Source organism: Periplaneta americana, chromosome 2 (assembly GCF_040183065.1).
Source record: "Periplaneta americana isolate PAMFEO1 chromosome 2, P.americana_PAMFEO1_priV1, whole genome shotgun sequence".
NCBI lineage: Eukaryota > Metazoa > Arthropoda > Insecta > Blattodea > Blattidae > Periplaneta > Periplaneta americana.
The window spans coordinates 48,041,563-48,113,651 of NC_091118.1; the positions used below are offsets into that span (position 1 = coordinate 48,041,563).

Sequence of the window (72,089 nt, forward strand, 5' to 3'; positions counted from 1 at the left end):
AATTAAGCGGAATGAGGATATCATTTATATATATCGTGGAAGAACTCAAGGCTGAACCAATGATGTAATACATTTGGTGATCCAATACAATTAAAAAAAAATCACGTCAATAGAATGAGCAACAACAGATTTACAAAGATACTTTTAAATTATCGACCAGGAGGAAAAATGTCCATTGGCAAACCTCAAAAGAAACGGACAGAAAACAGGCATTCACTTCTGCTGACAGCTGAGGCATGTGAGGGACGTTAGGTCAACAGTTGGCTGATCAACCGTGCCCTTTGTGGGCTGTCGTGCAACGGATTACGTTACAAATATATAGGTCTATACGGTAGCTATATAAGTTGTAATGATAACATTGCTATTCCATCGTATACGTGCTGTAAGGAAATGAATTTTTATTTAAACTATTGAATTGATTTATCAGTGCTGACTTTGTTACCATCTCCTTTTCTGTATTGTTGTGTCACTGCATACGGATTATCCATATTGTGTCAGCAAGCAGCTACTCAATAGAATAAATATAAATAAGAAAGGAATCTTGATCATTGACTGTAACTGACTGCTTTAAATAGTATATTGTACATTAAAGGTTGGAAATGGAAGGTACTATTAATTTAGACTGAGGTATTTCTCTGTGATGAAAGTTATGTTCTCTTTCTAGCCCACAAACATCATCTCCTTCATCCACGCTAGCAAATAAAAATGCAGAACCGAGTCTGTTATCGTGTCAAACAGAAATACAGAACTTAAAACGAGAGTAATAAAGTAACTATGTTTAATTCGTGAAAGTCAATTAAAAATTAGTTGATTACAGCATGATGCATAAAACATTGCACAAGACACTGAAGTTTCTTTTCACGAAAAAAATGGAAAAAATAGGCTAAATTTTGAGCCGAAGGTAATTTGCTTGAAAAGTAAAGAATTCATATAGGACGTCAATTGACATGAAATATTAGAGTAGGTAGCTAAAAATTGGAGAGAATTGATCGGTGTTTGTTAGGGTTACCAAATGTCCATATTTAGCCGGATATGTTCTTATTTTGAAGATCTGCCCTACCAGTACAATAATAATAATAATAATAATAATAATAATAATAATAATAATAATAATGCCAAACATGAACTAGGTCTACTATTAAAAAGTTACTAATGTGTCCGTATTTTAGCTTCCGAAATTATGGTAACTGCAGTAACTTCTGGGTATCCTAAATGTGATTAATTAACACGTGAAATGAATATGTAGAACACCACAAAATGAATGCGAATACCTAAAATATATATATTTTTACGACGTAACAATTCTGAGCGAAGCTAACGTATAACCTAACCCAAGTTAACGCGAATACTGAAAAAAATATTTCTTGCGACTTAAAAATTATGAGGGAAGCTAACCTAACCAAGTTGAAAGTTTCAGTGTCGCGAGCTATAGAAGAGCCAAACCGTTTTACAAATTTCGTATTTTACATGTAAGCTAAATTTCTTGTAAAATACCTACTACAGTTAATTTACTCCGCCGGCCCTGATCATTACTTTACAAGACTACCTAGCTATATAGGTCTAATCCTTTTTACTAACATAAAGTATTACGTTCATGAATAATTTAACCATCTTTCGAATAGAAAGTGTGTGATATGCAGACAGAAATAATAGGCTTATTAATTTTATTCTTTTCAGTAATTTTGGATGTAATTAAAACGGAACTCGAGGTCGATCCATTGGCTTCAAAAAATGAAGAGACAAACAATGAAGAAGGAGAACCATTACTGATGGTAAATTATTGCATCGTATCTCATGTCCATGTGATTGTATAAATAATACTTATTTATAATGTAAGGTCACCAATATTACTTGTTTATATTTGATTTATAGGCACCGAATTTCTTGAAGGTAGATGTAAATGAGATCAAAGTGGAACCTTCAGACTGGGACTGTGATGACGTATCAGGCGTCAAATGTGAAGAAAATGAAGATCCCAGTTCATTCCCAGTATTAAAGTTTGAATCTGAGGTACTGTTAGAGTAGGAGACTGTGTATTAAATCAGTTGTAGTCCATATTTGGCCAGCAAAATGTTTATGCAGTTGTAAATATGAGATTCATGATATTTCTTTAAATTTCATTGCTCCTTACTGTATGTGTAGATGAGTTTTATTAGATTTACTATATCGAAGCCAATTTTCTTTCTTTCTTAGGAAGCGCCATCTGATCAAGAGTTGAAGTCAGAAGTGACGACAGAGGATGAGGACCTGACAGTGAAGTGAGTAGGCCTACTCGTTAATATGTGATCTTCCATATTAATAATTTCTTTTACCTTTCTTAAATTATTACGTAATAGTATATTATGAAACTAGTTTATAATAGGTTTGTTCCAGCAAGCAATCAGAACGCGGTCCGAACTAATGGGTGCCGAACTTCTTTCGATGCATGCGCCAATTGTATATGGTCTCAACTAGTTCGGAATTTTACATTGTTGGAACATTTCTTGAATTGTTCTTTCACGGCTTTAAGAGTTTCTTCTCATATTAAATTTATATTCATCTTCTGAACTTAATTCGTCATAAAAATATATCACTATCACCTTCCAAATCATTTATGATGGACTTTTTTATTTTACCCTGCTAGTCTCCAAGCATTTTAACCTTAACTTCAGATTAAGCCATCTCGGCATGAGTCAACAGTTCAGAATTCCCAGTTTCTGCTCTTAATCGAGAACCAATTTTACTCGTTCCAAACGAGTTCTGAAAAACCTAATGTTATAGTTTACGGCATGAGTCAATGTTCAGGAAACTCGTTTTGCTTATTCCCTAATTTTGATGAGTGTAATAATTGTATAACATTACAGTATAAATGTTTCATAGCGATATTAATTTTTTGTATGACTATTATAAAACAATTAATGAGGAAATAACATCAAATTTGTAATGATGGGTAGTTTTATACTATGGTCAATGAAGAAAGGGGTTGCTATGACAACAATGATCTATTAAATATTTTAGCACGGCAAATCATTTCATAATATCAGCTTCATGGCACAAGTTATACCGTCATAATAGAAGTCATGACTCTGTTCCAATAAATCTTTTCATGAAATTGTGTTTTCTTTCTGTAAACGGCTCCAGGGAAACTTATTTTTTACGCGCCTCGTACTTGCGTTCGAGTTGCCAAAATTTGTATAAGCACTTGTTTTGACATTATTAACATGGTGGAAGAAAGAAAAATAACTTTTTTTATCTGTCCCAATGAGTGTGTTTGCTTGTCAGTTTCTTAGTAGGCATAGCTAACACAACAATTGCAATACAAAACATATTGGGTTCCCATTTGAAATTATGCCTTTAATGTTGTTCAGTCAACAGTTCGAAGACAATTTGAACCTCATAAATGACACCTATAAGGCATCACTCATGAGACAACTATGACAGGAGATAATGGAACAGGTTGGTCAGTTCCTTTTCCCCTCCATTATGTACATTGGTGACTAGTAACATATTACACTAATCAGACTCCACATGTGTGCAAATAAATTGATCTTTCCCAGACGACTAGTAACATATTACACTAATCAGAATCCAGATGTGTGCAAATAAATTGATCTTCCCGAGACACATAGACCTGTAGATGTGCATATCAGCCAGAACCTCAATCAGAGGGACTTTAATTTTAATATCTCGAATATTATTTACGTAAGAAATATTTCATAACTGCAGCCCCTTTGATATAATTTAATATCTATTTGTCGTATAGTTGAAACTTTATTGGAGATGAAAAGGCCACCAGCTATGTAGGCTACCAGTTTATATATATATATATATATATATATATATATATATATAAAATTAAATATCGACTTCAGTGATGAAATGGAAGTATGAACTTCTACCTCTTTTTAAACGTGAAGGTAGTATAATCTGTACAATCACAAAAATTAAGGGACTTATTGTACAGTATTTATTGTAAGTTATTTCTCATGAGCTTGATGCAGAATATTTCATCGTTCAAGCATTGATATTGCATTGACTTCAACATCCACGTATAATATTTTACAGAGCCAGGCAGCTGAATTGTCACAGTGACTTGAACAGCGAAGACGACATATACAAGAAGAGCGATCAAGACAATCAACACTGTAGCACTGGAGATGACACTACAAGCCAGAAAGAAGTGAAGTGCGAAATTTGTGGTAAATTGTTTACAGCATTGCGATATCTGAAACAACACAGTCAAGTTCATTCAGAGACCGAACTGAAATGCAAAATTTGTAACAAGATTTTTACAGTTCGTTCTTACCATCGGAAACATGAAGCAAATCACACACGCGAGAAGTCTTTCAAATGCAAAGTTTGTGAGAAGAGTTTTGTACGTTATGATCACCTTCAATTACACGAATCAACTCATACAACTGAAAAACCTTCCAAATGTGAGATTTGCGGTAAAGGTTTCGCGAATGATTTATATCTTCGGAGACATGTATTAATTCACAAAGAAGATAAGCCATTTGAATGCAGTATTTGTCAGAAGACATTTAAACAACCACGTCATGTCAGAGTTCATATGCTAATTCATTCAGAAGAGAAGCGCTTCCGATGTTATATTTGCGGGAAGAGATTTACCTCAAATATATCATTTTCATCTCACATGAAAATACATAAACAAAATGGTGCGTATAAATGTCACTTCTGTTCGAAAAGCTTTCCTTTTAAGAAGGATTTAGAAAGACATATCCGCATTCACACGGGAGATAGGCCCTATAAATGTGACATTTGTGGTAAGGGCTTTACTCAGTCCAACCTTTTAAAGGATCATAATCGTGTTCACACTGCAGAGAAACCATTTAAGTGCGAGATTTGTATGAAGAGTTTCAAACAGTCAAATCATCTTAAAGTTCATAAGCTAATTCATTTAGATGATAAACTCTTCAAGTGTAAAATTTGTGGGAAGAAATTTAGAAACAGTAGTATTTTTACAGGCCACATGAGAGTACATAACGAAGATAATCCATTTAAATGCGAGTTCTGTTCCAAGCATTTTTCTTTTAAAAGCGATTTAGAACGACACAAACGTATTCACACGGGGGATAAGCCCTTCAAATGCGATGTCTGTGGCAGCAGCTTCACGCAGGCGGGTGCTCTGAAATTTCATTCTCGTATTCATACCGGGGAAAAACCGTATAAATGCGACATTTGTGGTAAAGGTTTCACTCAATCACCTACGTTAAAGGATCATATTCGAATTCATACAGGGGAGAAGCCATTTCAATGCAAAATTTGCTGTAAGTTGTTTAGGAGTTCTAAATATCTTAATGCGCATTTGCGAAAGCACTGACGAAGTGTGAAGATAACGGCTTCTTGAGGTGCTTTATTTAATTTCAGTCACTTCCATTTTCTAACGTCGTAGCTACCGATACAGCTCAGGCGGTAATGCATTTAATTAATGATCTGAAGCTTGGCTCTGGCGTGGTTCGATTCTCGATTGGACTTAATACTTGCGAGGTTTGCATTAACTGTAAGGCGAAAGCTAGGTATTCCATGTCGAATTCTCGGCCTCATTTCTCCAGATACCATTTTACTGTCACCAGTTACATCATTGCTAAATGACGTGTTGATACAGGTTGTTAAATAAAAACTAAGTAAATAATTAAATCAAAAGAACTCCGTATGTTAAAAAGCAAATTTGTATCTTGGGTTTCCTCATTACTATTTTGATTATAGAAGATGAAGTAGAGTAAATATTTATAGATAAAATATTGGCTGTACCCACTTTGCTCTCTTGTTTCGAAATATGGTTAATAAAGTAAAATTCATGGTGTTAAAATCAATTTTTTAGAATTACAGAAGGTTGTACAAGATTGGATTTGATAAATAAAAAAGACAGCTATTAACTTTTAACTTCCTATGCCACAAATGATAAAAGACTATCGTGATGATTGTTTACAGCACAAACCTATTAGATACCATATTACTCAAAATAACATATGGCTACAGTCCTTCAGGGACAATAGGTGCAAATAGACCAAAGGGGACGTGGAGGGACCAACATTGAAGTCATAATTGCGAAGTCGTAAGAGGCAATATGCCTAATTCGTGAAGTAGATATCACCATCGTTGTTGACGTCACTACCACAACCACCACCTTGAACGATTTCGAGTTATGTCCACTGAGTCGTCTTCTGCTGTTGCTATTGAATGTGTTCTTGGTCATTCCATTTATTTTTTGATCGCCCCAAATCTCTTCATCCTAGTTGTTGGTATAACAAAGTTTACTTTCTTTTATTATATCATGAACTTTGAAGATTACGCAAATATATCTGTATTTTTATGTGTTTAATCTACCAAAGCAGCCACTGGCGTGGCTCAGTCGCATAAGGCGCTTGCCTGCCAGTCTGAAGTTGCGCTCGGGTGCGGGTTCGATCCCCGCTTGGACTGATTACCTGATTAGGTTTTTTCCGAGGTTTTCCCCAACCGTAAGGTGAATGCCAGGTAATCTACGGCGAATCCTTTGCCTCATTTCACCAAATACCATCTCGCTATCAACAATGTTATCGACGCTAAATAACCTAGTAGTTGATACAGCGTCTTTAAATAACCAACTAAAAAAATCTAGCAAAGCTGTCAAGAACCTTATTTATGTGCTTTCAGCTTTATTTTTATACCTCATTTTACTTGTATTTATGACACATGTTTCGCCTCCATGTAGTAAGATTCGTTTAGAACAAATATGAATTCTTAATATTGTGCTGTTTGATATGCGTTTGCCGAAGTATTGTTTCATTTAGTTTATTTTATTTTTATATCCTATATCGATGCCTTTAGGAAAATACTGACGTTAGATTTCTCATATGTGAAGTTAGAGGTCAGTTCTTTCATTTTGTTGCCAATAACAATTTGACTCTTGAAATGCTTAAGTGGAGAACAACATTATTATTCAGCAAATCTAGTCTTTAAGGTGAAGCTTCCTGTAAAGCAGATTTGAATAATTTCAAGGGAAAGATTGTTCCGGGGCTGGGTATCGATCCCGGGACATCTGATTGAACGTACCAGCGCTCTGCCAACTGAGCTACCCGGGAACTACACCCGACACCATCTCAACTTTTCCCTTTATATCCACACAACTCGCGTGGACTGACGAAACCTGAAAGACTAAATTTGCATAATATATACGTCACTGTGTACATTAACCGAAAACCACAATTCTAAGTCACACAGAGATTGTGTGCACTCGATGTGGGTCTCTGGTGTTTCGTCAGCCCACGCGAGTTGTGTGGATATAAAGGGAAAAGTTCAGACGGTGTCGGATGTAGTTCCCGGGTAGCTCAGTTGGCAGAGCGCTGGTACGTTCAACCAGAGGTCCCGGGATCGATACCCGGCCTCGGAACAATTTTTCCCTTGAAATTATTAACATTATTATTATTATTATTATTATTATTATTATTATTATTATTATGTGATACGAATCAATAGTGTCCCATAAACAAAAGTGAACTTAAGTGAATTAAAGATGTTAGATTTGTGCTGCTGAAGTTGATATTGCATATACTGAATAGCACAGCCTTTTGTATTATCATGAATGTGTTACTACTAACGTCGTAACATAAACGAGATTCCAGTAGATAACGTGGACTTTCACCTATTGTTGATTTGTTCTTTGGCAAGCTATGTATATCAATTAGCTTCCAAATCTTTGTGATTTCAGTTGTAAATCAGTACATTTATTTCATTTCCTTTTTAGTGTATAATTGCTGTTGCGTGCACGCGTGCACATACACACACATGAAGGTGAATCTATTTTCTCTTCTCTAATACATTATGTAATCATTTTGAAGGATTGAAAGTTGTGTAATACTGTTTTATTTGGCATGGAATAAAATAATGGAAAAACGTTACATTACAATTTCACCATAATATTGTTGTTGAAATAGTAATAATGGCAGTATAAAATGAGTATTAAGACAGATCATGGACTCTCATACTTACGGCATTGTCATTCTAAGTTGGAGTGTTCTCTCCAGTTCGAGCAGTATGTGTTTTGCAGTTTCAAGAAAGTCTGTGGATGGGTTTTCCTTGGAAGGGATCCTTTTCTGAAAATGTTTTCCTAATTGTCCATATCCCATGTCCAGTAATTAATCCATCCACTCGTGTTACTCCTTTTTCTGTGCAACTGCAGAAGCGTTTTTGTGGGATTGGACAAGGACTTTTGACAAAAAAAAAAAAATAATAATAATAATTGTCCCACGCCGTGGCGTCGTGGTCTAAGGCATTCAGCCTAGGACTCGCGTCACGGAATGCGCGCTGGTTTGAGTCCTCATGGGGAGAAATTTTCTCATGAAATTTCGGCTAGTGTATGGGATGGTGCCCATCCAGCATCGTGTTACACTTAGGGAGCTACGATAGATAGCGAAATCCGGTTGCGAAAGCCAGCTATAACGGCTGGGAGGATCATCATGCTAACCACACGATACCTCCATTCTGGTTGGATGATCGTCCACCTCTACTTCGACATGTGGGCTTGAGGCCAGCAGCCGGCTGGTCAGTCTAGGCCCTTCAAGAGTTGTAGCGCCACGGATTAATAATAATAATAATAATAATAATAATAATAATAATAATAATAATTGAAGAGTCAAGAAAATTTCTTTTTATTTTTCTCTAATTCAATAAGCAGTTCTATCTTTATGCATGTGAAAGAAATGTAATATATCTATAAAACTGAGGAAGTTATGCATTAAAATGTCATTCCATGCAAACAGAATACCAGGCAGGAATACTGTAGCCTATTTGTCGAAATTTTTAAAACCATCTTCTACAAATTTTTAGATAATTGCATGAAATTTTGCATAGTCTCTTTTCTTAGTAAGATAAAAACACTATAACTCAATTCTTAACCTGTCTTTAACAGAAATTAAAAAAAAAATTCAACGAAGAATTTCTTAAAAAATTAAATAAGTTACCTATATGAAGAAAATTTTTTTTTTTATCTTGTGCATGTATTTTAACCATTGTTAACTTTAAGGTAAAAAAAAAATAATAAAAATATTTAAAATCATGGGAAGTAATTTTTTAAAGGCCATTTAATACAAATTGCAGAATGAAAATTTTTAAAATTCACTATTTCAAAAGCTTTTTATGTGAGAAAATATGTTTTCTTTCAGGTCAAAGAGCAATTTTCAGACATTAAGCATATATAAAATTTCATCAAAATAGGACTTAAGGTTATGGAGGAATAAAGTTTATAAAACATATAATAGAAATTTATAGTATAAGAGAGTAAAATCAGATTTTATACGGAATTTATAGATACGTTTAGCACTTGAGGTGCATTCGAGGGTAATAATTTCCACAAGCGCATAAAATATGTTTACTTTCGTGTGCTATACATTATTTTATCTGCAACTGGCATCTAAATTTAATTTTAAATTGTACGCCTTCTCTTTGTAATGTGTTGTTCGTGAGGAAGTTTTAAATAAATGGATTTTATTGTTGCTGTTGTGGTGGTTGTCATGAAGAGCGATTTAAAAAAAATTAATTCACTGCTGTGGATAAAGCCATTGTTAGGTTACTAAGGATGGTGAAAGAAAGACCAGTTTATATACCAATTATGAATAATTTATTTAATTGTAGAATATATGTGTAATCTCTTAAAATATTGGCGGGGGGGGGGGAAGGCGCTCATTTTTTTTTTCATTTATTTATTTTATTCCATAGATCTTACATGAGCAATGAAGCTTTAAGATGTGGAACATGTCAACATTTTACAATATTACAATTACAATTTTTACAAATTTTTATAGTTTTACAATTTAGTAATTTTCTACAATTTTTACAATTTTGTACAATTTTTTTACATTTTTCTACATTTTTTTACATATTTTTACATTTTTTTTACATTTTGGCGAGATGTAGTGAGATGAGATGAGGTCCGAGGATTCGCCAAAATATTACCCGGCATTTGCCTTTTCGGTGGGGGAAACCTCGGAAAAACCCAACCAGGTAATCAAATCAAAGGGGGTAATCAAATCAAATTTTATTATTATTATGAAATTGAACATTTCATTTTGGCTCAATGTATATAATTATAAAGCTTGCATAGCAGATTCGTAAATAATAATACAATGTTATGCTAATAAAATAGCTGTATTTAGTAATGGAATTTGTAGTGGGTTAAAAGGGTAAATACCTATAGGTGGTCACAAGGATCCAATATCAATAGTTGGAGACAAGCTCACAATTACTATGGGCATTCCTCATTCAGATGGACAGGCAGCAAAAAGATGTACGTAGTATAGAAAACAATAATATTGATTGATATCAATAATAACAATAAACAGCATTAGATAAAGTGGTCGACCTGGTTGGCGAGTTGGTATAGCGCTGGCCTTCTATGCCCAAGGTTGCGGGTTCGATCCCGGGCCAGGTCGATGGCATTTAAGTGTGCTTAAATGCGACAGGCTCATGTCAGTAGATTTACTGGCATGTAAAAGAACTCCTGCGGGACAAAATTCCGGCACATCCGGCGACGCTGATATAACCTCTGCAGTTGCGAGCGTCTTTAATAAAACATAACATTTAACATTTAGATAAAGTGACCACGTTGAAATACACTAAAGGCTCATTCACAATGAAAATTAAACATAACGTAAGCGTTAACTTAAGAATCTAAACGTTACGGTAAAATCAAGAAGTCATACCATTATTCAAGATGGGAACATAGACATAACAGCAAACATACTTGGTAACCATGGAAACATAACAACGACGCCATTTCCTCATATTCTGTCGTATACTTCAGCGCTCCACGATTGTGTTCTGTTTGCAAATCACGTAAGCATAAGCTTGAAAGTTTGGAGTTTCCAAACTTTCATGTTAACGTCTTACGGTAATGTTTATGTCAATGTTTATGTGAATAATTGTGAATGATCCCATTTGGTAGCCTGGCCGCAAACTTCTGTGTTTATGTTACGGTTATGTTTAATTTTCATTGTGAATAGGCCTTAACAGAGAATATGGACATGAAAGGCAGAAACCATGGCAGTGACTGGGTACCCGTAGCTGTGAGAGATTACATTCTATTATTTCTTCTATCATAAGTTCTTTTATATTTCCATACATTGCATTGTCCACCTGGTCCACCGCTGTGGAGTAATGGTAGCATGCGTGACTGTAAAGCGAGCGGCCCAGGTTCAAATCCAGGTTGGGACAAATTACCTGGTTGAGGTTTTTCCGGGTTTTCCCTCAACCCATTAAGAGCTAATCCTGGGTAACTTTCAGCGCTGGATCCTGGACTCACTTCGTCGGCATTATCACTTTCATCTAACTCAGACTCTAGATAACCATAGCAGTTGATAAAGCGTCGTAAAATAACCAATAAAAATACATTACATCAATTTCTCAATGCCGACTTTGTTACAATAGTCTTCTGTTTTTCAACACATCAGTATACATTTGTCACTGCATTTAGATTACTAAAGCCAAATCCGTCGTTAAGAGTAACTGAACAGATTTTAGGAACGCAGTACCTGGTGTAGGCCTACTGCGAGTGATGGATTTGATGTGAAATCGAAGGTTGAAAATGGAAGGTATTTGGTTCCTGTTTTTGTAACATTTCCAGTTGTATTTGTACATTACGACAACTCGATATCACAGTAGTATTTTAGTATGTATTTATTTATTTTTTGGGAAAGAAGAGGGAGATAGATGCAGTAGTTAATATTACCAGACGTCCGGATTTTGTCAGATGTGCGCTGCATCCGATGAGGGATTGTAGAAAATTATAAATTCTCCTGTTTTTCTTTCTCGTCAGTCCTTAGTGTATAAGAGAGAGAAACCATGTACGCCTGCCTGTACGTGGAGTGGTTTAAAGGAATTATGTTTATAAAATTCAACTCACTATACTATAGCTATCTTTTATGGATTTCCACAGTTGAAATTTAAAAGTGTTTAAAAGGTTGCCTCTGGCTTCGACTTGAAGTGAACACACAAAAAGAAGACAGAGAGAGAAAATAGTTTCCTCCTTGTTAGTGTCATTACAAATGGCTAAATTTACTTTACTTGACTGTTCAAGGATGACTAGCAGAGTATGAGGGTTGCAGGACAACAATACCACATGAATAAAAGAAACGCAGCTTAACAATACTTTTGTGGAGTATGGTAACACAACCGTCCCGTATTTCCTGGGACAGTCCCAATTTCGACCATTGCGTCTCGCGCCCCGAAATAATGTGCACACTCATCAAAATGTCCCGATTTCATGGCATAATAGACATTTACATCTGATTTTCATTCCTATCATATTGTTTGATTTAATCTGGATCGTCGTCCACACCTGTGGAGTAACGGTTAGCGCGTCTGGCTGCGAAACCAGGTGGCTCGGGTTCGATTCCCGGTCGGGGCAAGTTACCTGGTTGAGGTTTTCCCTCAACCCAATATGAGCAAATGCTGGGGAACTTTCGGTGCTGGACCCCAGACTCATTTCACCGGCATTATCACCTTCATTTCATTCAGACGCTAAATAACCTAAGCTGTTGATAAAGCGTCGTAAAATAACCTATTAAAAATAATCTGAATCGTACAGTCTCATATAAGCATGCTTCCAATATGTGACGAAATGAAGAAATGACCTATTTATATGTGTGTGCAAAAAATGTAAACTTTATTTACCGGTAGATAAGACTTACTTAAAAAAATTGTTATAAATTAATTCACTTCGCTGAAAACAATAGTTCACCATGCATCCTTCTGCGAGTGATAATCCAGGTACATTTTCGTGTGATCTTTACTGAAAGCCAATCCTTTGATCTTGCTGAAGATCTTGCATCCTTCTGCAAGTGATAATCCAGGTACATTTTCGTGTGATCTTTACTGAAACCCAATCCTTTGATCTTGCTGAAGATCTTGCATCCTTCTGCGAGTGATAATCCAGGTACATTTTCGTGTGATCTTTACTGAAACCCAATCCTTTGATCTTGCATCCTTCTGCGAGTGATAATCCAGGTACATTTTCGTGTGATCTTTACTGAAACCCAACCCTTTGATCTTGCTGGAGATAGGGCAAAGTAGATCACACCATGTGAGAGGACTAGTTCTTAGTTCTGGAAGGTATATTCCGACTTTGGCAAGATGACGATATGAAGGAAATTGAATCCGTTTCTCGCTTGCAGCCAGCGGAATGCATTGCAAGGTGTGCAGCGACACTTAACATCTCGAAACTGTGGAAAACGCGCGCTTCATCTGGAATATGTTCAGTGATTATATTGTTGATCTCATAACATTGGGAATTCTTCGGGCGAAGGATTGCTCTAGCTTTCATTTCGTTTTCACACAAGGTTTGAATATATTAGTGCTGTATATCATTTCAATAATGTTACTGTTGTGTAGCCTAACATTTTATTTGGTATTTGAATGTAAGGCGAATCTGAAACATGCACACAGTCAGAATCAACGGCAAATAGAAATTCAATTAATGCGATCTTGTTAAGGTTTGTGCGCATGTTCTGTGTCAGGAGATACTTTTCGAAGTGTGGGCATTAGTGGGTAAGATTTTAGACTGTTCTGCGTGCTGAGCAGGGGACTATGGGATGACTTGTTGAAAATCTCTTCAAAGTACCTATACCGGTATCGACAGAATGTCATCAAATAGGTGTTCGTTATTTTCGATGTCTCGGCAGGTCAGTGCTTTAGTAGAGATAATGGAAGTTTGGTAAAACATGTAGATTCTTGTAGATATCAGTTCTTTTTCAACTTAAGAACTCGGCTCGATAGGACTTACCGAATTCTCGAACAAAGAAATCGGAAGTCTGAAGATACTATGGCTTGTATGTGCTACTAAGAGGAGCATTTCTGCAAAGCTTCTCCATTGGAACATTTCATTCCTTGCTCGCTTACACTTCTCAGATAGACTTTACAGGCGAACTTTCACGCTCCACCACGCTCATATGTCATGAATAAATAATTACACCTATAATATCGGTCCTCTATTATACGTTTTTGTGTAACAAGAATTGACTGTCTAATCCTTTAGTATTATGTAGAATGTATTAATCACTTTTGAAAACTGTGATATGTAGATAAAGATTAATTTAGATCTTCTTTTCAGTTTCTGTGGATGGTATTAAGGCAGAACCAAAGATGGATCCATTGACTCTGAAAGATGAAGTTACAAAAGTGGAACAGGAAGAATCTGTACCAATGGTATTTACATGCACTCTCATGTTGCTAGGGTTTTTATAATAGACATTTATTATAAGGTATACAAAGTTACTTGTTTATGTTTGATGCACAGGTAGGAAATTTTGTGAAAGTGGATGTCAATAAGCTTGACGTGGAACCATCCCATGTGAGCTATCATCATGCACCAAACATCAAATGTGAAGAATACGAAGATCTCATTTCCTATCCAGTAGTGAAATTTGAACCAGAGGTGAGTTATGTTGCGCTTGAGAGATAGCCTTTATGTCTTTAACATACAAAACAAGAAACAATAAACTTTTACACAAGAATCCTTAACCTTCATCAGTTATACAGTGGAATATCGAGTTTGGCTTTCTCGATTTAAGATTTACCCGTATTTTGCGTTCTTATTTTGCAGCCCCAGCACAAGTTCCATATACACAATGCTATTTTTACCCCGATTCAATGTTTCTCGATTTAGTGTTTTACCCGCATTTAAGAAACAAATTTTTTGTCCGAACAAAGCAAATTAGGCAAATCAAGCTTTAGGTATAACTCTGTGTAAAGTTGATTTGAATAATTTCGAGGGAAAAATTGTTCCGGGGCCAGGTATCGAACCCGGGACGTTTGGTTTAACGTACCAATGCTCTACCAACTGAGCTACCCGGGAACTCTACTAGTGTGCACTCAACGTTGGTTGTTTGACGGTTGTCAGCCCACTCTGAGGTCTGTGGATATAGAGGGGAAAATTGGATCGGTGTCTGGTAGAGTTCCCAGGTAGCTCAGTTGGTAGAGCGTTGGTACGTTAAACCAAAGGTCCCCGGTTCGATACCTGGCCCCGGAACAATTTTTCCCTCGAAATTATTCAAGCAAATTAGCTTCGATTGTGCGTTTTTTCAGTCCTAAATGCTTTTTTTCCATGTCCATGGTCGTTTCAGTAACAGTTCCTATCCCTCTCCTTATCTACTGTGTGTACCCAGGTGAGATACCTGACGTAACACAGTGCCAGAAACCATGTGTTAATCATGTGCTACGGTGCATGAGAATCAGTTCACAACAAAGCATCACATTAAGACTGAAAGTGGACAGTTTTAGGGCTTCTAATGGATCGCTTCATCGCTTTAAGCAGTATAACATTACATACAAAAATGTGTGTGATGAAGGTGCAACTGTTCCATATGAGTCGGTTTATCATCGGAAAGACGATGTGCTTCCACATCTCATTGAAGGCTATGATGCCAAAGATATCTTTAATACCGATGAGACGGGGGTCTTCTACTCCCTGATGAAAGCCTCCACACCTCCCACCCCTGCCTCCCACCTGCCATGATGGGAAGAAAAGTAAGGAGAGGCTCACTGTTCTTCTCTGTACAAATGCAGATGATTCTAAGAAGTTGAAATCCTTGGTAATTTGCAAATATGGAAAACCAAGGGGTTTTAAAAATGTCCGCACACTGCCATGCAGTTACAAGAACAACAGGACTGCCTGCATGACAGTGGACATTTCTAGCAGCTATCTGAGACAGCTGGACATGAAAATGGGGGCTGCTAACAGGAAGATAATTCTTTTAGTGGGTAAGTGTCTGGCACATCCCCTTGATACGTCACTCCTGAAGAATGTGAAGGTTGTTTTCTTCCCACCTAACTGTATAACTGTCTCCAACCCCTGGATTTGGGTGTAATTTATGCCGTGAAGGGGAAGTATAGACATAAAAGTTTATAAATTATATGTTTTATTTAACGACGCTCGCAACTGCAGAGGTTATATCAGCGTCGCCGGATGTGCCGGAATTTTGTCCCTCAGGAGTTCTTTTACATGCCAGTAAATCTATTGACATGAGCCTGTCGCATTTAAGCACACTTAAATGCCATCGACCTGGCCCGGTATCGAACCCGCAACCTTGGGCATAGAAGGCCAGCGCTATACCAACTCTCCAGGCCGACAAGTATAGACGTTCACTGGTGCAGAAACAGATTGCTGCCGTGGACAGACAAACTGGAGATTCTGTTTTCAAAATCTCCATCCTCACTGCCATGCATATGGTCTGCAGTGCATGAGAGGAAGTGTCAGCAGCCACCATCACCAACTGCTTCAGAGAAGCAGGCTTTATGAAGGCTATCAGTGGTGACATCATTGAGAATGAAGAAGACTGCATTGTTGAACAGTAGCAGGACTGGAAGCTGTATGAAGATACATGAGTAGCTTCAATATTGATGAATCCAGGTGAAACCCAGTGAAAAGGGAGTTACTCTTCTTCCATCAAAAATGTTCAGCAAAACAGATATACATTCTTGATTTCCTCAAGAAGTGGCAGATAAACCTGACGCAACCTACCAGTGTACTTAATGTTGTGAAGCTCTTTAAAGCATTTTTGTTCTTTTAATTGAAATTAGATCATAAAAATTAGTTTTTATATATGTTAATGTGTTTCTTTCTCAGTTTTGACTAAACCTCTATTTTGGATTTTCCTCGATTCTGGGTATAATTTGTCCGGTCCCTAAAAAACTCAGAATCGATTGTATTAACTTATATATGTGTTAGTTTTCTCACTTACTGGTCCCATACTGATATTCAGTGTCTTGTAAGAGCAACTGTAACAATTCCATTGTATTTAGACTCCCTTCTCACACTCTTCCCTTTGCTATAGAATTTAATTGTATATATATTACATTGAAAATTAAAGTTACATTATCCTTTAATTAGTGCGTCTCATTTTCCAATGCAGTATGTTGGATACTTCGATATTAATTGAATGGTTTTGGAATGAAACGTTATTTATTAAAATGAATATATAATGAAGTTCCTGAAAACGTAAATACACCAAATTTTGGGACGGGCGAAGACTGAATGTCTAATGATTACATGAAAAAACGCCAATGAATTATTCGTTTTCTGGTTATTTATGCTACGTTTAATTTTAATGTTTAATTTTCTGGCATTATGTTCGATCATGCAAGTGCCTTTTTCTGGCATTGTATTTATCTTTTAATGGAATTTTCAGAAGAAGAGTGTTATTTTTAAATTATTTAGCGTTGTTATTGTATGTAGGTGCATGTAGGAGATTAATTTCTGTGGTATTTTAAGACTGGACTATAGGAGGCTGAATTTATTGTGAGTAGGCATAAAAGATGTAGTTCATTTAATTTTCTTAATCACGTGGGTAAGTTTTCTGTTTACTGTACGCTCATGACAGTTTTTTTTTTCTCTAGGAAGAACCGTGTAATACAGACCTAGTGAAAGAAGAGATGGCGTCAGAAATGATGACAGAGGATGATGATTGGATGACGGAGAGGTGAGTGTATGTGAACTTATATTTTCAGGATTTACTGTATCTTTTTGTATATGAAAATTGTACTTATTATTTCTAGATTGCTGAAGTAACATTTACATTTATTGTTTCTTCTGCATATTCTCCTATGGTGCTTTGAAAAACTACATATCGACAGACCAGTTCAAAAGGGAAATAGCTCAAAATTTAAAGTTTTAAGAAATCTGCATTCTAAAGCTTCATGTTGCTATGAAAAATTCAAGGATCATTGAATTTACTTTAAATTCTGTTCGTGATGTTTTACAAATGCTATAAGTTTCGAATTGGAGTGCGACAGTTGGATTTTTCACAGCAACATGAAGCTTTAAAATGCAGATTTCTCAAAACTTAAAATTTTGAGTTGCTTCCCTTTTGAACTGGTCCGTCGATATATACATTCATATCACCTTGAAGTGAGCTGAGAAGTATCCTTATGACACACATTGACAAATATCACAGTAAAGTTATTAGAGATACCACTTAAAAATGTTTAATGATCTACAAACACACATAATAATCACTAGCGAACTAACTTGCTTACCATATCGTCGTCGTTACTGCAATAACTCCTATGTGACATATTCATCGATTTTCAGATTTTTTCTCTATTAAATAACGTAAATAGTGATAAAGTAAATAGTAAAATCTCCTATATGTAAAATATTTCTTTGTTTCGAAAATGTAAGAATTGACAGTCTCCTATGTACGGCTGCCATAGGATGAATAAATGTGTTTTTCCTTCCTCCTCAAAGATTTTATATTTTGCACATAGGAGTTATTGCAGGAATAACGACGATTTATAATAAAATCTATACTAATACTATAACTATAATACTAATTAATAATAATAATAATAATAATAATAATAATAGTAATAATAATAATAATAATGTTTCTGGAGTTGCATTTTTAAAGCACAGCAACCTGTTAGAATTTCTGTAATTACATATTTTTAGTGATAAATGTAATACCTTGTTATCTTCGGTGAAAGTATTAATATTTTCACTGATATTGTTTCCCTATTTAGTGTAAGTACTGATAACATTGGCTTAATTGCCGTGAGGGAGATGGGGATTGCAGGCTCTGGTCCACAAGATGTTTGTTCTAAGACAGTTTGGTAATCTCATCTGCCTCCTTATTGCACTGATGGGGGATATTTTGACTATGTGACAATTTGGACAGCATCATGTAATTGTTTTCAGCTTGCGTAAATCAACATGCTCTATAGAGATTTATGTATTTTGCATATAATGGACGTTTTACACTGGATTTCATTATTTTAGACATTTCCGTACATGAAAATTTTTCACCTTCTCAACAACTTTTAATCTGATGCTATACTTCATTCCATAATGTCTGACAAGAGAAGTAAACATGGCCGGCAGAGGAGGAGAGAAGTATAATTGCTATTCATCCAATGGCAGAGGTCTCATTCCATACTTGACTTGAAGTTGGGTGGGGATAGAATGCTTCAAGGCTAGCATGGAATGAGATCTCTGCCATTGGTTCAATAGGAATTATACTTTTCTCCTACTCTGCTGGCAATGTTAACTTCTCTTGTCAGACATTATGGAACAAAGTATAGTCTTGTGATCACAGATATATTATCTTACAGGCCCAGGGAACAGCATTGCAATATTGATGGGAAGAGTCAAGACATTGATGTGAACAAAAATTCAGAAGTAGTTCTTGATGTATGCACACACGAACAAACATATAGACAGAAGTCATATCAAGATAGTGTCTCTAATTTAGGCCAAAAGAATTTAAAGTGCGAAATTTGTGGTAGGTCCTTTACTGCGCTCCATTTTCTACACAGACACAGAAATACTAATTGTGGCGAAAAAGAATTTAAATGCAAAATATGCAATAAAAGTTTTGCACTACGCTGTTATTTGCAGAAACACGAATTAACTCATGTTCGCCAGAAGACTTTAAAATGCAATTATTGTGAAAAGAGATTTGCACGTCAGGATCACCTTCAAATACACCAATCAATTCACACAAAAGACAAACCATTGAAATGTAATACCTGTGGTAAAGGGTTTTCACATCAGCATTTTCTTCAACGACATGCATTAATTCACACAGACGACAAGCCATTTAAATGCAGTATTTGTATGAAAACCTTCAAACTAGTGCAATATGTTAAAGCTCATATGCAAACTCATTCTGAAGAGAAACGCTACAAGTGTAATATATGTGGAAAGGGATTTACCACTAATTTTCACTGTACGTCGCACATGAGGATGCATAACAAAGACAGTGCATTCAAATGTGACTTGTGTTCTAAAGTATTTCCTTTAAAAAAAGATGTAGAAAGACATATACGTATTCATACAGGTGATAAACGCTTCAAATGTGAGATCTGTGGTAAAGGCTTTATACAATCGTGTACATTGAAAGAACATGTCAGAGTTCACACTGGGGAGAAGCCCTTCAAATGCGAGATGTGTATGAAGACATTTAAACGGTCCCATCATCTCAAAGCCCATAAGTTAATTCATTCAGTGACTGAACCTTTCGAGTGTAAAGTTTGTGGTAAGATACTGAAAAACAATAGAATCCTTACGAAGCATATGAGAATACACGATAAAGGAAAACAATAGTGTCTTTGCGAGCAATATGAGAACACACGATGAAGAAAATGCCTCCAAGTGCAATTTTATTACTCTGCAAGATCATAGCCATATTTACCCTGGGAGAAACCTTTAAACAAGATGAAATGCGCACAATGTGCATAGTTGTTTGTATACGTTTTTCAGTCAGACCACTTTTCTCGCAGCGTTCCCGATCATTTTCACGAATCCACCGCACTGTTGCCAACATATCGCTCTACAATCTCGCTAACTTTAAAAAAAAAGTAGCTAAATCTCTTCAAAGTTTGTTTAAAAAATCCCCAGAAATGTTGCTAAAAATTAATAATAAATATCACTAAATAAAAATAAGAGAAACATACTGCCCGTGTCTCACGTCCTGAACCGAGAGTTCCCTAGTGCTTATAACCACGCCTCTTAGGTCTGCTCGGAACGTCACGGGAGGTGCAACGTGGCGGCACAGCAGCATATTACATGTTCTGAAAACATTATCCTACGCCATCGCAGGGATCTTTACTGGTTATAATACTGGATACTCTAATCGTGATTACCACTATCGCTATTATCTCTGATGGCGATTTCCTAAAATGTAAGTACACACTAGGCCACTCTTCGTTCAGTTTGGACAACTGCTGAATTACCATAGAGCAGCATTTCTCAAAGTATGTTCTGGGGTTCCGTGAGCCTTATATGATTTTACTTGGTTATTTTGCATCGATGGGATTGATGACAGTGAAATGCTATTTGGCGAGATGAAGTCGGGGATTCGCCAAAGATTACCTGACATTCGCCTTACGGTTGGGGAAAACCTCGGGGGGGAAAAAACCCAACCAGGTAATCAGCCCAAGCGGGAATCGGACCCGCGCCCGAGTGCAACTCTGGATCGATAGGCAAACGCCTTAGCCGACTGGACTGCTCCGGTGGCTATTTTATACTTGGTGGATATTATAAAAATATATAAATGTTACGGAAATATGAATCAATAATATGAAACCACCGATGATAATAATAATAATAATAATAATAATAATAATAATAATAATAATCCAAGAATATGCGTAATAATAATATGTTTAATGAACATCTAAAACGGAAAATGCCCATAATATTTATCACTTTCATCACTGGATTCTCTGCGCATCTGTTCACTAAAACGAAATATCGAAAAGACAAAATGCAGAAGTACAGTAGAAATGAGACTACAACTTTCCGCCATAAAACCAGATTGCAGGCTTGAAAAGCAAATACATTCGTCCCACTGAACAGAATTATTGAGATACTAGCTTTCACTTGTCTGTTAATTTAAACACTAATAAAATATTACAAGGATTCCGCAGTTACACTTTAGATTAAAAGGGGTTTCGCGGTGGAAAAAGTTTGAGAAACACTGCCATTGAAGAAAGAGTTTACGGATGTGTACACGTGATAACCGTAATCGCGATTAGGTCTATAATGTCTTGTAGAGACTGTAGTCTACAACTGGTATTAGTGTTTAGTTACAGGAATTGATGGGGACATAATCTGTTTCGTGAGGGGACAGCCTATACATTTGCTTGTCAATGGCTGATCTTGCTCCATAGCTGACGAAAGGAATCCTGAAAAGGGCGATGTGTTGAATGTAGGGTAGTAGGCACATGCGGTACGCAGCTCCTCCTACCCTGTCCCTCTGCGTCTCGCCCCGCAAAGAAACAGCTCAGGAAGTGAGGCATGGGCATTACATGTGCAGAGAAAAATATAATTTCCTCGTCGTCACCCTCTTCTGCTGAGTCTGGTTGTATTGTTGACGGCTGTGATGTTGAGGTGGAAGGTGTGGGAACAGCTGATTGTGAATACATTGCATTTGATCCAATCATTGACACTACACGTTCTGGCAAATTGTAAGAGTGGAAATTTTCACTCAAGCGTTTGGCCACAATTGTTTTTGTGAAATCTAACATTTTAAAAATCTTATATATTAAAATCAGCAAAAACTACAGTCTCATTTGCTTCACACGAACTGTCGGCACAAAATTCCAAAACTCAATTGCCTCAGGTCGGTTCAGAGTGGAAAATCTCCGCATTGCGAGGAAGAATCAAAAATTATCTGGAGCTGGCGACTCGTTACGTGTCAATCAAAGTTGCCACCGTTTATGGGTGTTGGAGCAGTAGCATTGAGAGAGAGACCTAACCCGTGAGCAACTTTCACCCCTGATCACTGATCTCAAATATATGAGATCAGGACTTTCACGTATGAATCATTAGAAGACTCAGTCATGCACCCGTGCTTCTTCTAAAACTAAGTGCACGACTTCAGTTGAATGTTTTAACTTAAAAGAAAGGAAAAGTGGAAGAATATAAAAATCAGCAGAAAAGTTGCTAATCGTATTTTACAAAATTTGTCGCCGAGATTGATTCAAAATTCCCTAGATTTAGCGACTTATCGTTAAATATGGCAACAATGATCCACTGTCCCGAAACCACAATACCAAATCTAACATTGATCGAATAAACATTTTCTCGAAGCGATTATTCCGATACCATTTTCACGAGCCCACTATCCCGAAATCATAATGCTGTATGTAACTGGTAGAATGAGAATTTTCTTGATATGAAATGAGCAGGAAGGTGCTTTCTAGTGGTAGATACGTTGTTCAATGTTAAGATTTGCTTGCACTTTAATGATTCATTTGTGAATAGCAGGTCAATTACACTTTCTCCTTTGTGGCATACATACGTTCGGTTTTTGCCGTCATTATGTAATGCGAGTCCTTGCTCTACGAAGTCTTTTACTGCCTTCATTCTGCTATTTGTCTTGTCTGGCAGTTCAAGTCCCGAGCTAGGATAGTGAGTTCAGTCTTGTACAGTGCTTCACTTAGGATGCTGATTATGTGGTCTGACGAGCATTCTCGGTGAAAATAAACGCAACCTTATGTAGTAAAAACCCTTACCGTAGATTCTTCCAGAACAAATGTAAGGGCTTTTTCTGTCATTACGCAGACATGCTGCATACGAAAGAACCCTGAGTCCTATGCTGTAGCATTGTGGTATATGCCTGGACTCACGTTACAGACTGCAAGCTAGTCAATGTTGTCATGTGCAGACATTTTCTCTTCTAATTTTGGCCAGTGTATGCGACTGGTGCCCTCCCAGCATCGTGATGAATGTGGGGGTGCTATGGTAGGCAGCGAAATCCTGTCCTTTGAACCAGCTATAACTGCTGGAGTGTTCATTGTGCTAACCACAAGATACCCCTGTACTAGTTGGATGATCGTTCATCTCTGCTGAAGCATTTGGACTTGAGGCCAACAATTGGCTAGTCAGACTTGGCCCTCTGTGGGCTGTCGTACGCAGGATAATAAAAAAAACCTGACCCTGTTGAAAGAATCAAGCCAAAACGTGTGGGCCATTTCTTGCCATATTGAATTTCGATACTAAATAGCCTCTGTTACTGAAAGGACTGCCTCTTGCGTATTCTGGTGATAGGTATTGCTGTTATTTATTAACCCAAAGTTCCCTCTTATGAGGTGGTACTAAGAGGTTCATAGTCGGAATGTCAGTTGCCTTGTTTTATGTATTTTATGTCTATCTCTATGTGCTACAACCGAATAAATATAATTATTTAGTATCCCTCGTAATTTCTAGATCATTTTCTGTCGATATTGATAGTAATCAGACTGACAGTTGCAGTTCATGTTGCCCACTTGACAACGCAAACATAATGACAGGTTAATTTATTTTGAATCGAACATATTTGGTTGTATTGGGCGAGCATAATTCGAAGTGTCGAAGTTAGAAAAATATAAATTTCAAAAACTAAATTGTACACCATCCAGTATATTATTGAATATGTTTTAAAACAAGGTGTCTTCTTAGTCATTTAATTTCATAGGCATGCATACTTAATATTCACAATATATAAATGATTGGTTGATTGGCAAACTTACTCGTGTTAAATTATATAAGCAACTGTGGCTTACAGCTGTTTCGGTGCTTCTTCACACCATCCTCAGAGCCTACTAAATCTCGGCGTCATCTCGAACTTCGCTGCCTGTTGTGGGGGTGCGTTTGCGTGTTGAAAAGTGGAGTCAAATAGGCTCTGAGAATGGTGTGAAGAAGCACCGAAACAGCAGTAAGCCACAGTTGCTTATGTAATTTAACACGAGTAAGTTTGCCAATCAACCATTCATTTGTATTTAAGTGTTAAAAGTAGTGTACGCAAGATTCAAGATGGATATTCATAATATAATTCATAAATTGAGATATTTTATTGTATGTTGCATGAGAAGGGGAAGTTACAGAAAGAGCAACAGTAGTATATAGCAGGGATGTCAAGAAAATAGCATAAGAATGACCTTCCACGTGGCAACGTGATTAGTTTACCAGATGTCTGGAAAATCCCGGACATGCCCCATATTTTAACCTTCTGTCCGGTGTCCAGAAGGAATTTCTGAAAAACTTGAATGTCTTACATTTTGAGACTCTTTCATTAGTTTTTAGAAGGACGACTTGGGAAAGAATGCAATTAGTTGCAAATCACCACGACAATGTCACTATTATCAAAGATTACAGTCATTCAATAGTCTTTGCTATCATGACAGTAGACAAAAGATGTTGGAACATTGCAATGGCCCTCCAATGCGTGCTGGAGTGGACAACAATGCAAACACTGTACTGATTTATTGCTTTTTAGCCATCGCTGAGTGCTGAAGCACGAAACTTATGAGATGAGTAGTGATTCAATTGTAACACTTGCTCCAAGATGCCGAAAAGAAAATGTAAATTCACTGATACTGTAGTGAAAAAGTGTACGTGTTTCCAGCAGGGAGAAATGAACACGGAGCACAGAGTTTTATTTGTCCTTCAGGAACATAGGCCTATGTTTCTGTTACAAAGCTTATAAAATAATTTATATATTTTAGTATTAATCGAACCATGTGGCTGCCGTATTATTATGATAATTATTTAAATATTATGCAAATCTAGTCTTTCAGGTAAGGCTCCCTGTAAAGCAGATTTGAATAATTTCAAGGGAAAAATTGTTCCGGGGCCGGGTATCGATCCCGGGACCTCTGGTTGAACGTACCAGCGCTCTGCCAACTGAGCTACCTGGGAACTCCACCCGACACCGTCTCAACTTTTCCCTTTATATCCACATAACTCGCGTGGGCTGACGAAGTGCCAGAGACCCACATCGAGTGCACTCAAACTGTGTGACTTGGAATTGTGGTTTTTCTGTTAACGTACACAGTGACGTATATATTATGCAAATCTAGTCTTTTAGGTAAGGCTCCCTGTAAAGCAGATTTGAATATTCAAATTATTCAAATTATTTATTTAAATATTTATAGTAAGATATTTTATAATGAAGTCCGACATATTATTATTTTAAAACAAGACTAAATTTTAAAAACTTCAGTGCTGCAGTCCCATGATTAAGTTATATTTCAAAGAAGCCTGATGTTTTACGTAATATTAATGATTAAGTTATATTTCAAAGAAGACTGATGTTTTACGTAATATTGATTTTTGAAAGAAGTATACCGGTAATTGATGAGTTTCGTTTACAATTTTTGTTCTTTGCGTGTGTGAATATTTTAATAAAACATAAAAATAAATGCATATTATGATATTTATCTTTCAGTTGCATTTTAGATTTTGATGTTCAATATTCCTACATTATCCAACAGCGTCCTACATTTTGAACCATTGTGTCCTACATTTCATTAAGATAATCTGGTAATCCTAAACATAACTTGGGCAATATTGCATAGGAATGATCCTATTCTGCCAATGATAGGCAAAACAATGATTTTGAACGCTTTCATAAGGAAAGGTGCAGAAGAACTCAATAAATATCAGTTTTCAACCTGACGTATGTAAAAAAATGTATATTATGATAAAATTTCACAGCAACCATACTAGCCACTAGGTGTGAGGCTAGTTTCCTTTCTGTGTATAGATAAATAGGCTCAAAGCACCTGGGACTTCTTCTGATGCGATACACCAGTGGTCGTCAGCACTCGCTGAAATGTGCAAAGAGTAAGCGGTGCTGTCCCGTGTGCACCGTCGTGCAGCAGGAAGAGATTGAGAGCATACCCGCTAGCAGCTATGAGTGCACCATGGTGCACTGTGTTTTCCGCTAGCCTCAGGGTGCTCTGTGCTGACGACCCCTGCGTTACACCATGATTTATGGCAGTGTTAGAGTTTGATAAGAGGTTGGCTAAGCGCTAGGACTAGACCTGTGACACATAGCCCAAGTCAGAGCCTAACTGTAGGTGGTTCTGCTCTAGTTCATCCCATTGATTTCATAGGCTCTACGAAGTGGTGTATCATAGCATAACTTTCACAGCTCTGATGGATTATGCATGATGAATATGAAACATCTGAACATAATACACTCAGGGACAAAAAAAAACCGGACACTTCTATATTTGCTTGTATTTTGTTGCCAATTATTTCAAAATCAAACAAAACCCATTTAAACAAAATAATGTTTGATTTAGCACCTTATACGACAACATTTGAAAAAAAATCTCTGATGAGAAAATTTACAAAAAATTACAAAGGGTGTATAACTATGGCATCGTTTGGTCTAACTGTTTTTTCTTTTTTTGGTGCCTTAAACATTAAAAACTCTTTTTAGTAACGGGTATTACCCCCTCTGGCTTGAATAACTGCATCCATACGTCTTGGCATGCTCTCAATTTGGTTAGCAATGTCTTCTTGAGGAATAAGTTCCCATTCTTCGCCAAGTGCTCGCCTCAACTCTTGTAACGATTCTGGTCTCGGTCGTCTATTCTTAACACGCATGCACGTGTTCAATTGGGTTCATGTCTGGACTCCTTGCTGGCCATGGAAGAACATGGATTCCCACTTCTTGGAGATAATCTCCGACCGCATGGGCAATATGCGGCCGTGCATTATCATGCATTAAAACAAAATTATCGCCTACAAATTGGCCAAATGGCACAACATGATCAGCCAAACATTCATTTATATACCTATCAGCTGTTAGTCTTCCATTTTCAACAAAAACCAACTCTGTACGAGCATCCGTACACACTCCTGCCCAAACCATCACTCCACCATCTCCATACGGCACATTTTCGGAAATGCAACACTGTGAAAATCGTTCTCCCCTCCTTCTCCAAACTCTTTCACGTCCATCAGGTGAGCACAGATTGAAACGGGACTCATTGGTGAACAGAACACAGCTCCACTGTCCATTTCTCCAATCCCTGTGATCATTTGCAAAACGCAGTCGTTCAACTCGATGCATCCTGAGAAGTCTGGGACCAGTTGCAGGTCTACTTGATATCAGTCCACTTGCTTTCAACCTCCTTCTAACTGTTTTGGCCAAAATTGGGCGTCCATGCATGTTAACAAATTGCTGGGCTACACTAGTAGCTGGCAGGTTGCGCTCCCTAAGAACTCGCAACACCATATACCTGTCTTCATTTGGATTTGTAGCTCTTGGACGACCCGAACCTGGTCTTCTGGTATATTCTAGGGTCTCTCTATACCGTTTTATGGCATCATGAGTTGTGCTTCTAGCCATATTCATAACATTTGCAATGTAACGTACACTGCGTCCATTATCGTAAAGGGCTACGCTCGAGCCACATCTTCAGGTCGCATCTTGTTTTAAGACAAATGTTACAACCCCACTTAAACTCAGAAAATGTAAAAATAAAGAAATAACGAATGATAACGATAGTGAAGCACAAAATGGTTGAGACAAAATTGTTATAGCTGAGACTCCGAAAGCAAAATTGGAATATTTGGTTGTAATGGCTTGTTTATAAAACAAAAAACAATCAACAATGTATACACGTCTCCATAACAACAGATGGCTACCATAATATTGTATGAGAAGATAATGTTTTGCAAAATACCAGCAAATATTAAAGTGTCCGTTTTTTTTTTGTCCCTGAGTGTATTTGAAACTGACGAACGGATGTTTTCGTACATGTAGGCCTACACAAATACTCTTATAAATAGGTACCGGTAACCTATAATTGTACAGCACATAGTGTAGTTATATATTTATTGTATTATCTTTTACTCTCAATCCTGGAATATGATCTGAATAATATCGGAATGTATTTAATCAATGAAAACTTGTTACATTAAGCAATATATTCACATTAAGTTCCGTTCCGTCACTGCAAATAGATCATTATGACACATCATCATCCTAAATATATACAAATAACAAAGAACTTGTTTGGTACAGTGACCTGTTTAATGGTATTTTATGAAATAGGCTATTGAAAATGGAAGGTATTTGCATGCATTTTTCTGACTTGGCTGATTTTACCGACAGTTTTACATCCACTGAATAGGTAATACTGATCGATATTTAATCCCTTGAAGCTTAATGGATTATGTAGGCTTCCCTTAGACCTACAGGTTTGTTCCTTTTCCTTTCGCTGTAATGTTTTTCAAGCCAAGTTAATCGAAAATTAGTTAAATGCTGTAAATGCGTGTTATCCATATTTATATGCGTCCTGCAATGTATATATGAAATTTTCATTCCGCTGGAAAAAAAAAATCATGCTTAGGTCTAGGCTACACAGTTTATCGTGCTTGCCCTCATTCTATGGTAGGAATATTGAAAATTAACGAATATATAATCGTTTCTTTTTTATTAGAGGATTAAGTTGAATATTTAAGGATTTTATAGCGATAATATTTTTTTATTTACTTAAGGAACCCGGAGGTTCATTGCCGCCCTCACATAAACTCACCATTAGTCACTATCCTGAGCAAGATTAATCCAATCTCTACAATCATATCGCACCTCCCACAAATCCATTTTAATATTCTCCCATCTACGTCTCGACCTCCCCAAAGGTCTTTTTCCCTCCTGTCTCTCAACTGATACTCTATATGCATTTCTGGATTCGCCAATTACATGCTACATACCCTGCCCATCTCAAACGTCTGAATTTAATGTTCCTAATTATGTCAGGTGAAGAATACAATGCGTGCAGTTCTAGTTGTGTAACTTTCTCTATTCTCGTGTAATATTTCATCCCTCTTAGCCCCAAATATTTTCCTAAGCACCTTATTATTTTTCGATGTAGAATAATATTGTAAAGTGGCATTTCAATGCATGCAAAACACTCTTCTTGTTCTTGTTTAGTCAGTTATCCGAAAACAGATTGGAACTTCGTAATTAACACGAATAAGGTGTCGCATGTGAAGAAACTAAGTCAGGAGATAATCGGGTAGGGCGGATAGTTTCTTTCCCTCTCCATTGCATACATCACTGACTAGTAACCTATTTCACTTAATCAGAAACAGGCAAAAAAGCGTAAGGATCTCCTCAGTTTGTATACTTTAATATATGCACACTGAGGTTAAACAAAAATATGTTTTATAGTGAAAATATTTAATTCAATTAGTTTACGGGAAACACCAAATAGCTGCAAAACGGTTGAAGGCGTATAAGCTGAGTACGAAGGAACTTCCCAGCTCTCGTTCAGCGTAGAAACTTACTGTATTGTAAACAAGCAACAACTTTCAGGTAAATAAAATGAATGTTATATTTTCAGGGTTAATAGATGTGATTAAAAAAGAACCTGAGATGGACCCATTATCTCCACAAAAGGAAGACACATGTGAGGAAGAAGGCGAAAACTTATCAATGGTAAGTGATTAACTACATGATCTTTTACTTTACAGTCCCATGGTGATTATAAAAAGCGATTTGTAATTGTGTAGTTCGCGTACATCACTCGTAATTCAAATTTTTTTATAGAACCAATACATTGACAAACCTTTGATAATACTTTTCACACCATTCCTTGCGACTATAATATTGTAATTGAACATTTAACTTCTTGATATGATAAATTATGTAACTTCTTCACATTGTCATGGATGTTGCTAAAAGAACTATCTATTTAATGAAATAGTACATGTCAAGTCATTTTTTAAAAATAAAATTGAAAGTGACAGAAAACGGTCACTGGGATGAAGAAGTGGCTTATGAAAAATGCTTTAATTATTGTCGTACTGGTGGGCAGTTCAGTGAATCCCTAAACATTGCACAATATTTCTTCTCACTTCCATCACGGGATGTCAATATAGAGAGAGTTTTTAATTCTTGTATCTTCACAGGGGACAGAAGAGAGAAACAGGATCAGTAACCGGGAACATTAATTGTGTTTTCCCTTGTTTCAGCTTCAGAAAATTTACATGCAGTGACTTTTATAGTTATTTACTTAATTAACCTGTCTTACTGAATGTAATAGCAACTTCAAACAAATATTACTGGAGTAATAAATCTAAGTAAATATCTTTCATGACATAACTGTTTGCACACACTATATTTTGCCACAAATTTTTGCTCATTGCACAAAATATATATAAATGTAATACAACTATTATACCATTATCTGTTCAATATATAATACTGTTTTATTCCAATTTTTTTAATTACACAATACTATTTTATGGCAAAATTATTTATTAATTTTACAATACTGTTCATGTGTTTTAATATAAACTTCTGCAAGATTTTTTTTAAAGGTTGGGGTAGTGACAGGTCTCCCAATTTTGACTGATGCAGTTATGGTTATCCTATTTATATCACTTTATTCTTTCTTTGGACAGATAACGATGTCGTGTAGGTCCTAATATAGTAGAAAATACGTGTAGTAGAAATAAAGATGCGAATGAAAGAAAATAAGTAGAAAAGTGCAGGACAAGAATGAGAGAAGAGAAAACGTAGCGACTATTTAATGAAGAAAAATTATTTTCTACTTTCCTTACAGATGTCGCTAGTACTGTTCCCCATCATATTCCAAAATAATGTTGCGGAAAGGAAATTGATGTTCATAAATTAGTTTTTGTTTATATTTTTTATATACAGATAGGGAATTTCTTGCAAGTGGATGTTAGTGAGATCAAGATCGAACCTTTAGACCAAAGCTGTGATGACGTATCAGACATCAAATGTGAAGACAATGAAGATTCTACTTCATTCCCAGTATTGAAGTTTGAACCTGAGGTGAGTTTTATTGTTCTAGATAGGCGTTTGTTAAATTTTTGGTCTTGAAGTTATGAAACAAGAAGCGAAAGATTTTCAGACACCAGTTAATTTTCAGTTCTCTCTAGTTTACTCTATGTCAATTTTCACACCATATATACTATTCTATTATGTTTACTATGTGACAGTATCACTTTTCTTCTTTAGGAAGAGTCGTGTAACGATACAGTGAAGGAAGAGTTGATAACAGACGAAGTGACACGCTATGGTGACCGGACAGACGGGTGAGTACACTAGTGTGTGAACTTGCTTGTTTACCATATTCTTTAGCTACCGCATTTGTGACATAAAAGGAAAATTATACAACAAAACTTCATTTATATGCTTTTATGCTGGTCTAAAAAAAACGCATAAATGAGGAAAATATATAACTGAGAATTATTATTTGTAGACGACCAGATTATTATTGCAAGAACAGAATCCGAACTCCAAAATGCCATACATAACTTAGAAAATTCTATATTATTATTATGATGTACTGAAGTACATATGATATTTCCGTGCAGAAATTCTGCGTCATCATATGAGAAAAGATGAGTGGAACAGAGACGAATTCTCTCCAGCACCGGGAATTGAACCCAGATTTTCAGCTCTACTTGCTGACATTCTATCCACTAAGCCACACCGGATTCCCATCCCGATGTCAGATTGAATCCTCTCAGTTTAAGTTCCACTTCTTGGGTTCCCTCTAGTGGCCTACACTCATGCACTGCGTCATATATGTATGATAATGGCACAATGTCCATACATGTGCTGAGGTGCACTTGTTATGAGTGACTAAGTGGCCGGGATCCAACAGAGTAAGCGCCGTCTGCATGAGGGTAGGCCACTAGAGAGAACCAAGAGGTGGAACTTAAACTGAGAGGATTCAATCCGACATCAGAATGGGAATTCGGTGTGGCTTAGTGGATAGAGCATCAGCACGTAGAGCTGAAAAACCGGGTTCAAATTCCGGTGCCGGAGGGAATTTTTCTCTGTTCCACTCATCTTCCATCTTAGAAAATACTGCTTCTAAATTTGATATGATAATCTCAACACAGAAGACGAAAATAATGGCATTTTTAGACACAGAACCAATTCAGAGTAAAATTTGTGTAAATAATGTTAAATAGAACGTGTTAATTCATACCTTGGCTACAATGAGCATTTGCTCACGAAGAATATAATAAAGATTAAAACTTCCGAATTCACCAAGATCCTAGATGTAATCAATCAGGTTTTTAAGTCTTCTCAAGTCCAGCGACACACTAGACTCAGGATATATAAAACTCTTACTCGATCAGTTCTCACATATGGAAGCAAAGCCTCGACCATCAAAAAAGGCTGACGAAAGGGGACTCACAACAGCCGATATGCGATTTATGAGAAGAACTGCTGGTTACTCCCTCCTTGACCATAAAAGAAATGAGGACAATATTAAAGAATTAAAAGTAGATACAATTACCGATACATAGAACAATATAGACTGAACTGGAAAGAACATGTTACCAGGATGCCATCCATCTGTTTGACAAAACTGATGTTATGCTATACTCCAAGAGGCCGAAGAAACTTGGGAAGACCTAAAAAGTGCTGGATAGACACCATAACAGACTCCTAGGTCTAATACGTGAAATGGTTATGGTGATGATGAAAACTGAAAATGATGTTTAATAACATCTGAAATAGCATTTTAAAACTATATGGGAAGAAAGAGTTAAGTCAATTCATTAAAATATTCAAAGAAAAATTTAGAACTTCATAGTTCAGCCATTTTTGAGTCTATAATACGGTACTCAAATTTATAATTCTTTTTTGATGACTGTAAGATTATTTGTAGGAAATCGTAATTGCTTAGAGCAAAAGTTGGCTGATATATTATATTATATTTCAAACTCCAATTCAAAATATTTACGAAAGTGATATCTTGTTCTTAACGTGTGATCTTCATTTAATAATATGTGATTATTTTTACTAAAAGTCAGTTATTTGGGTCTGCAGGCTCCTAAGGAGCATACCTTGCCCTCAAATTGTGATGACTTCCATAATTTGTTCACTTACGTCATGATTTGTTACGAAACGTTTCACTGTTTATAATCCAGTAACAGCATAATTAAAGAGCTCAACATTGTTGGAGGGAGAGAAGCATGGGCTGCTTCGAATTTCCACTTTTTTCGAAATGGGTCACATCTTAACAATAAACATGGACAGTATTTTCGTGCTCTTACATTTTCATAACAAATCATATTTCGAGAAAAATATATTTAGAAATTAGAAATGACGTTTTGTATCTCCGTGAGTTTAAAATATGGTCGTATAAGTGCATCTAGATTAATTGCATCATGATGTAGAATTTTTCTTGTAGTTGTATTGCATTTCTGGTTATGTGGAAGAGAAGGCCTGTGGCCCTAACTCCATCAGAGTAAATAAAAATATAGAAAGAATAACGAAAAACCTATATGTAAAGTATTGGAATTTTGCTGGAACGAGCATGTGTGAAAAATGCATAACTGCAACACATGTAAAAGAAATTTTACTATATATTTTAAGCTTCGGTCTCAGTGAGAGAAATAGATTGTAAGTTTTAGAGTTTTGTTTATTAAAAAGTATTAACTGAGCAATGAGCCGACAATTTTATTGCTGGTTCAGCTAAAGTTATCTTGACTTACAGATTTAAATAAAATATCGACTGACAATTTTCGGGTATAACTTTCTCATATTTCAAATATTGATGACAAAGTATGTGTGAAGTTAATTTGGTTATGTCTGACATTTGAAGTATGAATTGAATATAATTGTTTCGTTATATAAATAGTGTTTTAAAGAGCAGTCACATTGTATGTTTAATGAGAAATTTCTATATTTCTAATTACTAGAATTTCGTAGTATGAAAAGGGAAGGAATTCAGATAGAACTGAGGAAACAATTTTAGACGCAGTCGTTTGTAATTGTACACGTCCTGGTACAGTGTACTATTTAAAGAAATGCAAGAGACTTGTGATAAAGACAGATTTGAAATTATAGACTTTTCACTTATTGGTGCGATTATGAACATGTATTCTAAGTCTTCTGTCCTTCTCAAATTCGATCAGATAAATGGTGGTCAGAATATCTCACCAAGAAACTGAAGGAATCAAATTGAACCATTATAATCGAGTTGCGCACTTGCGTTCTTTCTGAGATTTTTCGTCAAGTCACTAACGACAAATGACGAGAAACTTCTTGGTATTTGATTCTCAGGGCCATTTTCCTTATATTATACTTCAATCTTCATTGCAACACTGATGGTGGGACTACTTTACTTCATGTAACATTTCATTGGATTCCAAAATTTCACTGGGAATTGTAACACTAGCCTTAGTGACTACAGATATGTTATTGATTTTCAGGACTCATCATAGTAACGTCAGCAATGGAGAAAGCAATGCAAGTAATACTTGTGTGAAGAATTCACAACCAGTTAAAGTAAATATGCGAATCCATTCTGGAGAGAAACTCTACAAGTGTAAGATTTGTGAGAAAAGATTTACAACCAATTACTACTTAACGTGTCATATGAGAGTACATAATATAGAAAGTGCGTTTAAATGTGATTACTGTTCTAAGTACTTCACTTCCAAGAAAGACGTTGAAAGACATATACGTATTCATACCGGGTATAAACCATTTAAATGCGACGTCTGTGGTAAGGATTTTACACAGTCGAATAAGTTGAAAGACCACGTGCGTGTCCATACTGGGGAGAAGCCCTATAAATGCGAGAAGTGCATGAAGAGTTTTAAACGATCACATCATCTGAAACTTCATATGCTAATTCACGCTGACGAGAAACCCTACAAATGTGATGTATGTGGAAAGACTTTTACTAGCAATTATTATTTTGCTTGCCACATGAGAGTACATGATGATAGTGCCTTTAAATGTGACATATGTTCCAAGAGTTTCTCTTATAAAATTGATTTGGAGAGGCATAAACGTGCCCACACTGGAGATAAGCCGTTCAAATGTGATATATGTAGTAAGAATTTCACGCGGTCTGTTATTTTGAGAGATCACATACGTATTCACACTGGGGAAAAGCCATTTACATGCGACGTATGTAGTGAAGGGTTCAGGAATAACAAATTTCTGAAACGTCACATACGAAAAAAACACACAGGAGACTTAGCTTAGTAATGTAGCATTTTTAGTGAGAATATGGGATACGTGGCTGAATTTCGCGCTCTTATGAAGGAGTATCTCTTCACATGTAAAATATCTTACAAACAGTTCCTTATTCTTCGGCTTTAATAATGTCCTTATGAGTTCTAACAGATCCCTTTCCTTTTAAGTGTGAAATATATGGCAAGAATATAAGTAATAAGAAATTGTATTGTAATAAAATTTCGTTCGAATTCACACGTGGAAGGAAACTGAATTGTTACCTTTATGTTCAAAGTGCACTTGTTTTCTGGCATAGAATTCAACTAGCGTTTCTGTGAATTTCTTCATAATGAAACTTCGATAAAGTCGTCTTTGTTTGCTAGGATGAGAATCATAATACATTGGACTTTTGTTCCAAATGGGAATTGAAATGGGAATTATCTTTTTCTATGATAGTGCGTAAAGTTGCATTTTACCCAGTGTTGTTAGTGTGTAAAATGAACGTTTAAAATATCAAAGGGTTATAATTAAACTGTGTTCAGCTTGGCACAGCACGGACTGTAATGATCGAAGGAGTGTGAAACCTCGTAGATATGCTAATAATGCAATGCGCTCCCGAATTATGCAAAAAAATAGTTTCAATTCTTGCCACCAGGTGAAAAATGGCTCTGTAGGCAGTCAGAACGTGGTATGGGAGCAGGAAAAGGCAATAAAGATCAAATACTTGATAACGGTGTTTCTGACACGTTTATTAGGAACTATGGTTACAAACACTGTTCTACATGGTCTCCCACCCCAGCAACATGTTGCATTCATAACACGGTATGGTCGACAGTTGCTCGCAGCATATCTGGTGAAATCAAAGCTACATGTCATATGCTAGCCTTTAGATCAGGCAGAGACCGGATATGTCCCTGAAAAACACGAATTCCCACAAATATCCCCACAACCAGAAGTCATATGGATTTAGGTCGGGGGAGCTTGAAGGCCATGCATCTGGAAATTGCCTAGAGATGATGCGGTCATTACTGAAAGTTTCTCGCAGCAAATCTTTCATGTGGCGAGCGACATGTGGTGGCCTGTCTTGAATGAAAATAATGGTGTGGTCACAGTTGCGTTCTTGCGTGTTGCACGAACAGGTCCCTATAATGTGCAGATGTCACTGTACACCTAACATACCCGCGAGGTGTTCATGTGTTTGATCTTTCCTGCGAGCGCATTGCTTAATAAGCGTATCTACGAGGTTTCACATGCGTACAATCATTACAGTCCGTGTTGTGCCACGCTGAACACCGTCAGTTTAATTATAACTACCTGGTACTAGTGAGTAAAAAAAAAGGTGAGCAATTACTACTTTATGTACTGGTATTCATTTTACGCACTGCCAAAGAAAATGCAATATTCAGTGTACAAACTTCATTCAGTAAGAAATTAATGCATTACCTCGATCTTTCATGACGTATTACATGTAACACAAATGAGTAACAAAGTTAACGTTCTATTTACATTTTAGCCCGTATTATTCTGAAGTTACATATGTAGTAGGCCTACTCATTGCAACAAAATGTAACATTCAACTTTTCATAACTACTTTGTTGATTATGCCGGTTTAGATGGCCATGAAATCATGAACATGAATAAAACGGGCTGTCATTCTATGGGTACTTATTTCTTAATGGCTCTGAGTTTAGACAGCCATGACATTGTGATATTATAAACTCTCCAACTACTTGAAATATTTATTCATATAATTACTGAATTTAAGTGGAACTTTTGAATCCAATATGAATCTGCAGGTCGTGCAACATAGTTTTACAGCAATTGTCTTCCGTGATTCATTTGTTTTTATATTTGCTTCAGCAGTTTACTTTATTGATTAGCAAGAGATTCAGGAATTTACAGAAGATACTTTTTTATTTTATTTGCAGTGCAAATGGCATTCTGTATGGTGTTACGTGAGCTTATTTAACTATTCGAAAGACATAAGATCATTTTTCTTCATCAACAAGTGAGGGAAATTTCCGAAGAAGTTGGAAGAAGTCACAGTGAAGTTATTGGGACACGTAAAACATTTGAAGAGACTGTAAATGTTGACAGGCCACGAAGTGGTTACCCTGGGTCGACTACAAGGATTGAGAATCGCTGTCAATAGAAATCTCAGAAGGAACGAGACGAAACTGCACTGGATGCCATTGAAAGGCGTTTTTACACACAGACGATAAGAAATCCGTCTTCACCATTGTAACCTTCACTGAGACGTCCTTGGCAAGTGCTGGCATTAACCGCAGTTCATGGTGCAAAGTGCCAGTGGGCAAGAAACCATCGAGAGTAGACGTTAGAAGATTGGCACCATGTTCTTTTCACTGACGAAGTATGCATCTCCATTGTGCCTGATGATTGTCGCTGTCGTATTTGAAGAGAGCCTGGATAGATAGCCTGTCGGCAACACCCAATCCCTTAAAGACAATATGTCAAGGAGGATGCTTGCTGTATGACCAGAGGGGTTGTAATAGGGTACTGAATTCACCAGATGGGGTGTAAAAACTATTTCAAAATATAGAATCCTTACGTGTACCTAGTTGTAAGGTAATTTTAATTATGCGTTTATGATTTTCTTCATGAATACTTTGAATAAATTTTCTGTTCGATTTTAATTATTATATTAACATACTCTTACCAAAATTCAAGGTAGCCTACACTATGCAATTTTAGCAAAGCACCAGCAGTGCAAAACTTTTTTTTGATGTATAATAGATACCAGATTTTAATAGCAAGTAATATTTGGATAGTGCCAAGATATAACCCATGAAATAGGTTTAAACATTTAAAAAACATCAGAACTATTTATAAATATAAATTTTTTCAGTGAATACCATTGGATATATGTATTTGGAAATGAACAGTGAGACAATTTAGTCAAGGAATTACACAAACGAAACAAAAATAAGTAGAAGTGTGATATTCAGAAATTTATTCAGATGGGAAAATTCTCTTTCCGGATAATCACACCCTAATAAATAAAACAAACAACTAGAAAAACCCACTAATACGAAGTTTAGCAGCAATGAGCAAACAGCAGCTTTCAGATTGAGAATAGTTCCATTATAATAAGTGCATCTTGGAAGAAGGAATTTTCAAACATAGCCACACGTGCCTAACTCTAAATTAAGTAGAATTTAAATTCATCAGAAATAGTTTTAGTAACTTCATTGGAACATTTTTGAGGGCACTGTGATAACCGAGAACAACAACAATAGATGTGTGGAAAGAAAGAGAAAATGGATATCAGCTTCCGGCATTGTTAGTTCTTAATTTTAATTGTATAGGATGTTATTTCAGCTGTAGAGGTCCAGTCAAATATAGAGAAATGACTGTTTTTTCACTGCTGATGACCTTAATTTGGCTCCTTGTATGTGCCAGGTAGGATTTGTAGAGATAAAAATGATTAAAAAAAGAGGGTTTTTGCTGTTATTTTATTGGTATCAGTACTACTGTAATGTAAAACTGTTTCTTTATTGGATGGATTGCTTACAATCGTATGTGAAGAATTACTTTATGGTGTACCTGTAAATTCAGAACCCCAATTTTGTGAGAACTTGGAAGATGTCCTCTGCAGATAGATTTGTGGGACTTGAATTAGACATACTGGTTTGTGGTCTCTATGAGTGTGCACCAGTCTGTAACAATTTCAACTTTTTGCTGAAAGGAAATTGTAAATTTAATTTATAGGACAACTTAATGCTTCCTTCAAATTGAACTTTTACAGGAGAACTATCGGGTCTAATACGTGATGATGACTATCGGGTGCTCAGTGTGCAATTTAGTAGCTGTTGCCCTTAATTTTAAAGTCAGAAACCTAGGTTGAATATTGTTGGCCATTGAAAGAGACTTTGAGTATGGAGACAATTTTATATGTTTTGCGGAAGTATAAACATAGAGTGCTTCCTTGCACTAGAATTCCTGCATAAAATAAAATAACTTCTTTCATTTTGCGATTCTAATGTATATAATATATAACTTTAACATAGGCAGTGAGCCAATTATGTGCATGTGAGAAATGTCAAGTTCCTGGTGAAAGAAGATATGATAAGTTATACACATTATTCTCTGTATATTGAAATAAAATAATATATCCCTTTTGCTTAGTGCTTTCATTTCATTTGACATCTTTTCGTCCTATCCTCATCCTTGACCAAGTTCAGTTTTCAACGAAAGCCACTTGAGATACTATATTAATATTCATAAGAATTAGTTGCAGATGAATGTCATGTATGTTGCCTCCTATTATTTGAATTAAGTCTATTGACATACTAGAATTCTAGAAAGGAGGCTTAGGAGGATAGTAGAAGATGATATAGAAGACGAACAAGCAGCTTTTCGTCCTGGAAGACAAACACAGGACCACATATTTATACTTAGAACAACAATAGAGAAGAATCTGGAGAAAAACAAGGACCTCTATCTGGCCTTTATTGATTTAAAGGCAGCTTTTGATTTGGTCCCTAGAAAACAAATTTGGGAAGTGTGAAAGCAAGGAAAGTACCAACAAGATTGATAAATGCTGTTATAGCACGTACGAGGAAATGGTGGGAGTAGTAAGAATGGATGGGGAATTATCAGAAGAGTTCAGAATGGAGCTAGGAGTTAAACAGGGAGACAGTCTAAGCCCGCTTCTCTTCATAATATTTATGGATGAAATAATTAAAATATGTAAACGTAGGACACATAGAACTAAAGTGGGAAATTGGAGATTAAGACCAGTATATTTACAAATGTTAATCTATGCGGATGATATAGCATTAATAGCAGAAACACCTGAAAGGCTACAACATATGCTGATGGAATGGAATGAAGAGTTAATGAGAAAAGGGATGCGGATTAATGTCAACAAGAGTAAAGTAATGTGGATCTCTAAGGAAGATAGACAGGAAACAGAATTTAACATTGAATGTGAAGGACAAAACCTGGAGAGAGTGGAAAGTTTTAAATATTTAGGAACAATAATAACTAGTGATGGAAGAGTAGATCAAGAAGTACTGAACAGGGTAAAGAAAGCAACATCAGCATATTATCAAATAAATAATACAATAGTTGGGAAAAAAAGAAATAACCACTAAGACTAAAATACAGATATATAATTCAATAATTAAACCTATAATACAATATAGTACTGAAAGCTTACCACTCTTAGATCGACATCGAAGTAAATTAACAGCAGTGGAAATGAAATATCTTAGAAGAACTGTAGGAAAGACCAGAAGAGATAGGATAAGGAATGACAGAATAAGAGAAGAAGTTAAAATGAGAAAGCATTAACAGAGGTGATTAATGAAAGGCAATGAAATGGTTTGGGCATGTATATCATATGGGAGAAGAAAGGAAGGTTAAACAGGTGATGGAAATGAGAGTGGAAGGAAGAAAGAGAAGAGGAAGACCAAGGATTAAATGGGAGGATACAATAGAAAGAATAGGCCAACAGAAAGGAAAAACAATGGTAGAGATGAAGAAATGTGTAGAGACCGGGAAAAATGGATGAAATGGACGGAGAGAGGCGAATGCGACGCTTAGCAGCAGAAGGGACTGAAGAAGAAGAAGAAGAAGAAGAAGAAGAAGAAGACATACGAAACATAAGTTGGAATATTGGGAAATCTTGCTTTTATTTTCATATCCATATTTATTCAGTCTTTAACCATTACAAAATTCAATAGACTTTGTCAGATAGAGATTAATATAATTATATATTTTACAACATAATTTACAATAAAAAAATGTAAAGGCACTGATATAATATACAGGTGTAAAAAGATATATGTTACAAGGCTCAGTGGTAGGTAGATGGGTACCATGTGATCATATTTTGTTAATAAACCCATGTGCAGAAACGCTTTGTTTACATGCTAGCATCTCTGAAATGTTGTTGTTTTTTTCTAATGCCAGGCGTTTGACAATAAAGTCATTTGACCTCTTGCACTCCAATATTTTTCAAAGATATTATCATGACCAGCCACTGAAGCACAGATTTTGAGGTGTTCCGAATCCATTTCTTGGTTTGAGTAGCACAATGGACAGTTAGGGGACTGATATATTCCAATTCTATGCAGGTTTTTGGCCAAACAATCATGGCCTGTTGCCAATCTAAATGCCGCTACAGACGATTTTCGTGGTAAATCGGGAATTAACTGTGGATTTTGATGCAGAGAGTTCCATTTTTTCCCTTGGATTGTGTTATCAAATTTTGTTTGTTGAAGTCAAAGTATGTAGATTTAATAAATCTTTTCACAGAGTAATACTTAGATTTAGTAACAGGTCTGTAAGTAGCAGTGCTGCCCTTCTTTGCTAAAGCATCCACATTCTCGTTTCCCAGGATTCCACAATGGGATGGTATCCATTGGAATACAATTCTTTTATTGACTGATATTAATTGAGAGAGCATTTTAGTTATTTCTGCTGTTTGAGATGAAGGTGTGTGTTTAGAGACTATTGATAGAATAGCTGCTTTGGAGTCTGATAATATAACTGCATTTTTAAATTTACTGATGTGGCATAGAAGATTCCTGAGACTTTCACTTATTGCAATGATTTCTCCATCAAAACTTGTTGTTCCATCTCTGAAATGTGGAGGAGAACATAGGCAGTATGGATAAAAAAACTATGTAACATTCAGTGACGCAACTCTACACTCTTTCTTTTCGTCGGTGATATAAGGATAAATTTAGGGAATGGATGTTGATGACCTAAAAATCTACTTAAAATGATCATTAAAATGCCCTTAAACTAATGGAAAAATAACATAAGATTAAAAGAAAATGACATTTAAATATTATTCACCGTACTCGCGCCACAACTTAAAAATTAGTCACCTTGTTTCAATGACTGTCCTGCAAATCTCGAAGAGAGGAGATAACTTCCTGGAATTTGGCTAAGATAAAGGAAAAGAACATGCAACAAAATGAAGGTTTGAAGGAAAAACTACAGTTTTTAATGAGGGTTTACAATGTGTTTCAATCAGGGGTAGTCGGTCAAAGCCCTCACTTAAACTAAGCTGTTGTCAAGTATTTTATATTACTTCCGTTGTGCGAAGTCAAGCCTTCAGTGGAATGAGGGATGGTCTTTAGAGTCTGTTCCAAACTATAAAACTCAAACTTCACTGTTATTCACTTATTCAGTGGTAATTACTACTGACCTATTCGCTTATAAAATGATACAAATCTATCGGTAAAGAAGAAAGTAAAATGCATTCCAAATGATCTAAAATAGGGGTCGTCAGCACAGAGCACGCTGGGCTAGTCTCTTTTACCCGCGGAAAACGCAGTGCACTAGGGTGCACTCCGTAGCTGCTAGTAGGTATGCTCTCTATCTCTCCCTGTTGCACGACAGTGCACACGGGACAGCACCGCGTACCCTTTGCACATTTCAGCGAGTGCTGACGGCCACTGATCTAAAAGTTCTTCAATGACCAAAAAGTGCCGAAAAAATATAAAAATGACCTATTAGTTGAAAAAAGTAAAAAAAAAATGCAATTTAAGAAATTATTTTTTACGTTGATATCAACATAGAAAGGATTTCTATATTAATAGGCATCGTCCTAATGTGAAAAATATGAATTTCACTTTTCATCAGGATAATTATCCGAAGTGTAGTATAATCACTGCATTTTGATCGTTAACGGCAACAGACAGCGTAATAAAGAATAATGGAAAATGAGTGCTGTATATAATGGAAGGTATTTTGCTTCTAGTTTTTAAACTTTCCCTACAATTTTTTTATTGCTTTGATTGATATTGCAAATATTGTGTTATGTATTTCTGTTATGAGGCACAGTTATTTAAGTAGAGTTGCAAAATCTCCAAATATAGATAGGCCTAAATCTTTGAATTACACTATAACAGTATAAAGTGCATGAGTAGTTGTACTTTACTAAGACAATTTCCGCAGTGGACTAAATTAAGAAGCATTTCGTTAAATTTACAGGACATTTAAAACTCATTTCTCTATACACAGAAAAAAAAAAAAACTGATCAGTGGCGAAGCTCTTTAGAGGCCAAAGTAACAATGTAGCACTTGGTTTCACTCCAATCCTTCCATATATTAAGTTCACTGTTGGCAGTCATTCCAGAATCGTAAGTTCAGTGCGAGACCTGTGGCAGAAGCCTCTGCTATTACGGCTACGACCTTGACTCGCAAGCTTGAGGGGGAACCAGGATCCAGGTATCGATTCTCTACAACTTAGTGCTAGCCTCTTGCTCTCCGTCACAATAAAACGCCGCGCTCTATTGGTGTTCTGTGAATGCGCTTCGTTGTTGAGTGTTACTTTAATAAAAAAAATTGTGTATATGTTACTATTAATTTTGTGTAAAATGGCTCATACTGAAAAAACATTTTTTGAGGTCATTATTTGTAGAATTAAAAAAGAAACGGTTTTCAATTTGGATGTATGAAACAAAATGTGTTTACAAAGATAGGAGATCGATACCAAATGTATATAATAAAATAGCGGATGGGGGAAGAAAAAATATAAATGTTCAATTTTCATGGTTTAAGAAATATCCTTGGTGCCCTGAGACAAATAAATTATATTGTTATACCTGTATTCTTTTTGGAGGTCAAAATGAGTGGTCATCACCGTTCTATGCTGTCTCTGTCACAAAAAAAATTTTATAGAAAAACAGAGAAATATTTTCTATATAAAAAGATATAAGGTAAGCAGATTTTTTCAGCTTATCCAGTATTTACACTTTAGCTTCATCACTGTCTAATATAACCTTGTTAATTACGATGGTATTATGAAGACTGGTACACAAGCTAAAAGACAACTGAAAAAAACCGTTACGCTAAAAATGTTTTTAATACCATACCCTTTAAAACCAAAGCTTTGGCCCATATTCGCCAATGTAAGAGGCAGTTTATCTTCACCATCAGATTAGTTGTGATTTACATGTCTTAATCCTTGAAAACATATCATACTAGTAGCTAATCATTCTTTTATCATCTTAACATCGTAAATAATTGTACCTATATAGCCTAAGTCTATATGTTTTCGTTGCAGTGTTCATGGATTAGAATAAGTATGTTCAAACATGCTCTTTCTTTTATTTTCAGTTCTCATTGAAGTAATTAAATCAGAAGCTGGCATTGACCCATTGGACCCAGAAAATGACACAAATGGAGAAGGAAAACTGTTTTCATCAGTACTGGTACGTAATATTTTGATGTGTTACATTTACATGATTTAATAATGGTAATGAGAGACAGTAATAAGTTAATTACCAGTGGACTCAAATTTGTAGCAGTGTATAATTTACTCTTTTGTATTACTTGATATAATATAGGACTGGAATTCTTGGAAAGTGGATTTTAATGAGATGAAAGTGGAAAGTCCCGATGTGAGCTATGATAACATATTGGACATTAAATGTGAAGAAAATGCATATGAAAGTTCATATCCTGAGGTGAAATATGAACCTGAGGTGAGTTGTGTTCTTGAAAAAAGTTTCAAAATGTTTACTTCTTACATTTATGAAACAGACGCAGCATTAGCGAAATGGCTAGTACGTCAGCTTTCCACGCTGGTAACATGGTTCGAATCCTGGTGGGAATTTGTAGTGGACAAATACTGTGTTTGGTGGTAGTTTTTCTCTGGTACTTATGTTTCCCACCATTGCTCCATTAATCATAATCATGCAGTGCTATGTAATTCGCCTCTCATGGTACCCTGAGGGCAATGCTTACAGCAGTGGCGTATACTGGTTAAAGGGTTTGGGCTACCGCCGACCCTATTATTACACAAAATATATCTAACAATTACTTTAATTTTAATTATTATGGTAAAACTAATAATACAAAATTATTACATTATGTTATATTATAAACTTTTTCTTTTGTAATTTCCTTGGGCTACCGCCGGTAGCCCCGTTAGCCCGCAAAATACGCCCCTGGCTTACAGTGTCAAAAATAACTACACCTTTGGCACGTCACTTATGGATGAGGGCGCTTGGAATAAATGGCACAAAGTCAAGTACCCACCTTTGGATTAAAAAAAAAAGTACTGTTCGTAGTTAAGTTTATTTATATCCACTTTAACAACTAGGTCATATTGCGTGTGAATCTTTGGTTGTACCAGTAGACCATGGACTGTGGTTGCATAGGCGGAGAGAAAACCGGTTCCTTGGGGAGGCAAAGCTAAACCATAGAATCCCAATATAACGAGGTTACGGGGCATATCATTTACTTCCTCTCCCGTTATAGCTTGACCGTGGTACAGTGTATCAGAATATGATCATTTAATAAAGGTATTTTTGGGGTGCATGTTTTTTACAGTGTTACATCCATAAGTTATCCACAATGTTTCAGACTGAGTTGTATAGGGCTTCAACTGTAGGTCTACAGCAAATTATAATAGGGTATAACCATAGGCAGAGTTAGGAGAGAGTATGTGGGAGTAGGGCCCCCCCCCCCCTCAAATTTCTATGAACTATTTTTTTTCTATTAATATTACAAAATATTGAATTCAAAAGACTTTTCTTGCTTTTGTTTATGAATGGGATATTATTTGTAAATGCTACCATGTACCATCTTCCTGGAAAATGGCTGTTTACACAAAAAATCTTAGCACCACAGTCTACTATATACAGTCGCAAAGCTCAATATGTAGTAAAAATGCCACCAATAGGATCACTACTATCGCCTCATCATCGCAGAGTCTCTCCTAGCAGCCGACAAAATATGTTACACTTTCGTTGTCGTGTTCTTTTGGAAAAATTAACACCTTCCTTCCATTATTGAAATATTTTAATGAAGTATATTAAATTCCACCATAAACTCGAAGATACCTGCAAGAAATAAGTTAATATAATTTTTGTTTGTGCAAAACGAACTGAAATTTACTACAGTAGCTTCACTCATTCAAGATTATAGCGATAATTAACTATGAAACCAATAAATATTAATTTGCATTTCTCTTTACAACAATAATAATGGAAATATGAATTAATGGAGTAACTTACGTGTACTGGTACTTGTAGTGTAGGCTTGCGTAGTGGGATGAGGTTAAGCAATAATAATCACACCAGAATTGGAAATAAAACGTGATCAATAAATTTTATTGTAACAGACTTTTTCTACGTCTCTAGTAAAGCAACAAATAAAAATAACAACAAAATTAACAGCTATAATTAAAAACATATTCTTTGAAGAAAAAAGAAGGCCTAAGCAATAATAATCCCATCAGAATTGAAAATAAAATGTGATCAATAAATTTCGTTAAAACAAACTTAATTTTTCTACGTCTTTAGTAAAATAACACATAAAAATAATAACAAAATTAATGGCTACAATTAAAAATATATCCTCGGAAAAAAAAAGTAGACCTAACCTTTATTTCTCTGGAAATTTAGCAGCCTAAGTGACAGAACTTTAACCGGTATCTAATGTCCTTTCAGTTAGACTGAAACATTTCATTGTGAAATTTAAGGATATAATGTATTCTAACAGTCACAAAGAACTTCAAATTAACAGTTTTGTTTCTGCACAGCATTCTTGTGGAAACCCAGGAACCTTTCTGAATCTTTCGGAAATCGGAAAAAGGATAACTTTGGCCTCTTTCTCTTACTGTTGCTACAATTTATAGCACTACAAACGCCTCCTCCTTGTCCCATATTATTATTCCAATTATTATATTTTAGCCATTAACATTTTCATTACAACCAATAGCGAACATTTCACAAGCATCAATGTGAAACACACAACGAGCTAGTACTCGATAGAAATACGACACAGTCCAAAGTCGACCATGGACAGTCTATTGTTTCTTGTTGCTAACCGCTTGGAGCACTTTATCACGAGATTTGCAAAAAAACACCTCAAGCTTCGCGACTATATATAGTAGACTGTGTTAGCACTCGGTTGTTTTATGAAAACTACTGAAAATTTCCACTCCTTTAACATGGGACTATGGTGTTTTTTGTTTTTTTTTTCACTAATACCTAATTCAGTAGATGGCCGCTGCAGACTTCTAACACAGGAGTACAGGCTGTTACAAAAGAAACATTACAGTCTTCCATTCCTCAAACGAGGTGTAGAAATTCTTATACATTCAGAAATTTAAAATAAATATTATAGTCTAGACACATGATCTGAAGACATTAATTCGTCACTTTAAGCACAGAAACTTAATCATAAACAAAAGCAAGAAAAGTCTTTTTCATTCAATATTTTCTAATGTTAATAAAAAAAAAGAGTTGAGACAAGTTTGGGGATGCAGTGCCCCCCATCTTCCCCCCCCCCCATAACTCCGCCTATGTATGGTTGTGATTCTGTTTCTACTGCCATAATATGTTACATATGGCTTGTATTCATTATAATTGATTTCTGTTTTTAGTGATTTTGACAATGGTGATTAAGGCGGTGATGAGCCATGGCATGTAAATTTTCAATCCCTCATTTGTCTTTGTAACTGAGGGAGAAACCTCAAATTGGCCGGCCACAGGGTTTGAGCCCAGGAACTCCTGATTGTGAGTCTGGTGCATTACCACTGAGCCACCTCAGTTGGTTTCAAAAATACGTATAGGGCCTATGAAAAAGGAAGCCAAATATTTTCAGATAATTTCATATAGTCTTACTTCTTATCAATGATTGGAGGAAGAAGACTGCCATTCTTAAAAAAGCAATCATAACAGCAAAAAAGAAATGTTTCAATAAATTTATTGAAAATATTAATTACAGAACCGATAGCGCTAAAACATATAACTTTCTGAAGAATATTTCCAATACACAGGAAAATACTAGCCAACCTATTATTCATAATAACAAAACACTAACAGATAGTAGAGATATATTAAACGCATTTAATAAACACTACTCAAACTCTCACAGATTACATCCCAATACCAAAAAAAGTGACAAATTTATAAAAATAATAAAAACAATATTACTAGTGCAAAACTTGAAATATTTCATCAAAATTTTACTTCCAAAGAATTAACTCTAGCTTTACAAAATTTAAAAACCAAGAAATCTCCTGGCCCCGATAACATTCATTCCGAATTTTTTAAACATCTGGGGGGAAAAGCCAAGTCTGTACTTTTATCCATTTTCAATTTATCATGGAACACCTCAGTTCCTGCAGCTTGGAAAAAAAGCAATCATTGTACCAATTCACAAAAAAGGGAAACCTGCTCATGATATTAATAGTTATCGACCAATAGCACTATTAAGCATGATAGCAAAAACCATGGAGTCCATGATCTCCAACAGATTAACTTGGTATTTAGAATCCCAAAATCTTTTATCACCAAGACAAGCCGGCTTTCGACAACTACACTCTACCAATGAACAAGTCATATGCCTCGGCCAAGAAATAAAAGACAGTTTTAACAAGAAAGAAGATACCTTGGCAATATTTATTGACTTTCAGCTACCATATGACTCTGTTTGGAGAAATAAATTATTACTAAAACTCCAGAAATTAGGTATCTCCAGCAATATGTTCAGATGGATATCAGAATTCCTTAGTCAACGATTCATTGCCACTAAATTCAATAACTCACTTTCTAGTTACAGACAAACATATCGAGGTCTACCTCAGGGCGCTGTCCTCAGTACAACTTTATTCAATATTTATATAAATGACTTACCCTCCCTATTAGAGGAATCAAACATGAAAACAGCACTATTTGCAGATGATATAGTTTTGTGGACTTCCAGATCTTACAGATATAGAGACAAAATTCAAAATTCTGCTCTTAAAGCTCTAAATCAACTACATGAATGGAATACATCAAATTTGATGACACTCAATTTAAGCAAAATTAACTACCAAATATTTTCACTTGGTAAAAAAGAAAGAGAATTCAATATCCAATACAATGGCCAACACCTTCCTAGGACTTATGAATCCAAATACCTTGGAGTTATTTTCGATAGTAAGTTAACATGGAGCAACCATTTGAAATACATTTCTGAAAAAGCTCGTAAAAGATTCTCCCTTCTAAAAAGACTAGCAGGAAAGAAATGGGGATGCTCTAGGAATACTTTGAACACTACATACAAAATGTTTATACAGCCAGTGCTGACATACTGCGGAGAAATTTTAATTACTTCACCTTTCATAAACGAAATAAAATATGTTCAAAACCAAGCTCTCAGACTCATTACTGGTGGAATCAAAACAACTCCAATAGATTCTATGAGATTCCTCACTAATATTAACAGCATCAAAATGACAATAGAAGAAAAAGCACTGATTCAATATGAAAAACTTATTAGATTACCAGGAAAAAATTGGCATTCATGCAGTCCTCTCTGTAGATTGAAAACTCAAAAAAGTTTCATATCCATTGTTCAAGAATTAAAACAGAAAATCAATATCCCGAATTAAAAGAAAACCTACAAATTAAACCAAACCTTTAACTCTATTAAATATGGAATATAATCTAAATTTAACAGAAGAAATACTGAAATCAGAAGTAAACACTGAAATACTAAAACAATTGTCTTTAGAGACAATTAATATTAGGTACCCTCCACAAAACTGGCTTCATTTATACACTGACGGATCCTTGATCTCCAGAGAACAAGGTGCCGGTGCAGGTGTTACGTGCTGTCTCTTCTCACTTTATAGATCTCTTGGGTATGGAACAACAAGTTTTGATGGAGAAATCATTGCAATAAGTGAAAGTCTCAGGAATCTTCTATGCCACATCAGTAAATTTAAAAATGCAGTTATATTGTCAGACTCCAAAGCAGCTATTCTATCAATAGTCTCTAAACACACACCTTCATCTCAAATAGCAGAAATAACTAAAATGCTCTCGCAATTAATAACAGTCAATAAAAGAATTGTATTCCAATGGATACCATCCCTTTGTGGAATCCTGGGAAACGAGAATGCGGATGCTTTAGTAAAGAAGGGCAGCACTGCTACTTACAGACCTGTTACTAAATTACGTATTACTCTGTGAAAAGGTTTATTAAATCTGCATACTTTGACTTCAACAAACAAAATTTGATAACACAATCCCATGGGAAAAAATGGAACTTTCTGCATCAAAATCCACAGTTAATTCCCGATTTACCACGAAAATCGTCTGTAGCTGCATTTAGATTGGCAACAGGCCATGATTGTTTGGCCAAACACCTGCATAGAATTGGAATATATCAGTCCCCTAACTGTCCATTGTGCAACTCAAACCAAGAAATGGATTCGGAACACCTCAAAATCTGTGCTTCAGTGGCTGGTCATGATAATATCTTTGAAAAATATTGGAGTGCAAGAGGTCAAATGACTTTATTGTCAAACGCCTGGCATTAGAAAACAACAACAACTTCTTATCAATACTTTGTGTGTCTGTTTTGTCTCCTTTGTTTACTTCAAATTATATTACTTACCTCGATGAAACTTGCGATATAGAAGGCACCAACATCATGAAGTGAGAAAATATTATTTGGTTCACAAAAGGACTCTAACATTTTAATATTCTCAATTTCCTCTTTGTTTCTGTATTTGGTTAAGTTAGCCCGAATATATGATAATATTTTACTACTTTCAAAAGCAAAGTCATAGTTCAGTGTGACCATTATAATCAGTGGGAAGTGGGAAAAAAACCAGAGGCGGTATGCTACCCCAAGATTTTCCCCTGGCATACCCCCTTTTTAACGATATACACATACATGATGTATACAATAAATTGTTTCGTGCAGTAAGTAACGCGAATTTTTTAAGCTTACGCAACATATTAAATTTCTTAATAAAATAATTCAAGTTACTTTAGTTATTTACTAGATTATTTTGCAATGTCCATTTAGACTTATCATTTAAAATAATGTTAAAGCTTCAAAGTGCCTTCTTAATTATAAATAAAAAGTGCAACAACAACAAAAATGACACAGTCACTAAATTGGCAACAATGGCCATCACAAGCTACAGACCACAGCCTTTTATACTTGTAAGCATTCCAGGTGTTGACTTAACAAATAAACGTGTCTAAATACATGTTGAATACAGTTCTTGAAGGCTGTGGTTTAGATTTACGAAGCAAACAGGTAGTACTCTTTGTTGTGAAGAAATGTATAAACAAACTTTATGGATCACATTTTTTTTTTTTCGTTATGTCATTTTTCACTAATGGATATCTTATGCCATAGAAACCAGTGGCGGTATTCCATACCAGTGCATACCGTCTCACTTCCCTCACAGATTACAATTTCCTTGCTGCTAAGCAGCACTTACTTTTGCAGCTGTTATCACTTGCTCCTGTGCATCTCCTGCTGTACAAACTGTGTGAGATCAAGCCTTGATATACACAAGATGATTGGACACTGAAAATTTTATTCGTGTCAACTTTCTTAGTCGTCCTAGAGTGTTTAAACTTGTTACGAAATTTAGAGAGACTGGAAGTGTAGCCTACAAGACTAAAAGCATAGGCTAGGAGGACAGTTTATGTGACATTTCAATATTAGTTGTTCTGGTATTTATTGTATGTTCATGGTAGTTTTATTCTTTACAAAAAGTTGTACAATCTGGATGGAGTGAAGGAGGATCCACCACTGGAACTGACTACAGAGAGTGATCATCTTTCTAACTGGTGAGTGCACTTTTGTTTTCAGTCCCTCCTTTTACTCCTTCAATGATAATATAAGACATAAACTACATTATGTAGCGCTGTTTGTTCCATACTAGAATAGAAGTTCTACATTCATATCCATAAGTTATTAAAATATGGTACTGATATAAATACCACAATAACAGCTAGGCCAGTTAGATATTTTTCTTCGAGTCAATATGCTACTGCTCGATTGAGAAGTGGGTGTATGATTGAATTGTGAATGCCAAGTCATTTTGCGTGGATTGCTCTTATATTTTCTGAATTCACATCTTTTTCTGTTAAATATACTATTTTCTATCACTGAAAATTCATCTTGAGATTATGTTTTAGATAACGGTTCTTCTCACTATATAATAATGCAGTAACTATGGCAAACTATTGAAAGTTGTTTCATAACAAATTAATAACAGTTGCATATTCGTTACATGTAATAGAGGCAAATGGTAAGCTAGGTTTAATCAGTCAGTGAATGAATGAAATAATCTTTATTAAGTTGAGAACCTCAAGTTAGAGGCCATGGACTTCCAACAAAATATAATACATAATAGTACAATAAAACAATAATTGCAAATACATCAAAGATTATATTGATAGTGGATACTAAAAATTCATCAGTGCTATAAAAAGGATTATAATTGACCAGCTGTGAAGGACAGCTTCGAATCTTTGAAAGGTTTTGTGGTTGGCTGCCTGGGGTAAATTATTATATAACTCAGTAGCTATAGAATATTTCCCGTGCTGTGGCGTCGTGGTCCTCCCTAGGACTCGCGTTACAGAATGCGCGCTGATTCGAATCCTTATTTGGGAAGAAATTTTCTGATGTAATTTCGGCCAGTGTATGGGACCAATGCCCACCCAGCATAGTGATGCACTTCGGGAGCTGCGATAGGTAGTGAAAATCCAGTTTCGAAAACCAGCTATAACGGCTATGGGGATCATTGTGCTAATCACACTATACCTCCATTCTGGTTGGATGATCGTCCATCTCTGCTTCGGCATGTTGACATGAGGCCAGCAGCCAGCTGGTCGGTCTTGGCCCTTCATGGGCTATAGTGCCACAGATTTACTTTTTATTTTTAACTGTAAAATATAACACTCTCTTAGTTTTGATAATCTCACTCTAGGTGGTATAAGTAATAAAATTCTATCTTGTTGAATAGTATTGTCTCATAGAATTATTACTCTATCAATTAAAATTTTTTGTTTCAGATAGGAATGGTATAAAAACATGTATACACAACTTCTTTTTGTGGTCAAAATATATTACGTTTTCTGTTAGTTATTTTCTATCAAGAAGTCATTTTCTGCTTGGAATTGTATTCCTCCGATATTTAAATATGCATAAAACAGTAGCAGTAATGACTTGGCTTGGTATGTTAGTTTATTGATAAATTCTTATTATTTTCTTGGCAATTAGAATTTTTTTAATGGCAGTAATTGACAACATTTCATAATAATAATAATAATAATAATAATAATAATAATAAAAGGGAATAATCATCAAATAAGTTAATATTAAGTGCAGTACATAAATATCTGACAATACAAGCGCAGATAGTATATTTACGAAATTATATGAAGTTCATAATGACAGATAAAAGCATCCACAATTGCTTATAGATCGGCAATATTTTTACCACTTCTCCAACAGGGCATTATCTAGCAAGATAATACTTGCTCATACTTAGTACAACTCATAGAGGAGTGTTTCCACCTCATTAGGAATATTCATGTAATATGAGCACAGTGAAGAATTTTATTCCAGATATGACAGAAAATAAAAGCAATAAAATGTGAGTGCCCTTCTTCAGTCCTTATCTCTGCTTTGGTAAACACGTTAGAAACAATGATATAATTTAGGCTGGTGGTGGCAGTAGTGACAGTAATAATGAATACGATGTTTATGAAATTTTGGTTGAAAATGACATGTAATTTAGGCTAGTAAAAGGAAAACTTCACATTTTCTTAGTTGTTTTATTCTTTTCTCGGAAGAATGAATCATTTTCTTTCTCTTTTAAGTTCTGATATCTGCAGCATTAAGGAACTACCTGCTTTCCTCATTAATATTTTAATTGAAGTGTTGTGGTACGTTTGAATGTCAAAGTGATAAAAAAGTATGAGTTATAATTTTTAGTAGGAAGAACGATTCTATGTGAATAATAGAATTACCATCACATGGGTGTCATATTTGAATATTTTAGATGTTGTAGAATGAATTTTATGGTATAAATCTCCTGTTTTGTGACAATATATGTATTACTGATTTACAGTACTTTAAATTCGAGTAGCCAGGATTACATGAGAGATCTTGAAGGTGGCACATGCAAGAATTCAATAGAATGCAGCAATGTAGGTATATACTTACAAACTGAACAAACGCAAGATGACAGTGTCCTTGCAGATAATTCTTTAGTGTGTGAAATTTGTAATAAAAGTTTTACACGAGCTACATCCCTAGAAATGCATCGACACACTCACTCATTAGTGAAACCTTACAAATGCAGTTTTTGTGATAAGTGCTTTGCATTACCTTATCTCCGTCGCAAACACCAATCCACTCACATAGAAGACAAGCCTTTCAAATGCAACTTATGTCATAAGAGTTACGCACAGTGGCACCAACTTCATTATCACTCATCAATTCATACAGAGGAAAAGTGTTCAAAGTGCAGCACCTGTGGTAAGTGTTTTTCGCAACGTTATCTCCTTCGTAAACACCAATTAACGCACTCAAATGAAAAGCCTTTTAGATGCGCCATTTGCGATAAGAGTTTCACACGACAGTATACTCTCCAGCAGCACGCATTAGTTCATACAGGTGAAAAGCGTTTCAAATGCAATGTTTGTGAGAAGACCTTTACACGACAGGATCATGTTCAAAGACATGCATCGACACACTCCGATGAGAAGGCTTTCAAGTGCAGCATTTGCATGAAGGAATTTAAACGTCCGGATAATGTCAAAAAACATATGCTCACACATTCGTGAAGTGATGTGAATGGGAGAAGATAATGCAGTTTAACTTTTTTACAGCATCATTGTCAAAGGGACTAAAGAAATGCAACTGTAATAAAAAGTGTTGTTATAAGAATAAAGAAATAAATTAAATTCAAAGAAGAAATACATTCATAATGTTACGTATTTTGTACACCACTATGATTTAATTTGTAATTTTTAAACACAGAATAAATACGGGAAATGCCTGTTATTATTCGGTTGAGAAGCTTTTATCATCCAGTCTGCTGTCAAAAAATATGAAAGTTAGAATTTATAAAACAGTTACATTACCGGTTGTTCTTCATGATTGTGGAACTTGGACTCTCACTTTGAGAGGGGAACATAGGTTAAGAGTGTTTGAGAATAAGGTGCTTAGGAAAATATTTGGGGCTAAGAGGGATGAAGTTACAGGAGAATGGAGAAAGTTACACAACACAGAACTGCACGCATTGTATAATTCACCTGACATAATTAGGAACATTAAATCCGGACGTTTGAGATGGGCAGGGCATGTAGTACGTATGGGCGAATACAGAAATGTACATAGTGTGTTAGTTGGGAGGCCGGAGGGAAAAAGACCTTTGGGGAGATCGAGACGTAGATGGGAAGATAATATTAAAATGGATTTGAGGGAGGAGGGTTATGATGATAGAGACTGGATTAATCTTGTTCAGGATAGGGATCAATGGCGGGCTTATGTGAGGGCAGCAATGAACCTCCGGGTTCCTTAAAAGCCAGTAAGTAAGTATATACGTCTATAGTATAACAACTTTTTTTCATACTTTACACCGTTCGTGTGTTTTATTATTTTGGAAAATAAAAATACTGTACTAGATTGTAGGAAATAGTGAAATACAGAGAAAATTTTATAATGTTCCTGGTAATTAAAACACATACGTACTTAGATTTAAGAATATACAGGTTGAAGAAATCTGTAATTTTATTCTGTTTCAGTTTTGAAAAATGCTGCATTTGTAAATAATTATTAATTCTTCCTTGGCCAAAACAAATTGACGGCTTACATCATCTGTCACTTAAAACTTTCCTTTTCTTTGCTCCTTGCTTCATTGTACTATATGTAACACCTGTTTTCAAATTGAATGCCTGGAGTTGCAATCTGAACCGAATGTCTAAACTACAGTACTGTACACAACTGTGACTGTGAAGGCTGGTTCACAGTAAACCAAAACGGAAATATTGTTAAAATAAATGTATTTAAATGTGAACATTCACAATTAACGAGAAGCCCGGGAATGGGAACGTGAAAGTTAATTATGAACGCTCACATTTAAATACATTTATTTTAATATTTCCATTCTCGTTCTCGTTTCCGTTCCCGGTTTATTGTGGACCAGGCTTTACTATTAGTAAAGGGTTACTGGCAAGACAGAAGAAAGGGTTTGGTCTACCCTGCACTCCAACGTCTTTTCTTTGAATTCCAGTTTGTGGCTCATAAAATGCTTTTGTCACAGTCACTGAAAACATTTTTGTCACTAATTCCTCTCAGCCAGAGGGTCTCTGTTTAATGTACGTAGCACACGAATTTTTTAAGAATTTACACAGATGCTAAATGTCACTATAAACGAATTGCTTATAAAAAATATATTATTATAAAAGGATAAAGAATGTACTTCTTGACTGTTGCACTGATTGTGGTCATTATAATCAGATTTAACTATACTTTTGGGTTTTCTTTTATATAAATACTCTCACTCACTAAAAACCACTTATCACACGCAAAACTGTGCATCTATTATCAGCACATCTCACTTGACAATATGTCAGAGTAGGAACAATTATTGTTTGTATACATCTGAAGTGTGATTAGTAAAATCTGTTACTAGTCAGCAGTGTGTGTAATGGAGGGGAAAAGGAACTGGCACGCGACCCCATTATCTCCTGGCTTAGTTGCCTCATGAGTAGTGATAGATATATATATATATTGTATATTATCTAACCCATGAACAACTGTTTTAATTGACCTTACATGCGTGAGTTAAACGTACAATACAGTTTAAATGAACTGTAATGAAAAATGTTGTCAGTTGGGATTAATATTGGAATGTCGCATTATATGAAGAGAAAATACTTTGTATTGCCTACATTCATTTACTATTGCGTTACCACGTTAAGGTACAAATGTATTTACATCCTTGGTTTCTAATAGTCATACATATCGTATACGGAAAATAATTGACTGCCGACGCCAATTTCACACCGAAAATATGGTTGGAAAGTAGCTGTAAAAGTGGTTGCCGGAGGAGAGGTGAAGACTGTTGGAATCGCTCGAGCGATGTGGATGGGATAGGCGGCAGCGGCAGGGAGGGGACAGCACATCTCATTTCCGTGCGTTTCCTTACAAAGAAAAGTGAGTTTCTGTAAGATCGAATCAGTATTAGATTAAGTTAGTTTACGCATTCTGTATGCCTTAGAAGATAGGTCACTTCATATACGAATTGTGAGAGTGAGTAGAACTCCATGAATCCACGGCATTTTTCCTTCTCTGCGTATTCTTACTATCACTGCAATTTGATCGTTAAGTATTTAAAATCAACAAAAAGAATAAATCGGAATACCTACAGCAAAATTTTAGACAGTTTATGAATGATTGCTAGGTTTTCTGTGGAAAATAATGAAATGTGGGTTTCCTGCCAACGTGACTCTGACCTGACGTCTTGTGTTGTTTCAGAGCCTTCTTTAGTTACAAACCGGGGCATGGGTAGGTTTGGCAACGCAGAGTGGAGGCGGGAGATTTTAGAGTGATATTGTGTTTGCTCATTGCTTTCGTTATACGTAACGCGTATTTTTTCAATATTATTCATGCACAAAGGTAAGATCAAGATTCAGATTAGTTACGTAAATTATTACGGGTTCGAAAATAGTGTTTTATTGCAATCAATTAGCTATACTTCAGAATACGGCTTAAGTAGGCTACTTACATACAAAGGCTGCCACTTAAAATAATTACAAAAAAACATGTTTTTATTGATAGTACGAAGGTAAATAAATAAATTAATAAAAAGGATATTCCTTGCACCGAAAATAATAAAATCAATAATGCAATAAAGACGTAAGTTCCTACGCAGTATTCTTAAGTTCCATTCAGTTAACAAATTTGTGGCTAGCAAATTGACAATATTTAGCGACTTCATGGTGTTTCATCTGTGAAAGGTTTAGGATATATTTTAATATTATCTTCTGCGATTATCTATCGTGTTTTTCTACAAATATTTCAGATGCCTAGAAAGTGCTGTGTGCGTATGTGTCGTAGCAACTACACTTATAATTAAAAAAAAAAAAATAAAAACATGCTTGTTTTTTTATTGATGGTACAAGGGAAAATAAATAAATACTTAAAGAAATGTAACTTGTACCAAAAATAAATAAAATAATGACGTACTTTCGCAATACCCTATTCCAATCAATTAACCATTATGTGGCTAGTAAATTGACAATGTTTTGCCGCTTAATGTTGTTTCACCTCTGACATGAAAGGTGTAGGATATCATATACATTTTAATTTCATGTGATTATGTCGTGCTTTTCTATAAATATTTCAGATGTCCAGGAAGCCAGTTTTAGTTTGAACCTGGCCAGTCACCATAACAATACTGTTATCCTAAATTATTTGTTATAAACTTTTTAAAATATAATTTTAAATAAATATAACTACAGAAAACAAGCTAAGAATGTGAATTATGCAAATAGGCCTAAAATAAAATGTAAACAGAAGAAACTATTGACATTCCTATTATAATAAAAGTATGAGGATGTAAATACAGTTAAGCCAAGTAAAACAATCTATGAAAAAATGAAAACACATCCCTTCAACATAATACGTAACAAAACGCAACATTATCTATTAAGTACATGTATGTATCGATTAGCGTAAACTCAGTGGACTTTAAATCCTGTAAATACCAAGTGGGTGAATGTAGAGTATCCAACGCCCACTGAACAAATATTTCACTTTTATCACTGCCAATGTTGCGCTATAATCGTATATGCAAGGTAGGTTATAACAAAAACCTAAACTAACCAAACCTAACCTGTCAAAGAAGCAACAAGTTATACTAAATATGTGTAAAATTGGCCTATGTCTCTATAGTGGGCGGGACATAAGTAACATTGACCAAACAAACAAAGTGATTATATGCATGTACAAATTATAGATAGTTCTGACGTATAGCAGGCATTCCGAATCTTCAACAAAACTGCAACATTTATGGGATCACAAAACAGCTGTTTACAATGACTTTGAAAACCAACGGCGTAACTTTATTGATATAGCAGGCGAGACCCAACAATTTGACTAGAATTCTGATACACACAAATAAGAATATAAAAATGTGGTTATACAATATTTAATAGAATAGTCAATTACTTTGTCATCCATAACCGTAAAAATTCCCAAAGACTGCAACCATTTTATTTTCATTTATTGTCTTGTTTTTTTTTTATCACCAACACGCATTTAGTTTATAATACATCAACAATTAACGTTTGGTACGACCGCAAACATAATTCCATCGACACACACTTATATTGTAACATTAATTTACATTGGAAATCGGCATTAGCACAAACACGTGTACTGTATGGTCAGCCTCCGGGTGACAGATAATTACAGGGTTACAGTGTTGCCGACGTATGGCCCCTACTATTATAACGTCTTTGGGCCCCGGCTTGTAACTAAAGAAGGCTCTGGTTGTTTGCATATGTATGTAGGTCTACTAATTGTGTTACTCTGGATATCTGACGTGAAGCAACCTAGCGCTGGTATGAAAATAGCCTATTACTGTGACAAATATATAGAGCTCTCTATGAACAAAGTAGCGCATTTATTTTCCAGGTCGTATGCCAGCATTGTGGCTCTCTGATAGTGATGGGCGAAGCTGTTCTTTTCCCGGAACAGTTCCGACGGTTCCGGTTCCGAAAAAATACTATGTTCCAAATAACAGTTCCGAAATAACAGTCACCAGTGGTGATGAGTCGGAGTCGTTGAGTCGTTCAAACGAACGGTACAGTACCCTCCCTCTTCACCATAGACAAATAACACCATGCAGCTCACACTGGAGCACTCATAGGCATGACATAGTACACATTCTTATCTATAGATGGCACTGCAATGCACATTCGAATCGATTTTGGAAAATTGCTGTGCATGCGGACAGAACTCAAAAGCTTAATGTTAGTAATTACACAGCTGTTGACTACAAGGACAGAATACAACACTTTGTTTTCGTACATAAAGTTATAAAGATATGGTAGCCAACTAAAAAAAAAAAAAACAAATCATTAATTTTTATTTTTACTTTTCTTAATACACAGTTATAATAATAATAATAATAATAATAAATATTACAATTTCATAAATAAAAAAGATATATATTGGCAGTACTGAAACCTGGAAACCCCGCAGTGGGTTAGTAAAATGTTGGAATCGCATCTTTACCAAAGTGTAATTTAAACTTCGCATTAAACATCGCTCTCCAAATCAGTACTTATATGGGTAGTTTCCAACAAATAATGCTACAACATTTTTGTCGTTCTTTGATAACAGAGAAGATAGCACAAAAACTTGTGCTTGTCAGACTTAACCTCAACAAACGACATACAGACATTGTAACTAAACCTCTCATTACCATTTACGACTTTAACCTTTGTATAGAATCAGCTGATCAATGAATTAATAATAGTATGCGTACTTTATGACTTTGTAGAATGTTTATAAAACAGAATTAGTCAACTAATGGTGAAATAAACCATAAAGCGGGAATGAATATTACAGATTATTAAATACTTACTATAACATTACAGATGATTGGCCAGTCTTACAAATGTTGATATTAAAGTTCGCGCCACCGCAAGGATTTCAATTTCCATGCGCCCCCCTCCAACCACGTGAGAGTTTCAAATACCAACTTCATCCAACGAAGTTCCAAGTACAACATAAAGAACAACGAAAACAGTGTAACTGCTGCTGTCATTGGTTCATCGGAACAAGCTCCGACGTTCCGACTGTTATCTCGGAGTCGGAACATACCTTGTGCAACGCGGTACTGCGAGCCCGCAACAGCTGGGCAAGTGAGCAGCTCGGAGTCGGAACACTGTTATTTCGGAACAGGAGGTTCCGACCTACTGTTCATTTTTGCAACAGTTCCGAGGGAGTCGGAACATACCTTGTGCAACGCGGTACTGCGAGCTCGCAACAGCTGGGCAAGTGAGCAGCTCGGAGTCGGAACACTGTTATTTCGGAACAGGAGGTTCCGACCTACTGTTCATTTTTGCAACAGTTCCGAGACCGGAACAGTTCCAAAATAACTGTTGTGTTATTTTTTACCCATCTCTACTCTCTGATCGATTCACATGACCTGTGCTTCCACCTCAATACAGAGGATGGCTGCACAGAGAAGCATAGTGTTTAAAAGATAAAAATGCCACAATGTTGTGTATACGGGTGCTATACAAGCCAGGACAAGGAAACAAATTTTTTTCGAATACCTCGAGCAGAAAGTGATGAGAATAGAATAAATGTTTGGCTGGCAAGAATAAATCGTGTCAATTGGACTCCAACAGAAAGTTCTCGATTATGCGATGTAAGTAGGCCTATATACCATTAATTATTAGCTATTGACTGTTGCTTCAAAATACATTCATTTCTTAAATTGCAAATATTGTAGACTCAGCTATATCCAGTCTTTATAATCTTTGGATATAGGAAGAATAACAGTTGGTATTGTAGGGCCTACATTATATTTTGCTTTGCCAATAGGATGCACACAAATGTAGTGAATTTTGCTTTGTATATATTGAACACTTCAAATACAATTGATGTGAGTATTAATGTAGCCCTAACTGTAAACAAATTTACTTCTAGAAACATTTCACAGAAGACCAGTTCGAGAACAAGTGTGCTGATGGTGTAAGAAAATTGAAATCGAATGCTATACCATCAGTATTTGAACACACTTCTGCAAGAAAGACAACGAAACCACCTCGCCTACGTAGTAAAGTTGGTAAGTATTATGCAGAATAGCTATCTGTGAAGGTTAGACTTAGAGATTTTACAATAAATACAGTAATTTAATAATGTCTCTTCTACTACTCTTTTTTTTATCATTACTTCCTCCTTAACAGTCTGATCAATAACGTGGTAAGGCCATTCATCCACAAGGCATTGCTTCATAGATTCGCCTTAGACACGACATTGCTTGCTTGAAGCTTTTATGCAGCAGCTAATGTTATTAAATGAGTATTCGTACACGAGACTACTGCAGAGTCAAGCTTTCGTCACTACATACAAGCTACATGCAGCCAGACATACTGCAATGTTGCTGCTATGTGGCATGCTTATACATGGCCAGCTAGGTTTTATTTCCTCAGATCATGACAGTAGGCATGTTTTATTTGTTTTCTGGTGTAGCCTAATCCAAAAGAGAAAATGTCAGTGTTTTCCACTTTTGTCTAAGTTGTGGAAAGATATTCCTAATGACCTGTTACGTTATTTAAATAAACAGCAATACTAACATAATGAAGTTGATAAGTTTTTATTTAAATGCCTTAACAGATCATTGTTATTGTTGTTTAGGCAACTGTCCGAAAACAGGTCTGAACTTCACAAGCGATACCAATAAGGCACCACTTATGAGGCAACTAGGCCAGGAGATAATTGGGTAGGGTGGCCAGTTTCTTTTCCCCTCCATTGCATTCATCGCCAACTAGCTACATATTACACTAGTCAGACTTCAGATGCATATAAACAATTGTTTTTCCTCTGACACATATTGTTAATTGAGATGTGCCTGATAATAGATGTAGGTACTGTACATATCAGCCAGAACCTCTATAAGAGGATAACAGATCATTAATGATATACAATTGTTAAAAGAGTCTAATCAAGAATGGAGTTATGCGTGTCTTTACAATCATAATGATACCAGATTATGCTAGAAATATGTTAGAGAGAGTTTCGATTGAAATCTCAAATTCTTTCTTTGCACCAGTTCCTGGTAAACATTTTTTCACATTCTGTGTAATGAGTTAAATGTGTCATCATCCACTCATAATTCCTTATCTGTACTATAAACAGTCTAAAATTGACGTTTCTTTCTATCTACAGATCAATCCATATCTTCGTCTTTGATTCTGAATGTGGCTATACCAGAACTACATCGCTTGATATCTTGTCACTAGACAAAATCCGATTGCTGTACTCTTCGTGGACGAAAACGCGGGCTTAACTGTTTCATAGCTGCAAGAAATAAGCATGACATCTCTGACGAAACTATGAAATGATGCCTCATGGACGAATGGCCTAGCTGTTAATCTGATGTTTACAGATTCAAACCTAAGTTAGAGCAATGGATTTTAAGGGGTCATGTAATCTTTAGCATGGCTTCCTCCTGAGGGAACTAAAGCTATAGGTCCTATGTCATAGATTTTTGATAGAGGTGTGCAGGCAAAAATTTGTTAGCCAGTTCTTATCTGTGTTGAACTTCGATGCTAAATAACCTCTACAGTTGAAATGTTATTAAATGAAATACTACAGCAACTGCTGATCATAATAAATATCTGTTCAATATTGTATTCATTTCATAGGCCTACCTAGTTATGTTAAGTGTGTTGTGACCATTAAATAACATGCACGGTAAATATGAAAAAATAAATAAATATGATTTTTTCTCCTGATTAAAACAGAACCTGAAGTAGACCCATTGACTCTTGAAAATGATTACAGAAATATAGAAGAGGGAAATCTGCTATCAATAGTAAGTGCATTTTCCATGTGTCATGTTTCTGTGATTCTGTGATAAAAATAATTAAAATTTAAGTCCACTGAAAACTGGTTACTAACTATATATAATCACAGTACTAATTTCTGATATTTGATACACAGGAAGGAAATTTTTTGAAAGTGGATATCAGTGACGTGAAGGTGGATTCTTCTGACCTGAATTGTGCTTATGTATCAGACATAAAATATGATGAAAGCAAATTAGATATTCATTTCCTGGTCTGAAGTATGAAAATGAGGTAAGTTGTTTCGACCTTGATGGCAGTTCAATCAGTCTGGTGTCCTGGACTTACAAAACAAATAATATATTTTGTGTCAAATTCAACACAATTTTTAAAATGAACTAATGATTGTATTTACTACATGTTACGTGTGGATATTGGGGACACTAAGACCACAAAGAATGACAGAAAACGATTGTTTCGAACGTAGAAAAGCTTCTAATAATTTTGTTTATTCTTACTATTACAAACACGATCTAGCATATCTCTTTTTAGGAAGAGTCGTATAATGTGGATACAGTAAAGGAAGAGTTGATACCAGATGCGACAACAGAGGATGAAAATTGGTGAGTAAAGTAACAGTGAGAATTTTATTGGTCGAGTCCAAGCCTACCCAAAATATGAACTATTCTTTTTCTAGTGTTTAAAATAAATAAAAACTCTCTTTATATGGGGAAACAAAAACAGAGACTACACTCAAATTCTTGTAATACCTACTCCTTTCGACTGGAGTAACCTATTTGTGAACAACTATATACCAAAAATGCAGTAATTCTTTAATGGCACATAGGTTATAAATAATTAAATTCATATTTGTAGACAAATTAAGTTCTTTTAAGTATATAAATGTGTAATGTTACCTTTCGAAAATATTTGTTAATACAATATCTTTTAATCAAAAATGAATATGCTTGTTCTCTTACTTTGTGTTTTGTCATTGAGATGTAAAAGGATTGTTAAATGGCGAATTTGACGTAAATTATTCAGCAACATATAATTTTATGCAATACAGTGTGATATTAATAACAAATTTATTTTGATTCTTTATACATCATTCTACTTATAAATGTTTTTTACTAGGTTATTTTACGATGCTTTATCAACATCTTAGGTTATTTAGCGTCTGAATGAGATGAAGGTGATAATGCCAGTGAAATGAATGTGGGGTGCAACACCAATAGTTACCCAGCATTTGCTCACATTGGCTTGAGAGAAAACCTCGGAAAAAACCTCAACAAGATAACTTGCCCCAACCGGGAATCGAACCTGGGCAACCTGGTTTCGCCGCCAGACGCGCTAACCATTACTCCACAGGTGTGGACTATAAATGTTTTATACAGATAATCTTCATTACTCTGTGGGGACTGTCTAAGTTGTCATTCATAATATTTGGTTTATTGAAGTGTGTGGTTTGGGAAATCACACAAAAATAATTTCCAGTGCAATTAGGTTTTTCTTGAGTATGATATCCAATTGCTCCACAAACGGAGTTATTTATGTGCTTTGTTTAGATCGGATATCGAACTTTTGCGCCAAAAGTTTTGATTGTCTCTGCAGCTTGATACCGGATCTCTTCCATATTAAGCTACTGTTCTTTTCAGTAACCTACCACTGCATTTCTAGTTTGTAAATCTAGTGAAAGATTTTTAATTAAGAATCCAGTGAAGTTTCAATAAAGACAGAATTCTGCTTACAGTGTTATGGGATATGCACTCTATTGATATAGAATAGTACATAGAAGTTAACAGTATTACATGCATTCTAAAGTATGGCTTTGATTATTTCCGCGTTAAATAAATTAGCCAGTTATCAAATAAGAACAATAGGTTTAAATTCAACGAAGTAAATTAGCAAACAATAGAGTGTTAAGTTCTAAGTTGAAGTGGCTGACTGACAGTTGAGATATAAATTATTTATGAATTGAATTGGGTGAGTACTGAGAGATAATGTACAGCAAGTTATTAGATACAAGATTATGACAGATAAGCTCCACTGATATCTTACCGAAGACAAATATGTTGAAATGAAATAAAAGGTGTGAGAATAAAATATCGAAATATAAAAAGAGCAGTGACCCACAAACAAAATAGAGACATCTTGATGAGACTTAATGATAGTTTATCTTGCTAGTGATCAGTAGAACAACCCAGATGCGAGCAGAGGAAAGATTGGCCACAATTTTTAGTTAGTAGCGATGAAGGAAAATAAATTCATAAACTTTATGTAAGGGCAGTGTCTTGTACCTTTGCAGCTGTTGTCGATTTGATGAGTCTTCTTGCTCTCAGCAGGGATAGAGATGAGGAGTCTTCTTTCTCCAGCTTATCCATTTTCTATTAAAAAAGATAAACTTAAAACATTAAAACTAACAAACCTTAAACAATGCTAATCATAAATTAAAGAGTGAAAGTGAGCATTTCGTGTCCTGCCATGTTTCAGAACTGGATGCAGGACATTTAATAACAGACTGTAAATGTCCTGCCAAGTCAGAAAATCTGACATTCCTAATCAATGTACGTTGTCTGTTACATAAAATTTTGGCTCCAATATTCTTTATCATCGTGATATGATTGTCCACACTAAAATTGCCCTCCCATTTATAGCTATAAATATTTCTATGCCAGAGTAAAACCGAGCTTATTGTGATACTGTTGGCCTGTAAATTACAAATTAACGTGTTTCGACCACAATAAAAAACCGAATCACAGTTCAGTCTTGTGCTATGACTATTTGTCGACTATGCAACAATGGAGTGGAACCTTACAGCATTGCATGTTTAGCAACTGGTGAGTTTCCTCATGCAGTGACAGTAGTAATACCATATGAAGAAATAACTCTTTCTGCGAGTGTTTTCGTGTATGTAAATTACGAATATAAATGAAGTGATTTGCGCACTGACCTTCATCCTATGCTATCCGATGATATTTGGCGAGATGAGGCCGAGGATTCGCCATAGATTACCTGACATTTGCCTTATGGTTGGGGAAAACCTCGGAAAAACCCCGACCAGGTAATCAGCCCAAGAGGGAATCGAACCCGCGCTCGAACGCAACTCTGGATTGGCAGGTAAGCGCCTTAGCCAACAGAGCTACGCCAGTGGCTGATAAACTGTACGTTAAGTTCTTTCACTATTTCATGATTGATGTAGTAGTCTAGCAGTGCAATTAGCTGTTCTCATCTACTTTTCTTATTGTCCAGGCTGTTCATAACCAAAGTCGATCTTGCCACACATTTGTATAATCGTAATCTGCATTAGAGATGGTTTAAAAACTTTATTAATTGTTAGGGAACGGACTTCTAAATGTTAAAAATAAAAAGAGATTTAGGACTTTATAAAATCCAAATTTAAGACATTTAGGAGTTCATATAAAATAACAGTTAATAATTTTAATTTTAGTAAATATTCCATTTAGGTGGAATTTATATACAAAGAACTGGTACTGAAGATAAGTACTACTGAACTGAAGACTCAGATTCTGTCTGTGAAAGAGACTGATTGCTGACGGGTCAGTTTCATTTCGCACAATGGTGGGTGCATTGACTCGAAAACTAATTTGTAAGCTCTCGCCTATCCTGAATTTGAATTAAATTGAAAGAGGAGAAGTGGGAGGAGAAATTTAAAAGGTACGCAAAACGCGTCCTTGCAAAGAGTTTGGGACTGAAAGAAACTAAATATGTGAGCTCCAAGCCTGTTGGCCACTTGTCTCACTAGTCCTACCCTGATCAACCTATCACTCCTTTTATGCTAAGATGAATTTTTTCAAACGAACTTTGGTTCCAGGAAATTAGGAAAAATTTTCTTCCATCCCCTTCTAAGACAAATATGGAACGAACTTACCAGACCAATGTTTATCTCCTATAAGGTTTTTTTTCTTATATTTTAAATAGCATTTTTGCATTTCTAGTAGGCCTACCTGTAATTTTTTAATATACTCAAAATAATAAGGTACTTTTTAGGCACAAACATAATTTCTAGGCATTTATGGGACTTCATGGTTCATTTAGGCATTTTAGGTTCATAAAATTTCAAGAGGGGGATCCTGTGCACACGAAACGTAACAATATCTGAATAACATACGTCTAGGATATAGCAAACAAAATAGATACCACCTAGAAATCCGTTCCCTAGATATATGCTTCTATAAAAAATTTGGAGACTATTTTTTATTGGCGTGATACATCCTGAAAGAGTTGAAAGTATTGACTTAACTTCATTAATACAGTTTTGTATGCATATGAAATGGAAAGAGGCCACATTCCTTCCTTATTCGTTTGTTTGTGGGTATCAAATCTCACATTGCTCTGTAATGTTAATTAAATTATGACGATATAAATTATAAATATCTGTGATAATTTGATCTGACTTTCCGTCAGTTTTCAGATATTGATATCGACATGTATAACGTTTATTTATTTACTAAAAGAACATAGATTGGCATTGTCCTAACAGCTGGAACGTTTCTTTATTTACTAACAGCTAGAAGAATATTTCTAGAGGATGATTAAAAAATAGAATAATGAAGGTCATATTTATTGTGTATAAGTCAGCTACTTGCGAACTCTAATAATCTTTCTCCACCCTTGTGGCCTAAGAACTTGTATTGAGTTACAGGCCCATAAAGGCACAAGACCACGATGACATGGAACAACAAGAGCGTGACACATGCAAGAAGTCCGCACAGGGTTACGGAATTCCAAAAGACCCACAAACTCACATAGATGATACGGCTGAGGATTCCAGTACCTCGGATAGTCCTTCAGACGAGAAGAACTTCTGTCATATTTGTGGGAAGAGGTTTTTAACTGACTTGGAAATCACAAATCATATTAGACAACACCATGAACCTGACGAACTTAAATGTGATATTCATACTGCAATATCTTCGAAAAAATGTAGTTCGATAAGTGTCACACCTGCCAAGAAGATGAAGAAATCCTTCAAATGTGAAATGTGTGGGATAATTTTCACACGACCAATAAAACTGAGAGAACCTGTGCGCATCCACACAGGGGAGAAGCCTTTCAAATGCCATGTCTGTGAGAGGGTCATCAGTCTAGGAAATTGAGGGAACACGTTCTTATTCACACTCTGGAAAATCTTTTCAAATGTGATGTTTGTGGTAAAGAATTTATCAACTCATATCACCTCAAGCGCCACGTATCAATTCATACAGGAGCTAAAGTATATAAATGCGAAGTTTGTGGTAAAGGATTTACTTGTTTCTATCGTTTCGAAAATCACTTGCGCGTTCATACCGGGGAAAAACCGTTTGAATGTGATATTTGTAAGGAATGCTTTAGATCTAAAGTAAATCTTGTTGCTCATGTACGGACTCATTCAAATGAAAATCCTTTCAAATGCCATATATGTGGAAAACAATTCATAGATTCTTACCAACTCAAACGCCATGTACTAATTCACAATAAAGACAAGTCCTACAAATGCAGCGTATGTAACAAGTGTTTTAACTATCAGCGTGTGCTAGATAATCACTTGCGAACCCATACTGGGGAGAAGCCATTCGAATGTGAAGTGTGTAAGAAGAGCTTCAGGTTGAAAGAAAGTATTACCTCTCATATGACAACTCATACGCGAAAGTATTCTTACAAATGCGATATATGTCAAAAGAGTTTCAGATATTCGAACCATTTGAAAATGCACGAAAGTATTCACAGTAGGCACGAAGAAGTAAAATGCGACCATTTTGGTAAAGATTTTACAGAGTTGCAAAGTATTGAACATGTATGCAACCTAGCAGTTTCTCAAACGAGTGTAGTTTGATTATATTCGATTTGCTACATTTTGAAATAAGCACTATTAAAGCAGTCATGATAAACTGAAAACAAAAAATATCATGACAAATTCCAATCTCTTGCAAATGAATTATATTTCTGTACTGGTATTTGTGTAAATTATAATAAAATTTCACTGAATTCAATATTCTATAATCTACTGATGATATGTCATATCCAGTCTTGCTGTTAACCCAATTCTAAACTACCGTGGACATCTACGATGCCATTAGGCGCTGCTGATATACTACGTATTTTTTTATTTCGGTTATTTAGCTAACTACCACAGTGTTACAATTTACTGTGCTTAAGTTCCTATCTGCATGTCATGCATATAGTTCACACGCCACTGATGGAGAACGAGAAAAGGAAGGGTTAAACATCCCCTTATGACATACACTCACAATGGAGACGGAAGAAATTGCACAGTAAGTTCCAGTCTGACTTAGCTATTGATCTCTTACGCATAAAACACTGAAGCGAAGTTATGTACTTTGAATAAAAACAAAACACTCCAGGTTTATTCAAGAGAGGATGCCAAAGGATGTAACAGAGGCTCAGGAATGCATCAACGCAGGAGGAGTCCACATTTATCAATTTTTTTAATAATCTGCTTAGTATCACTTGCACTAAGAGTTTGATTGTTACCAATACAATAGCGTAACTCTGAAATTAAGCATTTTAAAGACCAGTTTATATGAAAGTGCCTTAATATTTTCTTGTTAGAAATAGTTTACAAAATATTTAACATCAATTTGCATATACCCTGTATATTGTTGTATAGTTTTCTCACTTTGAGAGAGGAACATAGGTTAAGGGTGTTTGAGAATAAGGTGCTTAGGAAAATATTTGGGGCTAAGCGGGATGAAGCTACAGGAAAATAGAGAAAGTTACACAACACAGAACTGCACACATTGTATTCTTCACCTGACATAATTAGAAACATTAAATCCGGACGTTTGAGATGGGCAGAGCATGTAGCACTTAAGGGCGAATCCAGAAATGCATATAGAGTGTTAGTTGGGAAGCCGGAGGGAAAAAGACCATTGGGCAGGCCGAGTTGTAGATGGGAAGATAATATTAAAATGGATTTGAGGGAGGTGGGATGTGATGATGGAGACTGGATTAATCTTGGTCAGGATAGGGACCAGTGGCGGGCTTATGTGAGGGCGGCAATGAATCTCCGGGTTCCTTAAAAGCCAGTAAGTAAGTTTTCTTCTGTGATTTTTGAAAGGAATGTGCGCATTCATAATACTGAGTTCTGACACTTGCTTGGCAGCAGATGATGCGAATTGTTTCACCCAATTTTCTGCTTCAGAATGTGCACTGTCAATCCTTTTCCATTAGTGAATTGATTAAAATACCAGTAGTAATACAATTACTTGAGAGAGATTCACATCTGAAAGTCATGCTGTGGCATGGCAGTAATTATCTTTTTTTTTTTTTTTTTTTTTTTTGCAATTCATTTTGATTAATTTTCAGATAAGTCTATGATATGTAATACGAATATTTATTTTCAGTCAATGACTTTACTATCGATATATGTAAGGTGCGAGTCCTTACGTTACATGATTTAATATTGTATGAACGTTTTCGTCGGTTTCATACCAACATCATCAAATACGACATTCTATTATAGCAATATCATCACTAATAGGTACATATGTCTCTACAACCAAAATACAATATATATTAATAAGCATACAATATGATTAAAACATGATAAAAACCAACATAATTAGGATATAAATATGTCTTTCTTGTGTGACTACACCCTACTGTCAAATGATTAAAAAGTACACGTGTGATTACAATACTTGTACGAATATGTTTGCAGGTCTTCACTGATAAAATAATAAAAAAATAAAATGAAATCTGTATACTATATTATGTGAAGGGATGCATTACAGTCTTTGAATTATGTTAACTGATTTGTTTGTGCCCGTATTATTTTCTCATTACTGCACGTCATTTCACCTTCCACATATATGTACGTCATAATATACGAGACTGAGGTTGTGCCTTGAGTCTAATTATTCAAAGTTGTTATGGATATCATTTGTATCCGACGATATATTTCAATATTAGGTTGTCTTATGATGTTGATTTGCGGCATATACTTGAACGTGCATTATGAGCGGTGATGCTCTTCAGTATGGTTAATTTACGGACGGTATCCAAATACTGTAGTTGTTGTGGACTATTATAGTAAAGTGAATGTCAGCGTTCAAGTTTAGTTGTATATGAGCGTGTGTATTCATTGGATGTTTGTTGTATGGAGGCTATGTGAAGACTGTGTAAAGACTATATGGTATTGGTTTACAGGGTTATGGACACACATTTTCCTGATGAAGTGACAGACTTCGAGTGTCATATTGCGAGTAATGCAGAAGAAGTTTATCCTCAAGATCACACAATAATTAATACAGACAAGAAGAATTTCAAATGCGATGTTTGCGAAATGACTTTTCCAAAACAGTGCATTCTTCGAAGGCATCAAATTATTCACTCATGGAGGAAAGATTTCAGAGCGTATGTAACAAAGGTTTCTCACGACGTCCAAATCTGCGAGCCCACGCATTAATTCATACAGGTGAGAAGCGATTCAAATGCAGTACTTGTGAAATGAATTTTACACGACATCATCATCTTCGAAAACATGAAGCAACACATACTTCTGAAA

General features: G+C 35.6%; 6 protein-coding genes and 1 long non-coding RNA gene across 14 annotated transcripts in view; 6 read left to right on the forward strand and 1 right to left on the reverse strand.

Annotated features, from left to right (window-relative positions):
- The first annotated feature begins 448 nt into the window (after window positions 1-448).
- LOC138693285 (zinc finger protein 226-like) lies at window positions 449-7,877 on the forward strand. 2 transcript variants are annotated; one of them, XM_069817147.1, is made up of 5 exons: window positions 449-606; window positions 1,678-1,772; window positions 1,873-2,010; window positions 2,194-2,258; window positions 4,045-7,877. In XM_069817147.1, the coding sequence occupies exons 1-5, from the start codon at window positions 600-602 to the stop codon at window positions 5,318-5,320; spliced, it is 1,581 nt and encodes a 526-aa protein (XP_069673248.1). In that variant the 5' UTR covers window positions 449-599; the 3' UTR covers window positions 5,321-7,877. The 2 variants fall into 2 exon arrangements, with proteins under 2 accessions (XP_069673248.1, XP_069673257.1); XM_069817156.1 differs by having other exon boundaries at window positions 451-627.
- A 3,581-nt stretch (window positions 7,878-11,458) lies between these two features.
- On the forward strand, window positions 11,459-26,051 carry LOC138693298 (zinc finger protein 883-like). 2 transcript variants are annotated; one of them, XM_069817166.1, is made up of 5 exons: window positions 11,459-11,564; window positions 14,081-14,175; window positions 14,267-14,404; window positions 17,365-17,447; window positions 19,078-26,051. In XM_069817166.1, the coding sequence occupies exons 1-5, from the start codon at window positions 11,558-11,560 to the stop codon at window positions 20,069-20,071; spliced, it is 1,317 nt and encodes a 438-aa protein (XP_069673267.1). In that variant the 5' UTR covers window positions 11,459-11,557; the 3' UTR covers window positions 20,072-26,051. The 2 variants fall into 2 exon arrangements, with proteins under 2 accessions (XP_069673267.1, XP_069673276.1); XM_069817175.1 differs by having other exon boundaries at window positions 11,461-11,564; window positions 17,365-17,453.
- Window positions 26,052-28,243: 2,192 nt separating this feature from the next.
- Window positions 28,244-39,360, forward strand: LOC138693308 (zinc finger protein 227-like). Of its 3 annotated transcripts, none has more exons than XM_069817187.1 (5): window positions 28,244-28,321; window positions 29,599-29,693; window positions 30,921-31,058; window positions 31,245-31,321; window positions 34,466-39,360. In XM_069817187.1, exons 1-5 carry the CDS (start codon window positions 28,315-28,317, stop codon window positions 35,247-35,249), a joined length of 1,101 nt encoding a protein of 366 aa, XP_069673288.1. In that variant the 5' UTR covers window positions 28,244-28,314; the 3' UTR covers window positions 35,250-39,360. The 3 variants fall into 3 exon arrangements, with proteins under 3 accessions (XP_069673288.1, XP_069673306.1, XP_069673298.1); XM_069817205.1 differs by having other exon boundaries at window positions 37,148-39,360; XM_069817197.1 differs by having other exon boundaries at window positions 28,248-28,383.
- A 3,520-nt stretch (window positions 39,361-42,880) lies between these two features.
- LOC138693322 (zinc finger protein 501-like) lies at window positions 42,881-55,031 on the forward strand. Of its 4 annotated transcripts, none has more exons than XM_069817224.1 (5): window positions 42,881-42,942; window positions 44,319-44,413; window positions 44,549-44,686; window positions 51,707-51,799; window positions 54,091-55,031. In XM_069817224.1, exons 1-4 carry the CDS (start codon window positions 42,936-42,938, stop codon window positions 51,782-51,784), a joined length of 318 nt encoding a protein of 105 aa, XP_069673325.1. In that variant the 5' UTR covers window positions 42,881-42,935; the 3' UTR covers window positions 51,785-51,799; window positions 54,091-55,031. The 4 variants fall into 4 exon arrangements, with proteins under 4 accessions (XP_069673325.1, XP_069673316.1, XP_069673333.1 ...); XM_069817215.1 differs by having other exon boundaries at window positions 51,726-51,799; XM_069817232.1 differs by lacking the exons at window positions 51,707-51,799; window positions 54,091-55,031 and adding an exon at window positions 51,438-51,700.
- Window positions 52,291-65,947, reverse strand: LOC138693348 (uncharacterized). The gene is made up of 2 exons (XR_011330292.1): window positions 65,860-65,947; window positions 52,291-52,900 (listed from the first exon to the last, which is right to left on the reverse strand). It is a non-coding gene; the product is annotated as an uncharacterized lncRNA (long non-coding RNA).
- LOC138693338 (THAP domain-containing protein 1-like) overlaps window positions 58,336-72,089 on the forward strand; it is a 14,436-nt gene continuing 682 nt past the window's right edge. Inside the window, exons 1-6 of the mRNA XM_069817253.1 lie at window positions 58,336-59,689; window positions 61,170-61,416; window positions 61,698-61,836; window positions 63,518-63,588; window positions 63,717-63,853; window positions 71,732-72,089. The exon at window positions 71,732-72,089 is cut by the window's right edge and continues 682 nt beyond it. Of these exons, the coding sequence (XP_069673354.1) occupies window positions 61,255-61,416; window positions 61,698-61,836; window positions 63,518-63,588; window positions 63,717-63,839 (495 nt within the window). The 5' untranslated portion in view covers window positions 58,336-59,689; window positions 61,170-61,254 and the 3' untranslated portion in view covers window positions 63,840-63,853; window positions 71,732-72,089. The remainder of the gene's footprint in view (window positions 59,690-61,169; window positions 61,417-61,697; window positions 61,837-63,517; window positions 63,589-63,716; window positions 63,854-71,731) is intronic.
- LOC138693268 (zinc finger protein 26-like) overlaps window positions 63,860-72,089 on the forward strand; it is a 40,584-nt gene continuing 32,354 nt past the window's right edge. Inside the window, exon 1 of the mRNA XM_069817135.1 lies at window positions 63,860-64,182. Coding sequence (XP_069673236.1) covers window positions 64,158-64,182 — 25 coding nt within the window. The 5' untranslated portion in view covers window positions 63,860-64,157. The remainder of the gene's footprint in view (window positions 64,183-72,089) is intronic.

Bases quoted from the DNA above. Each gene is read 5' to 3' on its own strand.
- LOC138693285 (XM_069817147.1), top strand. The intron at 1,773-1,872 runs GTAAATTATTGC...TTTGATTTATAG, and splicing joins AAGGAGAACCATTACTGATG to GCACCGAATTTCTTGAAGGT. The intron at 2,259-4,044 runs GTGAGTAGGCCT...AATATTTTACAG, and splicing joins GATGAGGACCTGACAGTGAA to AGCCAGGCAGCTGAATTGTC.
- LOC138693298 (XM_069817166.1), top strand. The intron at 14,176-14,266 runs GTATTTACATGC...TTTGATGCACAG, and splicing joins AGGAAGAATCTGTACCAATG to GTAGGAAATTTTGTGAAAGT. The intron at 14,405-17,364 runs GTGAGTTATGTT...TTTTTTCTCTAG, and splicing joins TAGTGAAATTTGAACCAGAG to GAAGAACCGTGTAATACAGA.
- LOC138693308 (XM_069817187.1), top strand. The intron at 29,694-30,920 runs GTAAGTGATTAA...TTTTATATACAG, and splicing joins AAGGCGAAAACTTATCAATG to ATAGGGAATTTCTTGCAAGT. The intron at 31,322-34,465 runs GTGAGTACACTA...ATTGATTTTCAG, and splicing joins TATGGTGACCGGACAGACGG to GACTCATCATAGTAACGTCA.
- LOC138693322 (XM_069817215.1), top strand. The intron at 44,414-44,548 runs GTACGTAATATT...GATATAATATAG, and splicing joins AACTGTTTTCATCAGTACTG to GACTGGAATTCTTGGAAAGT. The intron at 44,687-51,725 runs GTGAGTTGTGTT...CTTTACAAAAAG, and splicing joins AGGTGAAATATGAACCTGAG to TTGTACAATCTGGATGGAGT.